At 57.1% G+C, this 69,633-nt stretch overlaps 1 protein-coding gene across 7 annotated transcripts; it reads right to left on the bottom strand.

Annotated features, from left to right (window-relative positions):
* Positions 1–13,999: 13,999 nt before the first annotated feature.
* BRD1 (bromodomain containing 1) lies at positions 14,000–52,032 on the bottom strand. Of its 7 annotated transcripts, none has more exons than XM_036311391.1 (13): positions 51,785–52,029; positions 47,190–48,570; positions 36,551–36,707; positions 34,164–34,295; positions 33,660–33,788; positions 32,924–33,236; positions 31,028–31,288; positions 25,980–26,474; positions 17,618–17,753; positions 17,309–17,436; positions 16,269–16,378; positions 15,958–16,112; positions 14,000–15,317 (listed from the first exon to the last, which is right to left on the bottom strand). In XM_036311391.1, exons 2-13 carry the CDS (start codon positions 48,554–48,556, stop codon positions 15,134–15,136), a joined length of 3,567 nt encoding a protein of 1,188 aa, XP_036167284.1. In that variant the 5' UTR covers positions 48,557–48,570; positions 51,785–52,029; the 3' UTR covers positions 14,000–15,133. The 7 variants fall into 7 exon arrangements, 6 of the variants coding, with proteins under 6 accessions (XP_036167284.1, XP_036167285.1, XP_036167286.1 ...); XM_036311392.1 differs by having other exon boundaries at positions 33,675–33,788; XM_036311393.1 differs by having other exon boundaries at positions 25,980–26,084; positions 51,785–52,028.
* Between the last annotated feature and the right edge of the window lie 17,601 nt (positions 52,033–69,633).

The raw sequence follows: 69,633 nt of genomic DNA, 5'->3' as shown, positions 1-69,633 counted from the left end.
GTTCCTCGGTGGCCTCCACGCGAAGCCGCGTTCCTTAAGGTGTGTTCCTCGCGGGCCCTGGAGGGTTCCTCGGTGGCCTCCACGCGAAGCCGCGTTCCTTAAGGTGGGTCCCTCGCCGGCCCTGGAGGGTTCCTCGGTGGCCTCCACGCGAAGCCGCGTTCCTTAAGGTGTGTTCCTCGCGGGCCCTGGAGGGTTCCTCGGTGGCCTCCACGCGAAGCCGCGTTCCTTAAGGTGTGTTCCTCGCGGGCCCTGGAGGGTTCCTCGGTGGCCTCCACGCGAAGCCGCGTTCCTTAAGGTGGGTCCCTCGCCTGCCCTGGAGGGTTCCTCGGTGGCCTCCACGCGAAGCCGCGTTCCTTAAGGTGTGGTCCTCGCGGGCCCTGGAGGGTTCCTCGGTGGCCTCCACTCGAAGCCGCGTTCCTTAAGGTGTGGTCCTCGCGGGCCCTGGAGGGTTCCTCGGTGGCCTCCACTCGAAGCCGCGTTCCTTAAGGTGTGGTCCTCGCGGGCCCTGGAGGGTTCCTCGGTGGCCTCCACGCGAAGCCGCGTTCCTTAAGGTGTGGTCCTCGCGGGCCCTGGAGGGTTCCTCGGTAGCCTCCACGCGAAGCCGCGTTCCTTAAGGTGGGTCCCTCGCGGGCCCTGGAGGGTTCCTCGGTAGCCTCCACGCGAAGCCGCGTTCCTTAAGGTGTGTTCCTCGCCTGCCCTGGAGGGTTCCTAGGTATCCTCCACGCGAAGCCGCGTTCCTTAAGGTGTGTCCCTCGCCTGCCCTGGAGGGTTCCTCGGTGGCCTCCACGCGAAGCCGTGTTCCTTAAGGTGTGTCCCTCGCGGGCCCTGGAGGGTTCCTCGGTGGCCTCCACGCGAAGCCGCGTTCCTTAAGGTGGTCCCTCGCCTGCCCTGGAGGGTTCCTCGGTGGCCTCCACGCGAAGCCGCGTTCCTTAAGGTGGTCCCTCGCCTGCCCTGGAGGGTTCCTCGGTAGCCTCCACGCGAAGCCGCGTTCCTTAAGGTGGTACCCTCGCCTGCCCTGGAGGGTTCCTCGGTAGCCTCCACGCGAAGCCGTGTTCCTTAAGGTGGTCCCTCGCCTGCCCTGGAGGGTTCCTCGGTAGCCTCCACGCGAAGCCGCGTTCCTTAAGGTGGGTTCCTCGCCTGCCCTGGAGGGTTCCTCGGTGGCCTCCACGCGAAGCCGTGTTCCTTAAGGTGGTTCCTCGCCTGCCCTGGAGGGTTCCTCGGTAGCCTCCACGCGAAGCCGTGTTCCTTAAGGTGTGGTCCTCGCGGGCCCTGGAGGGTTCCTCGGGGGCCTCCACGCGAAGCCGCGTTCCTTAAGGTGTGGTCCTCGCGGGCCCTGGAGGGTTCCTCGGTAGCCTCCACGCGAAGCCGCGTTCCTTAAGGTGTGTTCCTCGCGGGCCCTGGAGGGTTCCTCGGTGGCCTCCACGCGAAGCCGCGTTCCTTAAGGTGGTTCCTCGCCTGCCCTGGAGGGTTCCTCGGTAGCCTCCACGCGAAGCCGCGTTCCTTAAGGTGGTCCCTCGCGGGCCTGGAGGGTTCCTCGGTGGCCTCCACGCGAAGCCGCGTTCCTTAAGGTGGTCCCTCGCGGGCCTGGAGGGTTCCTCGGTGGCCTCCACGCGAAGCCGCGTTCCTTAAGGTGGGCCCCTCGCCTGCCCTGGAGGGTTCCTCGGTGGCCTCCACGCGAAGCCGCGTTCCTTAAGGTGGGCCCTCGCGGCCCTGGAGGGTTCCTCGGTAGCCTCCACGCGAAGCCGCGTTCCTTAAGGTGGGTCCCTCGCGGGCCCTGGAGGGTTCCTCGGTAGCCTCCACGCGAAGCCGCGTTCCTTAAGGTGTGTTCCTCGCCTGCCCTGGAGGGTTCCTAGGTATCCTCCACGCGAAGCCGCGTTCCTTAAGGTGTGTCCCTCGCCTGCCCTGGAGGGTTCCTCGGTGGCCTCCACGCGAAGCCGTGTTCCTTAAGGTGTGTCCCTCGCGGGCCCTGGAGGGTTCCTCGGTGGCCTCCACGCGAAGCCGCGTTCCTTAAGGTGGTCCCTCGCCTGCCCTGGAGGGTTCCTCGGTGGCCTCCACGCGAAGCCGCGTTCCTTAAGGTGGTCCCTCGCCTGCCCTGGAGGGTTCCTCGGTAGCCTCCACGCGAAGCCGCGTTCCTTAAGGTGGTTCCCTCGCCGGCCCTGGAGGGTTCCTCGGTAGCCTCCACGCGAAGCCGTGTTCCTTAAGGTGGTCCCTCGCCTGCCCTGGAGGGTTCCTCGGTAGCCTCCACGCGAAGCCGCGTTCCTTAAGGTGGGTTCCTCGCCTGCCCTGGAGGGTTCCTCGGTGGCCTCCACGCGAAGCCGTGTTCCTTAAGGTGGTTCCTCGCCTGCCCTGGAGGGTTCCTCGGTAGCCTCCACGCGAAGCCGTGTTCCTTAAGGTGTGGTCCTCGCGGGCCCTGGAGGGTTCCTCGGTAGCCTCCACGCGAAGCCGCGTTCCTTAAGGTGTGGTCCTCGCGGGCCCTGGAGGGTTCCTCGGTAGCCTCCACGCGAAGCCGCGTTCCTTAAGGTGTGTTCCTCGCGGGCCCTGGAGGGTTCCTCGGTGGCCTCCACGCGAAGCCGCGTTCCTTAAGGTGGTTCCTCGCCTGCCCTGGAGGGTTCCTCGGTAGCCTCCACGCGAAGCCGCGTTCCTTAAGGTGGTCCCTCGCGGGCCTGGAGGGTTCCTCGGTGGCCTCCACGCGAAGCCGCGTTCCTTAAGGTGGTCCCTCGCGGGCCTGGAGGGTTCCTCGGTGGCCTCCACGCGAAGCCGCGTTCCTTAAGGTGGTCCCTCGCCTGCCCTGGAGGGTTCCTCGGTGGCCTCCACGCGAAGCCGCGTTCCTTAAGGTGGTCCCTCGCCTGCCCTGGAGGGTTCCTCGGTGGCCTCCACGCGAAGCCGCGTTCCTTAAGGTGGGCCCCTCGCCTGCCCTGGAGGGTTCCTCGGTAGCCTCCACGCGAAGCCGCGTTCCTTAAGGTGGTCCCTCGCCTGCCCTGGAGGGTTCCTCGGTGGCCTCCACGCGAAGCCGCGTTCCTTAAGGTGGGCCCCTCGCCTGCCCTGGAGGGTTCCTCGGTAGCCTCCACGCGAAGCCGCGTTCCTTAAGGTGGTCCCTCGCGGGCCTGGAGGGTTCCTCGGTGGCCTCCACGCGAAGCCGTGTTCCTTAAGGTGGTCCCTCGCCTGCCCTGGAGGGTTCCTCGGTGGCCTCCACGCGAAGCCGCGTTCCTTAAGGTGGTCCCTCGCCTGCCCTGGAGGGTTCCTCGGTGGCCTCCACGCGAAGCCGCGTTCCTTAAGGTGGTCCCTCGCCTGCCCTGGAGGGTTCCTCGGTGGCCTCCACGCGAAGCCGCGTTCCTTAAGGTGGGCCCCTCGCCTGCCCTGGAGGGTTCCTCGGTAGCCTCCACGCGAAGCCGCGTTCCTTAAGGTGGTCCCTCGCCTGCCCTGGAGGGTTCCTCGGTGGCCTCCACGCGAAGCCGCGTTCCTTAAGGTGGGCCCCTCGCCTGCCCTGGAGGGTTCCTCGGTAGCCTCCACGCGAAGCCGCGTTCCTTAAGGTGGTCCCTCGCGGGCCTGGAGGGTTCCTCGGTGGCCTCCACGCGAAGCCGTGTTCCTTAAGGTGGTCCCTCGCCTGCCCTGGAGGGTTCCTCGGTGGCCTCCACGCGAAGCCGCGTTCCTTAAGGTGGGCCCCTCGCCTGCCCTGGAGGGTTCCTCGGTGGCCTCCACGCGAAGCCGCGTTCCTTAAGGTGGTCCCTCGCGGGCCTGGAGGGTTCCTCGGTGGCCTCCACGCGAAGCCGTGTTCCTTAAGGTGGGCCCCTCGCCTGCCCTGGAGGGTTCCTCGGTAGCCTCCACGCAAAGCCGCGTTCCTTAAGGTGGTTCCTCGCGGGCCCTGGAGGGTTCCTCGGTGGCCTCCACGCGAAGCCGCGTTCCTTAAGGTGTGTTCCTCGCGTGCCCTGGAGGGTTCCTCGGTGGCCTCCACGCGAAGCCGCGTTCCTTAAGGTGGTTCCCTCGCGGGCCCTGGAGGGTTCCTCGGTGGCCTCCACGCGAAGCCGAGTTCCTTAAGGGGTGTTCCTCGCGTGCCCTGGAGGGTTCCTCGGTGGCCTCCACGCGAAGCCGCGTTCCTTAAGGTGGTTCCCTCGCGGGCCCTGGAGGGTTCCTCGGTGGCCTCCACGCGAAGCCGCGTTCCTTAAGGTGGTTCCTCGCCTGCCCTGGAGGGTTCCTCGGTGGCCTCCACGCGAAGCCGTGTTCCTTAAGGTGGGCCCCTCGCCTGCCCTGGAGGGTTCCTCGGTGGCCTCCACGCGAAGCCGCGTTCCTTAAGGTGGTTCCCTCGCGGGCCCTGGAGGGTTCCTCGGTGGCCTCCACGCGAAGCCGCGTTCCTTAAGGTGTGTCCCTCGCGGGCCCTGGAGGGTTCCTCGGTGGCCTCCACGCGAAGCCGCGTTCCTTAAGGTGGGTCCCTCGCGGGCCCTGGAGGGTTCCTCGGTGGCCTCCACGCGAAGCCGCGTTCCTTAAGGTGTGGTCCTCGACTGCCCTGGAGGGTTCCTCGGTGGCCTCCACGCGAAGCCGCGTTCCTTAAGGTGTGGTCCTCGCGGGCCTGGAGGGTTCCTCGGTGGCCTCCACGCGAAGCCGCGTTCCTTAAGGTGGGTCCCTCGCCTGCCCTGGAGGGTTCCTCGGTAGCCTCCACGCGAAGCCGTGTTCCTTAAGGTGTGGTTCCTCGCGGGCCTGGAGGGTTCCTCGGTAGCCTCCACGCGAAGCCGCGTTCCTTAAGGTGGTCCCTCGCGGGCCTGGAGGGTTCCTCGGTAGCCTCCACTCGAAGCCGCGTTCCTTAAGGTGGTCCCTCGCCTGCCCTGGAGGGTTCCTCGGTAGCCTCCACGCGAAGCCGTGTTCCTTAAGGTGTGGTTCCTCGCGGGCCTGGAGGGTTCCTCGGTAGCCTCCACGCGAAGCCGCGTTCCTTAAGGTGGTCCCTCGCGGGCCTGGAGGGTTCCTCGGTGGCCTCCACGCGAAGCCGCGTTCCTTAAGGTGTGTTCCTCGCGGGCCTGGAGGGTTCCTCGGTGGCCTCCACGCGAAGCCGTGTTCCTTAAGGTGGTCCCTCGCGGGCCCTGGAGGGTTCCTCGGTGGCCTCCACGCGAAGCCGCGTTCCTTAAGGTGGTTCCCTCGCCTGCCCTGGAGGGTTCCTCGGTGGCCTCCACGCGAAGCCGAGTTCCTTAAGGTGGTCCCTCGCGGGCCCTGGAGGGTTCCTCGGTGGCCTCCACACGAAGCCGCGTTCCTTAAGGTGTGTTCCTCGCGGGCCTGGAGGGTTCCTCGGTGGCCTCCACGCGAAGCCGCGTTCCTTAAGGTGGGTTCCTCGCCTGCCCTGGAGGGTTCCTCGGTGGCCTCCACGCGAAGCCGCGTTCCTTAAGGTGGTCCCTCGCGGGCCTGGAGGGTTCCTCGGTGGCCTCCACGCGAAGCCGCGTTCCTTAAGGTGGTTCCTCGCGGGCCCTGGAGGGTTCCTCGGTGGCCTCCACGCGAAACCGCGTTCCTTAAGGTGGTTCCTCGCGGGCCTGGAGGGTTCCTCGGTGGCCTCCACGCGAAGCCGCGTTCCTTAAGGTGGTTCCTCGCGGGCCCTGGAGGGTTCCTCGGTGGCCTCCACGCGAAGCCGCGTTCCTTAAGGTGGTTCCTCGTGGGCCTGGAGGGTTCCTCGGTGGCCTCCACGCGAAGCCGCGTTCCTTAAGGTGGTTCCTCGCGGGCCTGGAGGGTTCCTCGGTGGCCTCCACGCGAAGCCGCGTTCCTTAAGGTGTGTTCCTCGCGTGCCCTGGAGTGTTCCTCGGTGGCCTCCACGCGAAGCCGCGTTCCTTAAGGTGGTCCCTCGCGGGCCTGGAGGGTTCCTCGGTGGCCTCCACGCGAAGCCGCGTTCCTTAAGGTGGTTCCTCGCGGGCCCTGGAGGGTTCCTCGGTGGCCTCCACGCGAAGCCGCGTTCCTTAAGGTGGTTCCTCGCCTGCCCTGGAGGGTTCCTCGGTGGCCTCCACGCGAAGCCGCGTTCCTTAAGGTGGTTCCTCGCCTGCCCTGGAGGGTTCCTCGGTAGCCTCCACGCGAAGCCGCGTTCCTTAAGGTGGTCCCTCGCCTGCCCTGGAGGGTTCCTCGGTGGCCTCCACGCGAAGCCGCGTTCCTTAAGGTGGTCCCTCGCCTGCCCTGGAGGGTTCCTCGGTGGCCTCCACGCGAAGCCGCGTTCCTTAAGGTGGTCCCTCGCCTGCCCTGGAGGGTTCCTCGGTGGCCTCCACGCGAAGCCGCGTTCCTTAAGGTGGTCCCTCGCCTGCGCTGGAGGGTTCCTCGGTGGCCTCCACGCGAAGCCGCGTTCCTTAAGGTGGTCCCTCGCCTGCCCTGGAGGGTTCCTCGGTGGCCTCCACGCGAAGCCGCGTTCCTTAAGGTGGTCCCTCGCCTGCCCTGGAGGGTTCCTCGGTGGCCTCCACGCGAAGCCGCGTTCCTTAAGGTGGTCCCTCGCCTGCCCTGGAGGGTTCCTCGGTGGCCTCCACGCAAAGCCGCGTTCCTTAAGGTGGTTCCTCGCCTGCCCTGGAGGGTTCCTCGGTGGCCTCCACGCGAAGCCGCGTTCCTTAAGGTGGTCCCTCGCCTGCCCTGGAGGGTTCCTCGGTGGCCTCCACGCGAAGCCGCGTTCCTTAAGGTGGTTCCTCGTGGGCCTGGAGGGTTCCTCGGTGGCCTCCACGGGAAGCCGCGTTCCTTAAGGTGGTTCCTCGCGGGCCTGGAGGGTTCCTCGGTGGCCTCCACGCGAAGCCACGTTCCTTAAGGTGGTCCCTCGCGGGCCTGGAGGGTTCCTCGGTGGCCTCCACGCGAAGCCGCGTTCCTTAAGGTGGTCCCTCGCGGGCCTGGAGGGTTCCTCGGTGGCCTCCACGCGAAGCCGCGTTCCTTAAGGTGGTCCCTCGCCTGCCCTGGAGGGTTCCTCGGTGGCCTCCACGCGAAGCCGCGTTCCTTAAGGTGGTTCCTCGCCTGCCCTGGAGGGTTCCTCGGTGGCCTCCACGCGAAGCCGCGTTCCTTAAGGTGGTCCCTCGCCTGCCCTGGAGGGTTCCTCGGTGGCCTCCACGCGAAGCCGCGTTCCTTAAGGTGGAACCTCGCGGGCCTGGAGGGTTCCTCGGTGGCCTCCACGCGAAGCCGCGTTCCTTAAGGTGGTTCCTCGCGGGCCTGGAGGGTTCCTCGGTGGCCTCCACGCGAAGCCGCGTTCCTTAAGGTGGCCCCTCGCGGGCCCTGGAGGGTTCCTCGGTGGCCTCCACGCGAAGCCGCGTTCCTTAAGGTGGTCCCTCGCCTGCCCTGGAGGGTTCCTCGGTGGCCTCCACGCGAAGCCGCGTTCCTTAAGGTGGTCCCTCGCCTGCCCTGGAGGGTTCCTCGGTGGCCTCCACGCGAAGCCGCGTTCCTTAAGGTGTGTTCCCTCGCGGGCCCTGGAGGGTTCCTCGGTAGCCTCCACGCGAAGCCGCGTTCCTTAAGGTGGCCCCTCGCGGGCCTGGAGGGTTCCTCGGTAGCCTCCACGCGAAGCCGCGTTCCTTAAGGTGGTTCCTCGCGGGCCTGGAGGGTTCCTCGGTAGCCTCCACGCGAAGCCGCGTTCCTTAAGGTGGCCCCTCGCGGGCCTGGAGGGTTCCTCGGTAGCCTCCACGCGAAGCCGCGTTCCTTAAGGTGGTTCCTCGCGGGCCTGGAGGGTTCCTCGGTGGCCTCCACGCGAAGCCGCGTCCCTTAAGGTGGCCCCTCGCGGGCCTGGGACGGTTGAGCTTATTGGACACGTAGGTTCGTACTTTTCGTGGAATTGGGAGAAATTCTTCAAAAAGTAGAAAACATCACGTGGTGACCAGGAGGTGGCGCTGCTGAGCGACAGACTGGCATTTGTCCTAAAGTCAAACACAGGCTGGCCCCACCCTCTGCCACCTCCGTCCTGGGTCCTGGCCCGAGAAATGAGAAGACAGGCCCTCTGCACGGTCTGTATGTGGACGTGGCAAAAACTGGGGACGCCGCCAAACCAGTGAATGGACGAAAAGTCCTGGCGTCCCGTGCAGCCGTGTGCTTCCCAGCAGTAGAGCGGGTTCTGGCCCGGCCGCGTGGCTCCGTGGCTGAGCGTCGACCCATGAACCAAGAGGTCACGGTTCGATTCCCAGTCAGGGCACAAGATCCCCAGTGTGGGACTTGCAGGGGGCAGCTGAGCAATGATTCTCTCTCATCCTTGATGTTTCTCTCTTCCTCTCTGAAACCAATAAAATATTTTTTAAAAAAATATGATATTTAAAATTTTTAAATTAAAAAAAAAGTGCTTTCTGCACCTGCAGATATGATCACTACCTGTGTTATGTGTGGCATGGAACATTACCACGCGTGGTCTTTCTTGGGTAGCCTGTTGGTGTGGTGGTAACACTTCCTGGTTCTTGGAAGGTTGAACCAGCCTTGCATGCCTGGGGTAAATCCCACTGGGCCATGTCCTAGTGGATTCTTTTTGTACATTTGGGTTTGAGCTGCAACTATTTTGTTGAGGATTTTTGCTTCCATGTTTATGAGAAATGTTGGTCTGTGGTATTCTTTTCTGTTAATGTCTTTGTCTTTTTATATATATACTAGAGGCCCGGTGCGCAACATTCATGCACTCGGGGGGGGGGGGGGTCCCCAGCCTGGTCTCCGCCCTCTCACAGTGTGGGAGCCCCACAATCGATCGTCCCAAAGAGGTAGGCTGGAGACAGGGGTCCCCCAGGCCTCACTGCATGGAGCCATGGGCCCTGCCTCCGGCCGCACACACAGCATCAAGCCCCCGCCCACCTGCCCCCCGCCCACTGAGCACGCAGCCTCCTGACGATCGTTCGTTGCCGCGTGAGGGCATCGCGGCATGAGGGCGTGATGACCACATAGGCTTTTATTAATAGGACTAGAGGCCCAGCGCACGATATCATGTGCGAGAAGGGTCTCTAGGCCTGGCCTATGATCAGGGCCATGTCTGCCGCCCACAACACTCGCCACTGCCCCTCAATGCTCCGCGAAGCTCACCACCCCACAAAGCTCCGCGACACTCGCCTCCGCTGCCCCACGAAGCTCCGTGAAGCTCCCACCCCGCAATGATCGCCTCGCCTCCGCCACCCCGCGATGCTTGCCACTGGCTGCTCACCACCCGCTGCCCACCAGTCCCCAGTCCTGCCCTGCCGCCACCCCCAGGGGGAGGGACCGAGAGGTGGTCGATGCACCTCATAGCGACTGGTCAATGGTCATTATGGTCCTGACGCCGTTATGGTCACTGGCCTTTTATTATATAGAATGTTTTTATTGATTTTAGAGAGAGAGGACAGAAGAGGGAGAGAGAGAAACATTGATGAAAGAGAACCATCAATTGGCTGCCTCCTGCACACCCTCTACTAGGGATCGAGCCTGCAACCAGGCATGTGACCTGCCTGGGAATCGAACCCTGACATCGTGGTTCATAGGCCACGCCAGCTGGGCAACCCTCATGGTTCTTGTTTCACAGCCAAGGACAACCCGCAGCAGCTCACGCCTGGCCCAGGGTTCCAGGGCGTGACCTTTGGGAAGCTTTGCAGCCGAGTCCAGAGACAACGTGGCTGACACCCCCAGGCCCAGAGCCCTGCAGACGAGGCTCATTCCTGAGACCTCCGGGGAGCCAGTGTGCCGGGAGCCGGTCCATCCTTGCTGTTTCAAAGGACCTGGCATATATGGCATACTGTTTTTAAAATATTTGCTCACCTTCTTGGCACTATGTGTTTTAACCAAGGTTTCCTCTCTGAGAAAGGTTGTTTCCCCAGGTAGGGATTTTCCCCTGAAGTTAGGGAGGGAATAAAACCCCTTAACTAAGTGCCAGGCGGGTAATTAATCACTTTAACTACGAACAATCATGCTTAAGCTACATAATCTTTACTCCCTGGAATGGAGATAAGAAACGCCCTAACCTTTGTAATAGAGATTGATAGGATTGAATCAACTGGTATAAATACAGATGTAACAAGACAGCGAGACACAGAACTTAGAAGACAGAACCAAGAACACAGAACCTACACAGAACCTAGAGACAGAAGAACTTCGCTGGAGAGAACATGGCAAAAGATCCTGGACAGAAACTGGCCTCAGAACCTAGAGACAGAACCTAGTGAGAGAACATGGCAAAAGATCCTGGACTGAACCTGACTACAGAAATTGGCAAGAGAACCTGACTAGAACCTGGTGACTGAACCTGGCTGGAGAACCTAGCGAGGGAACATAGCTACAGAAGCTGGCTGGAGAACCTGGAGAACCTAGCAAGAGAACATGGACACAGAACCTGGCTGGAGATCCTAACCAGAACTTCGCTGGAGATCCGAAGCAGAACCTCTCTGGAGATCCAGACCAGAACTTGGCTGGAGATCCTGGCTGGAGATCCTGGCTAGACTGCTGATCAACTGAAAGCTGTCTCCGTGTCATTCCATCTTCGCCGACTCTGTCCACACCTTTGGGAACCCCTGGACCTGCTGGGGCTGGACCCCAGCACCAGTGGGGTGGAGTTTGTGGGGGTCCTCCCTGTATGAGGAGTGAGGGGCACGGGTGGCAGCGGGGCCCCCGGGTGGTCAGTGGCCAGGGGTCCCACGAGGCTGTGCCACATGGTTCGCCGGCCCCACCAGGCCCCAGCTCCTGGCTCCCAGAGCCACTTCCTGGGGACAGAGTAAGTGTGACAGCAAACGCCATCCCTAACGGGAGTTAATTAAAAGATATGACGATGAGACCGGGAACTGTGCTGAGTCTGGGTAAAGGCTTTGGGCGCCGGCAGAACCCGCCATCGCTCGAAGCCGGGATTAAGGCGTCACAACGCACATTGCTTGCAGGGGAAACGCCGTATTTCTCAAATGCCTTCAAACTTCTTCCCACAGCCTCTACGTTCCTCCGCCCGACGCTGATCACTTCCAGCTGAGTCTGCCTCTCGGCATCGAAAGAAAAGGTCATGCATTTTACTTTCAATCAACGTGCAGGCATCTACCAGAGTCACCGGGACGAGCCTCATCACTCACAATCCAATTCCCAAACTGCCAGGAGCCGGGCCTGGCCTGCCAGCTGGGAGGACCACACACCCACTCCCTCGGGGCTGGGCTGCTGTGTGCACAGGCCCCCATAAGAGCAGGAGAGCCCTGGCCGGTGTGGCTCAATGGATAAAGCATCACCCTGCAGACTGGAGGGTCCCGGGTTCGATTCCCGGTCAGGGCACATGCCTGGGTTGTGGGCTCGATCCCCAGTGTGGGGCGTGCAGGAGGCAGCCGATCCATGATTCTCTCGTTTCTCTCTCCCTCTCTCTCCCTTCCTCTCTGACATCAAGAACATATTCCCTCAGTGCAAGGCCATCAGAGGACCCACACTCAGCCTCCAGAGCTGAGTGCACGTTGGGGTCGAGGCTCCGGGTGGCCCCAAGGTCCCAGCCCCCTGACCCTCCCGAGGCCAGACCCGGGGTCTCAGCCAGGCGACGCTCGAGCCGTCCCTCGCACCCCCGAGCAGGCAACGCCTCCCTCCAAGCCCCATGTCCCCTTTGGAAAACGGGGACAATACTAACAGCTTCGACAGGACGCCTTTGTGGGGGTTGTGGGGGGATGTGACACCATGTGTGTGGAGGGCTCCCTGCCCCCAGCTGGGCCCCTGCAGCTCGGGCTCCGGGGTGGGGTGCATCCGTGTAACCAGCCCCCACATCCCCAAGCAATGGATGCAGGCAGCTCTCGGGGTTCAGCACAGGCAGCAAGGGGTGAAGTCTCCACCCTGGGCCTGTTCTACATTGTACCCCAGCACCCTGAACCCCAGAAACCCAACAGCCCAGCCCCCTGCCAGGCCCTCCCAGCAGCCTGGCTGCAGGTGAGCACTCCTGTCTCCCCCGTGTGCACCAGGGCACCGCTGCCAGTTGCAAGCAGAGTGGGGAGCCGGCTGCAGGCCCCTCCCCACAGCGCCACGCCTCAGGGGCCTGCCCAGGTCCCCCCCTCTCCCCCCCTCCCCACCCAGGGGGCCTGGCTGCAGTGGCCGCTCCCTGGCTCTGAGGCGCCTCCTCGGCCGAGCCCACGTGCACAGATCGCCCGGCTTGGCCGGCACTGCTTCATGTTAATTACAACAAACCTGCCACTGGTCTGGGACCCCGGCCACCACGGCCACAGCCCACGGGCCACGCGTGGTGTGTTCACAGGACACCGCGACCCGTGGCCAAGGCTCCCTCGGTGGTGCCGGCTGGGACTCGAGGTCTGCACATCCTCGCCAGTGTCACTGGAGAAAAACTCCCGTGGGTTAAAACCATAAACGTGACGGCTGCTGTGTACTCACCAGGCAGACACTCAGCCCCGGGCCGGCACCCCCCAAATCCCACCGAGTGGGCAGGTGCGGGGCCAGCCCCCAGGGTAGAGGGGGGAGGCCACAGGGGCCCCCTGGGAACTCAGCTGTCATCAGTACCCCCATGAGGCCCGACAGCCAGGATCGCAGCCGGTGATCCCCCACCAACCTGCACACAGTGGCCCCAGGACCTCAGCCCTCGGCCCTCCCCCACCCTGGGCAGCAGCAGGTGAAGGGAGTGTGTGTTTGGGGGGGGGGCGGGCAGGAGAGGGGCTGGCATGTCGGGGTGGGAGCGCCCTCTGCTGGGCTGACAGGAAACTGGAGCAGGTCCCTGAAGGCCTGTTTCAGTTGCAGCAGGAGAAACGCTGATGAGCCAAGACCACAAGACGCCAAGTGACGGGGGTCCCCTGGAAAGGGGGGCCCAGCACTGGCCCCAGGCAGCCGGGTGCACCCCCATCCCTGCTGTGGGCCTGTCCCTGCGGCCTCTGGTCCCTGCTGTGCCTCCCAACGTCAGCCCCTCAACCTTGACAGACTCTGTTGCCTCGTGGGTCAGACGGAGCCTCAGGGCCCTCACGGATTTTAATTCTCAGTGTCCTGGCGAGTGTCACTTTTTAAAAAAATATAAATATATTTTATTGATTTTTTTACAGAGAGGAAGGTAGAGGGATAACGAGTTAGAAACATCAATGAGAGAGAAACATCGATCAGCTGCCTCCTGCACACCCCCTACTTGGGATGTGCCCACAACCAAGGTACATGCCCTTGACCAGCATCGAACCCGGGACCCTTCAGTCCGCAGGCCGACGCTCTATCCACTGAGCCAAACAGGTCAGGGCGAGTGTCGCTCTTTAAGACCAAGTCAAACACCCTCCCTAGGAAAGCAAAGCGTTTGTCTTTAAATACAAGTCCCGACCACAGACGCTGGGCCATGGCGCCCTCACTGAGCCTGGAGACAGCGCTCACCAAGCACTGCGACCCGGCAGAGTGTGTACTGAAATGATGAATTTTAACGTGAGCCTCCAGGTTCACAGAGCTCTGCCCCTCCTGTGGCCTCGAGGGTCCGCTCCCCCGGGGCCTGCGGCCTCCCAGGCCGGGCTCTCCATCCACCCAGTGCGCCCAGCACCCCTGCCCTCACAGCTGCCCTGCAGCGCCCCCCACCCAGACCTCCAGGACCCCAATAAGCAGTCCAGAGACAACCAGGCCACCTGCCCAGCCCCACCCAGAGCCTGGGGCCCAGGTGAGGACTGGGTGCCCCGACACCACCCTCAACCCAGAGCCAAAGGCAGGTGTTGGCACCTTCAACCACCTGCAAGGGACAAAGACCCACCACATCCATGTAATGCTCCCACCAGCCTGCACGTGGGTCCGACATGGAAGGAAACACCCTGGGTTAGAGCAGCGAGGGGAGTACCACAGCTTTGGCGGGGGGAGGGGGCACGTGACATGGTCACTTCACTGGGGCCCACGTGATGTGCTCACTTCACTGGTCACAACAGATTCCGCCAGGCCCGCCGCTGCAGCCTGTCCTAGGCCTGAGCCCAGCTGATGCCACCGAAAGCTCCAAGCGTCACCATCCCACGCACTCAGACCCTGTCACGGCACCTCCCGCGGCCTGTGGAGGGCGCACCTGCGCAGCCCGGGCTCGGGTGGCCCTACCCCGACCACGGCCCTGGCTTGCCACCAGCAGGCCCCCCGAGAGGAACACAGCGATAAAGCGTCTGCCAGACACAGGACAAAACTATCAAAGGAAGACATTTATTTTCAAGTTTCTGTGGAGACGTCACAAACAACGAAGACTGAAAAGGAAAAACATTTAAAAATTTCAGACTACCAGTTTAAAATAAAAATATGATTAGCTAAAATAATAAATAATGCCATGACAACGCAGGGTGCGGTGCCTGGAGCGCCGGTGGGGACAGGCCGGGGGCGCAGGCCTGCCAGCCTCCAGCACTCTGGGGACGTAGGAATGAAATGGCCACACCGTCCAAATCTTGACTTTATTTTTTAATATAAAAAAATGCATTTGGAAACCCACCCTACCTTTTCCCCTAACATAATGCTTTACCTCTTAAAAATAAAAATAAAGTACTAATTCTATGTACATCACAGGTACCATACAAAATGTATCCAAAGTTTCTATTGCTACCAAAGTGTCCTAAATCAAAACAAGTACAGAAAGCCCCTCATTGTAAACAGGATACAAGTTACAAACCAAAGAACACAGCCAGTCTGTACAGCCAGCAGCCCGCGCCGGGGCGGGCGGACGTCCGTGTGTATAAAAATGCTATCAATATACTTTTGCAAATTTATTTTTCATTATAAAGCAGGTGAATACACTTTCTACAATAAATAATCCGCTGGGGCCCCCTGGGCGGCCGGAGGCGGGCGGCAGCACCGGGACGCGCCCGCCCAGCCGCAGGGCGCGGAGTGTTTTTGGTGATTCGCAGGTGATGTACACGGCAGAAATTCCCTCTCCGCCTCTTTCCACAAAGTACCACTCAAAATAATGTCATTTTCTTTCTTAAAATACACATTTGTCACTGCAAATTTACATCCCATCTTGTTAAATAACAGGTACTCTGTGTAAAGAGTGTGATTTACAAATTTATTAAACATTCAAAAGTCTTTTTTAAAAAAAGCTATGGATCAAAGGAAGTGATGCAAGCAGCACCCTCCGGTGACCTGTGCCGGGCAGAGTCGTGCGGGAGCTGCGCCCGCCGCGCCCAGACCGATGGTTTCATAGAAAACTTGGAAACAAACCTCCCCGACTCCCCAGGGAAAAGAATGAAAGAACTACATCTACCATCAGAATAAGTTAGGTTTTGAACAATATACAAACATGTACAGCTTATCAACATATGGACACGGCGGGCCCTCAGTCGATGTCGCTGAGGTCGCTGGCCGGCTCCCCGTGCACCCGGCTCAGGTGGTTCATGGCGCGGTCGAAGGCGACCCGCACAGCCTTCCGGATGCTGGAGTTCCTCCCCTCCATCATCTTCAGCTTGTCTATCGTCTCGTCAATGCCAAGGGGGACCATTTTGGACTTCGGGAGCCACTGCCTTTTTAAAAGAAAAGAGGTGTCAACAGTGAGAGCTGCGGGCATGTTCCCTTCGCCACACGTCACGTCAGTCTAACCACGCAGAGGCCTGCTGACGCGACCCCGGCGTCAGGATGCCCCGGGGGCCAGGGTGCGCGAGAGGCCCCTCCAGAAATGCCGGAGCAGGGCTGTCGGTGGCCGGCCCGGTCAGCGTGGGGGCTGCAGGGCGGGGCACAACCAGACCCTCACGAAAACCAGGTGGGCACCTCCTCTCCTCCGTGATTCCCCAGAGGCTCCTGTGTCCTGGAGGCCCCGTCAGCCTTCCACGTCTTTCCCCAGTGGCCACCCAGGGCCCCCAGCACGACACCCAAACCCAATCCAGCCGAACATGCCAATGCTGGTGGGTGCCCCAGCTACAGCCCCCAGGTGCCAGCAGGCTCTGCACCCCGAGGCGGGCACCACACCAGCAGCTGCGGGCAGAGGGGCTGCAGTGCTGAGGTCGGAGCTTCTGTCCGCGCTCAGAGGGGCCAAGGCGGTGTCCCCGGGCAGAATGCCCCGGGCCAGGGCCCACCTGAGGGCAGGGAGGACTAGGTGGGCCCACAGGTAAGAAACGGAGGCCCGGCCGCCCCCAGCCTCCGTCCTCCCAGGTGCCGGGCACTTACCAGCTCCGCTTGTTGTCGAAAAAGAGGACGAGGAACAGCCGCTCGTCCGCCTTGGTCTGCATGTGCTCGCCGATCTTCAGCACGTCCAGCGGCGGGGCCGGGATGGTGACCCCGTTGTGGTGCCCTGGCACGCGTGGCATCTTAGGGTCGATGATCTGCCGGGGGACACGGGGGTCACACCGAGCGCTGCACCGAGGTGGGCTGTGCAGGCGCTCTCCCACCCCCTCCCCCACGGGTGTCCTGGCAGGAGCCGTGGACGCCTGCCCCGCACGCAGGGGACAGCAGCACCGCCCAGCCCGTGCCCCGCTCACCAGGGCGGGGTAGGAGGGGTAGCCGCTGCACTTGGCCCACACCACCTTCAGGGGCTCGAGCGCGGAGGCCGCAGCGTCCGTTGAGATCCACATGCTGCTCTGACCCACTTCTAGAAAGAGAAGGAACGAGGGGTGAGCCCCCAGGCACCCAGCAGGGTGCACGCCGTCCCCGAGCAGAGACACCACCCGGAACGGTGGGCACGGGGCACCCGCCCTGGCTGAGCGTCTCTGAGGCCCCGGCACCCTGACACTCTTACCCGCAGTCTAGCCCGGGGTTTCCATGCACCCCGACCCTACTTGAGGGCTCCGACCTCCAGGCTCCCAACATCTCTCCCTCCTGAGCCCCCACCTCCGCCCTCGTGCTCACGTCCCAGGAGGTCCCCAGGGCACCTCTGGAACCAGCACCCTAAGTTCAAAACAACAGCCCTGGCTCCCTCCCCATCCCTCCTCACACCCTCAACCAGCAGGGAGCCTCGTCTGACCCTCAGAACATCCCTGGAGTCCACACCCACATCCTGGTGCCCAAGGTCCCGCTAGTCCCCAGCCCCCTCTCCACACAGCCCAGGGCTGACCAGCTGCTCTGCTCAGACCCCTCCTGGCCGGGCCACTCGCCTCCACCCACATCTCCAAGGCAGTCTCCATCCCAACACAGCCCACTGCTCCCACCTGACCTGAGCCTCCCCTAGATACTGAAAGCTGGGGGACCCCCACCCCGCCCTGCAGTTTCACAATTGGCTGCAGATCACACATGAGACTAAACAAAGCCCGTCGGCCTCACAGGGTCTGACAGGAACCACTTGGGGCTGAGCACCCACACAAGGCAACATGCAGGACAAACACATCGCTTCCCCCCGGCCGCCCGCAGGCCTGTCTGTGGCTAAGCACCCGCCTGGCGCTGCGCCAAAGCCGCCTTCCGGGAGAGGCCAGGGTGCAGAAGTCCCCCCTGAGGCGGGAGGCAGACAGTGTCCACGGGGCACACCCAACGTGCTGCCTTTACTCCTGGCCAGAGGGACGCACAAAGGGGCCTGGGCTGCACTCACCGGCTGCGATCCTGGCTGCCTTGGCGTAGTTCCCGTTCTCGATGCAGGAGATCAGCTCGCTGCGGTCCTCCAGCGTGTGCCTGCGCACCAGGGCTGGCTTGCCGCGACCGCACTTGGGGGCACTGAAACTGCGGGGAGCACAGGCTGGTCAGGTGGCGCCGAAACCCTCACACCCGCCCCCAGGGAGCTGGGCCCAGCAGCAGGGACTGCAGCCCAGGTACAAAGTGGCCCCTGCAGGGCAAGCGGCCAGGGCGCATGGTTCGGGCCCACAGAACAGGTCCCATGTAACTGGGGAATCCCGTCGCCCACCTGGTGTCGCAGAGGGGGCTGCTGCTGGAGGCGATGCTGGACTCAGAGGCGCAGCGGCGCCGGGGCGTGGCTTTCCTCCCGGGGAGGCCACCCGGCTCCTGCTCGCTCCTCACGCCCCCAAAGCCATTGGTGAGACCTGCAAAGACACAGCGGCTGAGCTCTGCGGCCAGAGCCGCCGCCCCGAGCGCAACGTCGCCCCAAACCAGAATCTGATGTCCCATCTGTGACAGCGTGGAGGCCGTCACCCCAAACCCCCAGCCCCACGGCACAGGAGCCGCGCCTGTGCAGCGACACCGAGGCTGACAGAGCCTCACGCGCTCAGGGGCGCTGGTCTCAGGGGCTCTTCCGAACGTCACGTGTGACACAGGCTCCACCAAACAGGACAGGCATGCCATTCGCTCCCAGGCGGCGGGCCACCCGCATGTCCCTCCGGTGAGGCCGGGACAAGCCGTGTCTGCACCAGGCTCGAGGGCCAGGCGGGCCGGGACCTGGCTGAGGAGCCAGACCACCAAGAGCGACTTCACACAGTGGAACTTCAAATGGGAACGTCAAGTCGATGAAAAAACTCTTTCAAAAGAAAAGTATTAACAAGAACCTAAAAAACAAATTAAAACCGGCCACAGGCACCTGGCTAACGGGGGTGGGGGCGGCGCACTCCCAGGAAGCGGTGCTCACAAGGCCAGGCCAGGCCACCTCAGAGCCGCGCCCTCTGTGACCAGACACACTGGCTACGTCCCTACCACCGACGTCAGGCCAAGGGACCGGGCAGACCTCTCACTGCATAGCCCGTGTGTCCTGTCCGTCCATCCGTCCGTCCCCGTTCCCCCCGCCCCCTGCAGACCCAGCAGGGCTCCCTCCCGTGTGACACCAAGGACTGTGCATATATTTTCCCCCAAAAAAGAAATCCCACTCCTCATGCTTAAAAAATTGAAAAGCCATTTCTTTAAAACCGAGTGAAGTGGGTGGTCAGGTTAGAGGGCTCTCTCGCCTGCTTTACAAAGGCAACCTCGCTTCACTGTGCTTCGCAGAGATGGCGATTCCACCAACTGAACGCTTGTGCAGCCTTGCATCTCGCCAGCCCACGGGCACCACTTCCCCAACAGCCTGTGCTCAGTGCTGCTGAAATATCACAATCCTTGTCATCGTCAAAACCTGGTCATGGTGCTCGTGATCAGTGACCCTTAACCTTACTCCTATCATTGTTTGGGGCCACAAACTGCCCCGTATGAGACCAAGAACCTAACTGATAAATGCTGTGCTCTCACTGCTCCACTGACCGGCCGCCCATCTCGCTCCCTCTCCCGGGCCCCCTATTTCCTGAGACACAACAAGACGGAAGTCAGGCCCATTCAAAGCCCACAATGGCCTCCAGGAGGCCCAGTGAAGGAAGAGCTGCACCTCTCACTTCAAATCAAAAGCAGAAACGACCAGCTTGGCGAGGCTTGTCCAACGCCAAGAGAAGCTGAAAGCGAGGCCTCTCGCGCCCAACAGTGAGCCTGCTGTGAAGGCCAAGAGGTTCTGGAAGGAAATTCAAGCGCTGCTCCAGCCAACACACGTGATGAGAGGGAACAGCCTATTGCTGGTGAGGAGACGGGTCCGTGCTCTGGGTCCAGGCCACACAGCCACAGCTCCCTGCAGCCAAAGCCTAATCCAGGGCCAGGCCCTGCTCTTCCATTCCGTGAAGGCTGAGAGGTGAGGAGGCGGCGGGAGGAACGTGTGGAGATGGGAGGCTGGTCGTGAGCTGAAGGAGGTGCCAGGGGAAGAAGCAGCAGGTGCGGAGCTGCAGCGAGTTGTGCAGAAGGGCCGCTCGGATGACCGTGGAGGGGGACTCAGCAGGTTCCTCCACAGCCTCGGAGTGTGGAGGACACGGCCTCCTACGGGAAGGAGACGCCGCCTGGGACGTTCACAGTGAGGGGAGGTCAGCGCCTGGCCTCACAGGACAGGCGGCTCCTGCTAGGAGCTCATGCAGCTGTGACTTTAAGCTGGAGCCAGCGCTCACTTCCATTTAGAAAATCCTAGGCCGGTAAGAGTGATGCTCCGTCTGCTCTACCTGTGTCTGAATGTGCCGCACGGCTTCCTGCATTGTGTGAGCCCCTGTGGAGACCTGCTGCTCAGAAAAGAGGACCTTACTGCTCGCGACAAGGCGCCTGGTCACCAGGAGCGCGGGGGGAGACGGGCCAGATGAATGTTGTTTTCATGCCTTTCTGCAGCTCTTGGGTCAAGGACTAACTTTGACTCCCAAGTCTCACTGGGAAGAAAAGCCACATTTGTAAGCGATCGCTGCCGTCGTGGTTCCTCTGATGGATCGGGGAGAATAAAGGAAAAGGTCTCCCTGTCCCAGCTGCCTCCTGGGAGGCAGTCACAGGCGTCTGGGAGAAGCTGATCCACCCTCGTGGCCGATCTGAGGGCTCCAGACCTCCGAGAGGAAGTGCCTGCACGTGTGGTGGGAGCAGCAGAAGGAGCATGACGTGGAGCCCGAGGACACGCTGAATCGCTGCAAACTCAGGACAGAGCTTGAGTGATGAGGAGGAGCTTGCCGAGGAGCAGAGAGAGGGGTTTCGGGAGACGGAGCCCACCCTGTGACGAGGCTGTGAGGACGGTGAGATGGCGACAGAGGATTCAGAGTGTCACGTGAGCATGGCTGGCAGAGCAGTGCCGGGTTTGAGGACTGGCTGCAGTTCTGAAAGAGGTTTGTGGGTGATGCTGCAGCCACAGGGAGGCTGTGCTGAGGAGTCGGCCATGCGGAGAACGTCACTGCTGTCTTACTGAGAAGCCGCCACCGCCCCACCCTCCGTAACCACCTCACAGTCGGCCGCCACCACCGCCACACAAGACCCTTCAGCACAGAGATTGCTCAGATGACGGCTAACTCTCATGAAGTATTTTTAATGAAGGGATGCACCGTGGTTGCTAGACACACACTAGCACACACACAGACTACGGTGTGAGGCGAGCCGTCCTATGGGCACTTGGACCAGAGCATTCACGTGATCACTTCATGGCGACCTGTTGTGTGTGGGTCTGGACCGCGACCCGTGTCCCCAAGGTGCGCCTGTGTGCTTCCTGCAGAGGCTCAGTGCGCGTGACTCACTTTAAAACAAGGGAGATGAGTAACCCGGTGGAGCTGAGACGTCCAAGTGCAGAAGGGCATGAGTCCTGCTGTTCCCACGGGACCTGAGGCACCGGCCGCACTGAGGGGGCGTCACCCCCGGCTTTCAGCATCACTTCGTCCTTCACCTTTAAAACGAACCCACATTCAGCAGCAGCAGCTGAGCCGTTGGCTGGGGTGCTGCGCTCGTGCTGAAATCTGACATCTGCACGCGGCGACCAACCATGTTGGCAAGGCAGCTGATGCCGCATGAGACAACACGAGACCGACTCCAGCCCACGCCCCGGGAGCACGGAGAACAAGGGGACGGACGGCCTGCCTCTCCACCTCAGGGTCCTCCGGGCGACAGGAGCACAGAAGGCACTGTCCGGGGAAGACCCCCAAGGCAGTCAGCAAGTCAGAGACGGCCACCCAGATGGACAGATGGACGGAGCCCAGTGTGCAAGACCTGAAGTGAGAGAAGGGGCCACAGCCACAGGCGCACATCCGGGCCCAGCACCACAAGGGAACAGGCCGCCACCTGTGGCCTCGGAGGGAGCCCTGAGCATCACCAGACCCGGGCCTGGTCCAGACACACCTTGTGCCAACGGTCCGACGACAAGGACACACAGTCCCAAAGTCTCTCCCTTTAGCGCCACATGGAGCTGACGGCCTCGCCCTGCCTCTACCTCCTGGACCTCGGCCATTTGCTCCTCCTGACAGAGGAGCTGACGACGCCCTTCCAGGCAGAGAAGCAGGATGGCGGGGCCAGAGGCTGTCACAGCCGTGGTGGCGAGCTGCACCCGGAGACCCTGGGACAAGCTCACGTGTGGAACGAGCAGGTTGGGCCCTGCACCAGGTGGGAGCCTGCGCGGGAAGCACAACAGCAGGTGGCGCTCTCACGGACAGCTGGCCCAGCGCAGGCCCAGTGGCGCCTCACGGACAGCTGGCCCAGCGCAGGCCACGTAGGCGCCCAAGCAGAGGAGAGTCCGGGACAGAGAAGCCCGGCACCGAGACACACAGCGAGCCCACCCTCGGGACGTCCGCGCAGACGACGTGCTTGGGGACCACCACCTGACGCCAGGCTCCCGGGAGACACGAGGGGGAAGGCTGAGGGTGGGGAGGCCTCAGCCCTGAGGCACGAGCGCATCTCCTCCCTCTGTCCCAGGACACAGCGGCCGCAGCGGGGCCAGCACCCCCGTTCTTCCCGAGAAGTGTCCCTGAGCACCTGTCACTCTCCCCACGGGGCCCCCTGGGCAGCAGCCAGGCCGAGCCTCAGAGACCCTGCAAGGACACAAATGACACGCGGTCAGGCAGGTTCTGCGGGTCTGCAGACAGGAGGCCGAGGGCCCCCCCAGCAGCAGGAGGCCCGTCCCCGAGCTGTAGCAACCACGTGGCCAGTGGAGCCGACGCTCAGCAACGTGGCAACACGAGGCGTTCTGAAGGCGCGGGAGGGGACAGGGCGGCTCTCAAACCCGGCCGTGTCCTCCACCAGCACCGCGCTCGGGTCCACCAGGGTCACAGGAGACAAAGCAAACACAAGCCTTCCTCTGCCCCAAAAGGCCTGGCCAAGCTGAGACCCTTGGCCAGGCTCCCCCACCCCCTCCAGGCCTCCCGGGCTTCCCCAGGCCACATGGAGAAGAGGTGCCCCATGGGGTGGCTGAGGCGACTCTGCAGAGAAAGCTCACCAAGGCCAGGCCTTCAGTTGGAGCGGCCTGCACGGCCAGGGCCCCCAAGCCCCGGGTGTGACAGCCAGACCCACCTCACCACACCTCACTGCACCTTAAAGACCCTTCTGGCCCTACCCGATTTAGCTCAATGGATAGAGCCTCAGCCTGCAGACTGAAGGGCCCCGGGTTCGATTCCAGCCAGGGGCACATGCCTGGGTTGCAGGCTCGATCCCCAGTGGGGCGTGTGCAGAAGGCAGCTACTCAATGATTCTCTCTCATCATTGATGTTTCTATCTCTCCTTCTCTCTTCCTCTCTAAAATCAATAAAATATATTTAAGAAAAAAAGAACCTTCTGGCCCTGGCTCGTGTTGCCCAGTGGATAGAGCATCAGAGTTCAATTCCTGGTCAGGGCAGATGCCCAGGATGTGGGCTCAATCCCCAGTAGGCGGCATGCAGGAAGCAGCTGGTCAATGGTTCTCTCTCATCATTGATGTTTCTCTCACTCTCCCTTCCTCTCTGAAATGAATAAGATATTAAAATAATTTTTTAAAAAATCCTTCTGGTTGGCAGCTGATGAGGCAAAACAAAGAGTGGGCTGCGGTCACCACCATCCACCCCGGCCACGTGCTGCGGACACCAGTGTTCCTCCCAGGCTCCCTGCGGCCCCCAAGCAGAACATGGGATCAAACATGGGGCCAGCTCCGCAGGCGGGGGGGCCACTGCCTCAGTCTCGTGAGCGGTGGGGCAAGCCCATCACCTCGTCCGCACATCGTGACTTACACTCTCAGCAAGAGAACTGCGCGTTGTGTGTGTGTGTGTGTGTGTGTGTGTGTTCCAACCTTTCAATAAAACCAGCGCGTAAGATCCCAACCGCCCTGCTGTGCCCAGCCCAGCCCCACGAGACGCCATGGCGCAGGAAGCAGGCCCGGGCGCCAGGCACCAGGCACAGGCCGCCGCTCTCCCGGGCTGGGCTTCCTCCCTGCAGCGGGACGGCCAGGAGAACCAGCAGGAAGGGGGAGGGAGGGCAGAGGACGCGGAGGGACAGGGTTAGCACCCGGTCTCCTGGCTGTCAGGGGGCGCACGCGGGTCCTGTCAGGCCCGGTCCTGCGCCTGCTGAGGACGCGATCGGAATCTGTGCAGGGCGTCCTCCGGATGCGAGAGGTGATCTGAGCCACGACTGACTCAAAGGCTCACACCTGTCCCTGGTGAGGCGGTCCCTCCCGTGCGCCGGGCTGACGGGGCCGGGCTCCACGTGCTGGTGTTAGTGTTGGAGGTGGTGGAGCTGGTGCTTCCAATGACATCCAAGAATCATGTGAGATCAAGACGCAGCCATCGCCCTGCGTTCCAGAGCGACCACTTGGCCAAACTCCATCCAAGTTGAGCAAGAGAAAACCATTAGGATCCCAAGAGGGAACCACCCAGCACGTTAGTAGTTAAATGAGAGCCTGGAAAACAGTGAAAAGGCCACTTGGTCTGACTGAAGACATCAACAGACCAGCCACTGCCCTGAACGGCCAAGGACGCGAAGAGTCCCTCTCCCCTCTGCCCCTCGCGCCCTGCCCCCACATGCACACAGGAATTGCGGCAGGAACCTCAGGAGGAGAGACAAGCAGCACAGAAGTCCTGCCTGGGTCGCTGTTGGAACCAGCCCGTGGCCACGGGAGAGGAGCCAGCAGAGCAGAGCTCTGAGGACCGGCAGGGGCCGAGGCAGGTTGCTAACCTCCTGGAGGAAAGAGCAGCCCACGCCTCCCGCGGCGCTTCCCGCGGAGCCCACGGCGGTGTCCTGATGGACACATCGGCTGTGCTGGAATGAACTTGCGTCCTGGAATGAACGCATCAGCTTGCATCTAACTTGGAAACGCTGCAGCGCAGGGGAACCCAGACTCCCCACAAGGCAGGCCGAGCGCGCCGATGAACGTGGGGATGATCAGAGAGAGAACCAGGCGTTTCCTGTCCCGACTGCGAAGGCTGCAAGCTTGGAGCCGAGACCCAGAGCCGCAGCCCGAGTGGGTGAGGCCGAAATGGACGGGTGGGCACCGCTGGCCGCACTCTGCCCAGAGCAACTGAGGCTCCCGGGCCGCACAGGAGCGAAGGCCTCGTCGCACGTCCACGGGCGGCGGACGCGCCAGAGGAAGGAAGCAGAGGCCTGCGTTTCCGTCGGGACCGGGGCACAGACTCCTCCACGCCACGGCCGCCTGTGCAAAACCCGCCCCTCAGACGCAGAAAGCGGGAGAAGGACATCGGTGACCGAGTGCAAGCGCCCTGCGCGCCACGAACGCCGGCTGGTGGACCCTTGCCAATGGCTCCAGCCAGACCCAGGAGGTCAGTGAGGCCAACGCAGGGCTGGCGGGCCTTCTGGACACCAGCTTCTCAGTGGGTGCTGGGCCAGCAGTGCCCGGCACGTGCGCTGCAGTTGGGTGGCGGGCAGAGGGTGTGGCGTGGGGTAGGCGGCCCAGACGCGGGAGCCAAAGGCAGGGCCTGGCACCTGGAGCCAGGACACAGTGACTGCCCCGCGACTGCCCCTCCAAGCACGGCTCAGAGCACTTGCAAACAAGCGGCCCGAGGTCCCAAGAAAGGGGGGGCAGGGGGGGTACGCACTGACGCGAGCGTCCATCCTTCACCTGTGTCTGTGAGACGCTGAGGAGCTCGTGTGGCTCAGACACTTGATGGTTTTAACAAATTACTAAAGAACTCCAACTTGGTATCAACCCATGAAAAGAGAGGCCACGGGTGGAGAATGTCTATGAGACGAAGGGCACGTGTGAGAGTTCCCTGCGTTTCAATGACGTTCATAAGAAGTGACTTCGGTAGCAAGAATGAGTGTCTGCCAAGTGCAGAACCAGCACCAGAAACACCTGCTGGACCGCCTCCTCCACGGGCACCTTCAGCGCGAGCGGGGACGGCCCTCCACCTCCACCCGCCACCGGCCCCACCGGGAGGCTCGGGACGCAGATGGCTCGCCCCCACCCAGCCTCTGCTCCTCCAGCTGAACTGAGAAGGTGCCCTGACAGCAGGACGGCCAAGAGGCCGTGTCTGGACGCACCAGGTGGACCAATAAGAAACACAGACCAGGCTCTGGTCCAAGACAGAGCCCACAGGACAAGCATGTCCACACACCTCCCGAAGGAGGCATCAGACACAGAACCGGCGCCTCCCAGAGGCATGGCCATCGTGGAGCCACGAGGGGGACAACAGTCCCGCCGGTTCCAGACACACGCTCGGCTGCAGTCGCGGGGGAGGCACAGGCTGCAGAAGAGCTCAGGCGCCTCCTTCCAGCCCCCTGCCGCCCAAGACATGCAAATGAGCCCCCCCGGCTCTCCCCCCGGCTCTCCTCCTGGCTCTCCCCCCGGCTCTCCTCCCGGCTCTCCCGCAGTGTACAGTCCAAGGGAGGAGCAGGACCACCCACCCAGGCCCACGAGGCCAGCAGCCACCCCGCAATGCACCCTCAGACCTACAGTTAGGGGTTTTCAAAGAAAAAATGCGCCCTCTGTCTTCTCATCTGGAAATTAAGAGACCTGTGGACAGTAAACTGAAATCCGTGCACCCACGACTGTGCCCTCTGACCCCGGAGGAGAGAAGGGCCGGCGAGGCCGTGGCATTTACCTGTGTCCAGGCGCTTTCCCGGGGACCCCGCCTCCACCTCGGAGTCGCCGCAGGTGCTTCGCGACCTTTTTCTTGGCTGCAGAAGAGTCTCCAACCTCGGAAGGACTACAGACAGAAAGGTTTTGGTCCCTAGCTGAGGAGAAGCTGGCGGGGTCTCAGTGTTCTTGGCAGACTTTGGGGGGCTTACACTGTTCGATTTGCAGAAGAGAACAGAAGGGCGTCTGTTTACATCGCTTGCTGGCTCCGCCCCCGCGGAGGCCGCCGCCGGCGCAGCGCCACTACAGGCGAGGGTGGGCTCTGCAGGGTGTCCGATTACCAGGGCGCTCTGAGTGCAAGTGCTATGTGATTCATTATCAAATGTGACTCTTTTGAATAGTTTACTCTGCTCTGGGTTGAGTTCTACTGGTTTGAGGGTTGGTGGTTCTGAATTAGTCTCCGAGTTTGAAGGAAGAGGTAATGCATCTGATGGTTCAAGTTTAGGGGGAGATTTATCTCCTGAAAAAATTATAAATAAAGTGATTTTTGAAAACTGGTAATTATAAAATCTATTATAAAACTTACTATAAATGTGAAGTCCACCAAAATACTACTTCAATTAAGGAAACAAAGCATCACACACAACTACCTGTGGGCAGTGAGGGCTGTGGGGTCCCAGCAGGGGGCTCCCCACCCCACAGGCGGGTGCCCTGGCCTCTGGAAACACCCGGGAGAGGACTTCACATTCGCCAACATTAAGCACATCATTGGGGTGCACGCCGGCAGCTGCAGCCACAGCTCACTCACCTTGAGAAGAGAAAGCGCACCCAGCTAAGGCCTATGGGCACCCCCGCCCGCCCGGCCTCGCCCAGAGCTGGGCACCGGGGAGCCGACACTCACCCCCACTGCTGACCAGGCTTCCCTAGTCGGCGCCACAAGCAGGCAGTGCCGAGGGCTGTGAGCGATTTAAAATGGAGAAACCTCACTCCTATGCCAGCCACACCCGGAAATGCTAGTGTGACTCCTTCCAATCTGACTTTAAAAATAAATACAACCTTTGGAAGAGACTATTTTAACCGAGGCTTCAGCGTCTCCACATGGAACAAGCCGTCTGAAAACCAGCTCAGCCCTGGAGGCTGCCCGCGGACGGCCCGGCGCGGCCTGCGAGGCCACACCCACGGGGATGAGCGCGTGGCCTACAGCCCAGAGAAGCTACTGAAATGACCCCAGTGGCATTGGTACCTAGATACACTTCTTCCTGTAGTGACCCCGGAAGCCCTCTGAGCCCCTTGAAAGATGTCAAGGTAACACTTTAACCCCGAGTTCACTGGAGAAGGAAAAGCTGAAAAGCTGCCACCGTGTAGGGCCCCCGTGGCCTGAGCCGGTGCTGAACTCGGGCCTCGGGGCTCCACGCTTGCCAGAGGGCCCGCCTCACGGACTCCAACACCCGGGGCAGAGGCCTCCCACCGAGGGCTGCCAGGGCACACCACCCCCTCGTGCGTCAGGCTCTGGGACGGACACCCACAAGCAGGATGCGGCATCAAGAGCCACAGTGACACGTTGGCTGGTGACACAATCCTCCCCACCGCTGCTTGAAGTCACGCACACGTGCTAGGAAACAGCTTACAAAACACAAGGCACTGCGTGGACGGACAGGGGCCTGCGGAGTTCCCGCTGAAAGCCTCTGCGAAGGCACGCCACAGGCGGAGCTCGCTGCGCCCTCCTCCCTTCCTCAGCGCACCCTCCGCTGGCGTCCTGCCTCCTGTCCTGCCTCCGGCCTGACCCTCGTCCTGACCATGATGCCTAAAGGGCCGCCTCTGTGCCGGCAAGGCTGCCTCCAACCTGGGCCTGTGGGTACGGCCCCCACCTGCCCCTCTGCTGCCCCTCCCTGCTGGGCTCTCCCACTGCACAGCCAGGCCCTCGCAGCCCCCTCCAGCCCACCCCCTACTCAGACGCTAACCTCGGCCCCACCAGGCGCCCTTGTTCCTGGCACATACGAGGCCCCGGACCACCATGGCTCACCCCTCTGCTCCTCTCATGCTCAGTCCACAGGGGTCCTCTCACTGTCACAGCAGACCTGCACCAGACGCAGGGAACCTCACCAGGCCTCCCGGCCCCTCCTTCCAGCCGCTTTGCTCACCCACTGTCGCTGTTCTGCAGCCACGGGGCGCCCACCACCAGGGCAACTCACAGGAAGATTTCCAAGGGGCAGCGCGTGAAGGACCCGGCGTGGGGCCACACAGACCCAGGTGCCTGGTGAACCCCCTTGGCTGCACCACCACGCCCGTCAGCCAGTCCCCGCCCCCCGCCTCTAGGAGAGCAGGTGCCCCGCAGGACCGTGTGGAACGTCACTGGACGCTAACACACACACGTAAGGAAGCTCTTTTAAAAAGCCCTTACAAGCACGACAGGGCCTTCGCCTGCCCTCGCCCTTGCCCACAGCCGTCATAAAGCAGAACCCAGCCAGGGCATGCTGCCGGCTGCACTGAACAGGCAGGCCCAGGACAGGGGACGGCTCAGCCTGGAACAGCACGGCAGGGCTCAAACAATGGCCTCAAACCCCCAAACCTACAGCAAAAGCCCATCGGAGACTCGGCGACAAGGCCCTCTCCCTGCCAACCCCTCACTGTTCTCCCAGAGCCCCCCATTTCTCCGGCCCAGCAGCCAACTGAACGCACGCTCCATGTGCAAGCACAGCACAGGCCTCTCTAAGTGCTGGCTGCATGCAGGCCTCCCCAGGTGACGGGGTGCTGTGGCAGCCGCCTCCAGCTCTCCCTGAGCCTCACAGTCCCCTCGGAAAATAGCCCTGCGCTGGGCAGCAGACAGACGAGGGGCCGAGGCGCACACAGCCGCAGGAGCGCTGGCCCCAAACAGTGCGGCGTGAGCAGCAGGGACGGGCCTGCCGCTGTCTCCTCACCTCCAGGCCTCCATCAGAGGAAGGTCCCTGGGGACCCCGAGCCAGCAGATCTCCCTCCCTAGCCCAGCAGCCCCCACCTCAATGGGCCTGACACCCACCCATCACTTCCCTGTTCTTCAAGGGGAAACCACGTAAACACTAAGTCACAACCAAGACAGTTCCTGATATTAGGAGTTCCTACTACTTTAGGTGTCACAGTAATACTGCTGCTCGAGATCGTTCGAGAAGATTCTTGGGTCTGTGCATCCTAAGTCTCCCAGGTTCACATTTCTAGAGTAACGTCAACGGCTGGTTCGTCTGTCTCCACGCACAGCCGCCTGGGAACCTCTGGAGCTCCCTGCTCCCTCTGGTGGCCCCCGGAAGCTGCTTTCTCTCCACCTTCCTTTCCCACCAGCTGAAAGCCACACGCTCTCTCCCTGCACATGGGGCACGTTTCAGGCAGCTCCAGGCTGTCTGTCATCTCTGGTCTCGGTTTGTGTGCTTCCTTTAAAGTGACCCCAGTGCCAGAGTAGCAAAGGGACCAGCCTGACTGAGGGGCTCCAGCCCGGCGGGCGAGGTGCCCCGCCCAGGAGTGAGGGCGGGAGCCCTGGACGCAGGAACAGAAGGGTCCCACGCCTCTCCGCTGGGAAGAGCAGGTGCTCAGAGCAGCCATTCCAGGGACGGCGCGTCACTTGGTGACAATCTTTCTCCCGCCCTCGCTCTTTTCAAGGCAATTAACCCACAAGGAGCGGTTTTCTAAGAGGCAGATACCAGGGCCAGAGCAGCCGCTCCGGCAGCAAGAGGGGGCTGGCTGGAGGACAGTGGTGCCCTACAATGACCGCCCCCCCAGGTCCTGCCATGTCTCAGGGCACCCATCCCCCAAGGGTGCACAGGCCTGACGAGGGGAGGCCACCCTGGACCCCAAGGACCCTCCTGGCTCAACAGGGGGTCAGCCTGGGACCCCAAGTACAACTGGCTGCCAGAGGCCCCTGGAACAAGTGTACCGGAACCCGACCCTCCAGCAGGGAGAGCGCGGAGAACGGAAGCTCCGCTCTCTTCTGGAACCCACGGCAATTCACACCCCAAGGAGCGCGCCAGGCCTGCACCTTACGCTACGGACCTAAACCAACCAACTGCACACTGAGAACAGGCATCAAAGGAGAAAGGCAGCAGAACCACCCTCGGCTGGAGGCACAAGAGGCATTTGCTAAGGGAACCGCTAGAGGACACAGGAGCTGTGACCCACGGGACCGTGTGAAACTCAGAGGAACTACACAGTCACGGCCAGCACTTCCTGGGGCCACAGATGACACAACACAAGGCATACACACGGCCGTGACCAGGACCCTGCAGACCGCCAACAGCAGGCAAAGGCTTTTTAAAGCAGCTGCAGAACAATGTGTGTGTGGCTTTTTCAACACTCAGAAAGGTTATAACCGACGGCTGCTATGGAGAGTCTCCGTCCGCTTTCCGTTTTGTGTGACTGACCCGCTTCCCCTGAAGCTATGAGAGGGCAAGAGAGGGGAGGGTTTCCTGCAAGTCCCCCCGCTCACCTCCTGGACCAGCCGCCCGACTGCTCCCTCGGCACCCGTGCCCGCGTCCCCGTTGGGGGGCAGGGTCTGCGCCACCCTGTGTTCTGGTCCACAAAGACATGCCTGCAGCTCGGTCTGCTCACAATGCACCCCCCTCTCCACGCTCTGCTCGGGGAGTGCCAGGCTGCCAAGGCAGGGCTGGCTCTGGGGGCCCTCAGGCAGCCCTGGTCCCCCCGCCTGCCCCCCGTGACTGGCGCCCACCCTGCCTGCCCACCCTCCAAAGGTCAAAGAGGTGCATGTATGGGAGGGCACTTTAGAGCAACCCGTCAGCGCCTCTCATCACCCGTGCCCGTTAACTGGCGCTCCCTCCTCACAGACAACACGACAGCAGTGCCGCCACGCCTGTGGCACGCCACCCTCCTCTCCCACCACGCAGGATGCTGCGTGAGACCTAAGCCGTGCTTTTCGGACGGCTTTTCAGGGCCCAGTTGGGAAGGACAGTCTTGCTCTGCCTGGCCCTCGGGACCACCTCAGTGCCAGAGCACAGCACCAACGGCAGGACTGCGGGCACCAGAGCCGAGTGGCATGGGGCGGGGTCAGGTGACCCTGGGCTGGGGAAGACGCCGGGAGGCCGCGCTGCTTACCTTCCTGCCCCGGCTCCTGCCCCAGCGGAGCACATTCCTCTTCAAAGCCTCCAGTACCTGACTCGGCGGGCGGGGGCTGGCTCTGCTGCTGGCTCAGCTTGTTCCGCACGAGCGCGATCTCCTTCTTCAGGAGCTTGGCCCGCTTGCTCCTCGACCCGCTGGACTTCATGGCGCACGTGAGGTCCAGCTTGTCCAGCAGCTCCCGCAGCTGCTCCTCCAGCCCCATGTGGGCCCTGTTGGCCGGGTTCAGCAACCTGTCCACTGAGTCACAGAACACACGACCATTAGCCGTCGCCCGTGGTGCCACTGAGCGAACACCCTTCCACCTCCACGCCCCGACGTCACCCTGGGCCACGCCCCTTGCTCAGCCACGTGACGGCCCTCACCCACGCTCTAAACCCACGACAGGGGCTGCCACAGGGGACATGCTTGCCACCCGAGGTGGTGCGCGGGCGTGGGAGACCAGGTGCAGACGCAGGACCAAGCCTCTCGTGAGGGAGGCCAGCACTGAGCCCTCTGACTCGGCCCCTTGACTGAAACTAGAGCGACCGTGCCGGCTTGGGAAGGCCCGCCACCTGCTGAGCATCCTCCTGAGCAGGGCTCCCCTTCCCCGCGCCAGGGCCAAGGTGGGGCTGCTTGTGCATAACTGACCTCGAGCTCGAGTCCAGACCCAGGGGTGACGCTGGGCTGCACGTCTCTCAGGTAATGCTGAGCCTCAGGCTTATGTACTACGGAAACCCCCAAACCTCCGAGGCACAGGTCACCTGCGACAAGTGAGGCCGCCAAGGAGAAGCCTACTCTAGCGCCACCTGGTGGAGCGGGAGCCCCTCCCAGCTACAGATGCAGCTGAGACTGCACACAGCAGCCTGGCTCGAATCCCTATCGTCACGCACAAAGCCTCATAGGCATTAAACTCAGAAACATTCACGTGAGCAAAGACCATGTCATCCGAAGCCAAAGGAGAACTCCTCAGTGCATCTTGCAGATCCTTCAAACAGAGCAGGGACAGCTGCCTGCCTGCAGCCGGACACGGACCTGCCCAGCAGAGGGGCACACAGCGCCCACCAGACTTAACAGGAGGGAGGACACACTGGGTGCACCAGCTCACCTTGGACCCCCGCCCTGATACCAAGGAAGAGATACAGTAGAACTTCTCACCCTTGATTTTATGCCTCGAATTTACTTAGGCAACACCATGGCAACATGCATGGTCATTTTCTGAAAGGCCCAACACTGAGGCCCCCGGACCCCTTCTTGCTCCAGGAAGCTGGGTGGCAGCCAATGTGTGGTGGCCGGAGCCTGGGGGCGGAGGGCAGCCCAGCCTCCGAGGACAGAAACAGCACAGGCAGCTCTGCCGTGTCTCGCACAGAGGGAGGCGGCCTGAGTCCTGAGGCCCTTAATACAGCACAAACCAGGGGGGGGGCGGGAAGCCAACAGAGAACGGAGTGCATGTGCCGGTTTCTGGGCCCTTTCAGCAGCTAACAGCACCCTTGGAAGATAGAGACCCAGCCTGGGCGCAAGTCCCCACTAAGCTGCTCCCGGGGCTGCGTCAAGTGGGCCGGGGCTGTCCCATACGGGCCCCGCCGCATGAGTCTCACGTGGGCACCTAAAATGTGGCTGGTCTGAATGAAGAGAGGGGCTGTGATGGTGGCAGAAGGAGGCGGAGGTGAATGGCAACTATCCCCAGTGGCTTCTAGAATGACTGCGTGTCAAATCCTCAATACGCCGGGCGTGCTGGGTCCGAGGGACGCTACGGAAACAAGCCGCCTTCCTTCCCTTTCTTCGCGCGGCTCCTAGAAAGCCTAGAGCACGTGGGGCTCGCATCCCAGTCCTGCTGGGCGGAGCCGACCAGGCTACAGGTGGCTCTCCCGCTCCCGGACCCGGGCCCGGGCTTACCGTCCTCCCAGGAGAAAGGCCGCTGAGGGGCCGCGGCCGGCCGCTCCGGCAGGTGCGCCCCCGAGGTCGCCTCGAATCCGATGCTGTCCACCTGGCGCCGGGCCTGCCGCAGCACGACGCCACCCTGGTCGCGCAGCCTCACGGCGGCTCGGTAGAACACCGTGTCCTTGGCGTTGTACCGCATGCAGTTGTCCACAATGAGGTCGAAGTCCTCCTCGAACTCGGGGAGGCTGCTGTACCCTTGCGCCTCCAGCCGCTTCCTCATGGTGGAGAAGTCCATGGGCTGCTTGATGTGCTCCAGGTAGTCGGGCACCTGATCGCAGGAGGGCACAGCACTTACATGCGGAAAGGTCGTTGCCACTCCAGAGAATTCACGCGCCCACACGGAGTCTCACACGCGCGTACGTGCAACACGACACGCCTGAATGCACACACAGCACACAGGACTCACACGAGCACACGGCAACACTGAGACATGGCACTTGCACCCCTTCCCACGGGCTCTGCTGACTCAGCTCCTTCGCTGAAACCAGAGCCACGACGCCCCCGCTGGGCAGACCCCCACCTGCTGGGGTTCTCAGCAAGAACGTCCCCACCGCGTCGCTAAGACGTTACAGTGAAACGTGCGCCTTCACAGCGTAAGGACTCGGTGAGAAGAGGGAGGACTCAGGAACACAGGTGAGCGGCGTCCTGCGGTCAGTGTGGACGGGGCGGGGCGAGCGGTCAGCACACCCACCTCCTTCAGGCTCACCGGCTGGGCGAATATGCGAGCCGGGTCCTTCTCCTGCAGTTGGTCCAGCACGGAGCGCAGCAGCACCGTGAGCGGGGTCAGCCGCAGCTCCAGCGCCATCTGCTCGACCTTCACCTGGAGGACAAGGGCGCTCAGCGCGGACACGCACAGGTGACCTTCCTGTTGCAGGACTGCCCCGGCTGACACTCACTCAGTCCACGGCCAATACAAGTGCCTCATTTAAACCCTAAGTCCTGGCGGCCTCGGTCAAGGCACCTCGCGAATGGTGCCACCCACACACCCACCAGGTGCCGGCCAGGCTCCCACCTTCCCTGGCCCCATGTGTCCCAAACACCACACTGGGTGCCACTGTCGTCCTTCAAGGAGGCATGTCCCCTTCCGTAAAGCTGCCTGCCACCCAGGGCGCCGGGATGGCGAGGGCCGGGCCCAAGGACTGCAGGCCCAGAAGCCCACGCCCGGCGAAGCCCATGGCCCCGCGACGGGCCTCACCTGCTCCCGCTTGAGCTTCTCGCGCTTGCGCAGGAGCTCAATCAGCAGGCGTGCGCGCTCCAGGTCATGCCGCAGCCGCTGCCAGTACTTCAGCTTCTCTTTGGCGGCCTGAATCTCCTCGTCGTTCTCTCTCTGTGAAAATGAATCAAAGGCTGAAAGTCAGCCGCCAATGCCCAGGGAGGCAGCGGGAGCCCAGCCCCCCCACAGCGCCCAGAGCAGCGCGCAGTCAGCGGTGCAGGCTCCACCGTGCGGGCACACCAGGGTCCCTACAGGTGGAGGGCAAGGGGCCTCTCAGGACCCAAAACGCTGAAGGGCCTGAGCCGAGAGCAGCCACTCGCCTTGACCTCGAGACGGGGCCGGGGTCCCACCTCCTGGGCTCCGAGAATCAGCAGCAGCCGAGGAAAAACAAATACACAGAAAACACCCAGGCCGGACAGGCGGGCCTGTGCTCTGGACACGCCATTTACCCATCTCCGTCCTACATTTCAACACTGAAAAGACTGTACTGAAAAGTCAGAGAAACTGAGGAGGTGCCAGCACACACGAGGCCCACCCAATGCACCTCCAATAAAGCTGACCCGGTCCGACCCTGGCGGAGCCCTGACAGCCCAGCAGGACTGTCCCAGCGCAGAGAACACCACCAAAGGCGCTCCCGGGTCCCGGCCCAGGCTGGGCCCAGCACTCCAACCTCCCCTCCTCCCTGGGCTCCACACAGCCACCCCGACGCACTTCCTCACACTTACTTGCTGGTCCCCCGGGTGTGCCCAGGGCCCTGGTCCTCACGCACGCTCACCGTCCACCCTCACAGCAGCTGCCCATCCTCAGTTCCTCCTGGGCCCACCTCCTCCTGCTGACTATTAACACAGCACCAGGGTCCACGTGCAGAGCTAGGCCCACCTCCCAGTGTCCTGTCTGCTGAAGGCCTGACCTCTGCCCAACCACAACCCAGAATGGACCCAGCACAGACAGCAAAGGAAACTGCTGGGACAAGCCCTCGCCTCCCCCTGAAACCAGCATCTCCGGGCAGGCCCAGGCCCATGTGTGTGGCCCACAGTTATCCTGGTTCCACGGCTGATGAGAACCCAGGTCTGTCACCCCACCTCCATGTCCAGAGCACCACATCCCGCTGTGGCCAACAGTGTCCCCTCGCCTTGCTCAGCCCTAGCAACTCAACAGCAAGAGGGACCGAGCAGTAAGCCGTTCAGACAATGGTGGTGCGGCGGACGCACAGGCCCCCACCAGCTCATCGGAGAGCAGCTCTCTGAGTGCCCAGGAGGGCAGGGGGGCAACGAGGGAATTCTGACCGGACTCCTTTCCGCTGAATGCTCCCAGCCTCTCGGCCCAGAGGCCAACCAGACACCACTCCTACGAGGCTGGCCACCCTCACAGCACAGTGAACAGACACCAGCCAGAAACTAGGGCGATGAGCAGGTGACCATTTGTGTTTTCAAATTCTAAGAGCCCATGTCTGACTCTAAATTCGTATTTCAGAACTGCTGTAAAGTGCCACGTGGCCCTACAAGCCCAGATTAAGTCCTCAAGTGTAAGAGCTTGTTTGGTGTGTTTAGTTAGAATGCTTCACGGACCTGGCGTCTCCTCGCACAGGCCACGCTAACCTTCTCTGTGTCCTTCCCATTTAGCAATCACAGGTTTTGTTCTTTTAAAAAGCAAAAACCACCCCAGCTGGTGTGGCTCCGTGGATAGAGCGTCAGCCTGTGGACTGAAGGGTCCCAGATTCGATTCCAGTCGGGGGCACGGGCCCGGTATGGCGCAGTGGTAGAGGGTTGGCCTGAGCACCAGAGTCTCAGATTCGATTCCCAGTCAAGATCAGGCACCTGGGTTATAGATTCAATCCCTGCCCCAGTCAGGGCGTGTGGACACAGTGATCGTGTGTGTCCCCATCCCTTCCACTCTCTCTAAGTCAATGGGAAAATATCCTCAGGTGAGGATTAACAACAAAGAAAGCAACATCGCTCTCACTCAGCTCAGCTCTTGCCTCCTGCCCTCCCAGTGCAGTCAATGCTAAACCAGCCTGCAGAGAAACGCCCTTTAGTAAGTCCCTCTCACACATTTCCAAAACACACACCCACCCACCCCCACGGGGCCCGGGCCTCACCTGCGGCTGCTCCCTCCCCCAGGCCCACCCCACGTGATCAGCAGTGAGGCTTCCCCTTCCCCAGACATTCCACACGTGTGCAGAGGGAGGGGAGGAAGCAGAAGCCACGGGCGGGAACATCCGGGGACACGATGGATGCGTCGCCTGCACAACCAGCAGCCTAGCAGGCGGGACAAGTGAGGTCTCCATCGGCTCCCAGGACCAGACCACGCTGGGCCCCGCCAACGAGCGGCGGAGCCCAGGAGACGCCGAGGGTGAGCGCGGCGCGTACCTGCTGCGTGCTCCTCTGGGACTGCAGGCTGGACTGGAGCCGCCTCAGCAGGGGCGCGCCGTTCCGCGACAGCCTCTTGAGCAGCCAGTAGCTGTGGGCTCTCTCCACAAACTGCTTCTTCCGCTGAATGGCCACCTGATTCGCGATCCGATTTAACCTAAAACACAAAACACTCAAGAGTTCGGTTTAAAGCAGCACGTCGCGTGCTTTCCTCATGGAGACTGGAAATGACAGTGTTCCTTTCAATAACCCGCACGTGTTCACACGTGTTTCCCCCTCATCCGTGGCACATAAACGCTGCCTCTGGTTCTGCTGAAACAAAGCCCACCTCCTGCTGGCCACAGGTTCCACCCACTCTTAAGTCACTCGTGTCTATCAGATTAAACACCTAAAGAGAAAACAAAGCGCTAAATATTCTTTTTTTTTAAATATATTTTATTGATATTTTTACAGAGAGGAAGGGAGAGGGATAGAGTTAGAAATATCGATGCGAGAGAAACATCGATGAGCTGCCTCCTGCATACCCCCCACTGGGGATGTGACCGCAACCAAGTTACATGCCCCTGACCGGAATCGAACCTGGGACCCTTGAGTCCGCAGGCTGATACTCTATCCTCTGAGCCAAACCGGATAGGGCTCTAAATATTCTTAATTCGTCCACCTGACACTGGCCCATGCACGCAGCTGCGGGCACATTTTGGGGAGCTGTCGGCTGGCACGGCAGGCATGGGTCCCTCGAGACCAGCTGGCTCTCGTGGAGGGAGGGCAAATGCGGGCGCCAGCCTCGCTCCGTCACCTCACAGAGAAGAGGAGCTGGGACAGACACTCGAGGGAGAAGCAGGGGCAGGGCTGGAGACAGGAGCAAAGGAGCTACTGCTGGCTGGAAGGACGCTGGCATCTCTAGTCTCCCGGGAGACCCCATCCCATAAAGTGCAAGGGCTTTGTGAAATGGGGGTAGGAGGGGGGAGGGGTGTGAATGATCCTTCAACAACCCTTCAGGTTACCAGAAAGCTGCCTTTCCCCAGTTACCACTCTCCTGCTGAAACAAAGAGCAACTCATCAACTTGCCTCACAAGGACACTGAGAGATAAGTTCCATCTAAACTAAAACAGAAAACCACAAAATGCAACAAGAAGGCATTCCTCATCGCAATCACAATGTCTGGACAGCAATCAAAGACTTTTAAGACCAAACTTTTTAAAGAATGCAAACCAGCCCTAGCTGGTTTGGCTCACTGGATAGAGCGTCGGCCTGGGGACTGAAGGGTCCCAGGTTCAATTCAGGTCAAGGGCATGTACCTTGGTTGCAGGCACATCCCCAGTGGGGAGTGTGCAGGAGGCAGCTGATCGATGCTTCTCATCAATGTTTCTAACTCTCTATCCCTCTCCCTTCCTTTCTGTAAAAAATCAATAAAATATATTAAAAAAAAAAAAAAAGAATGCAAACCAAAAGTCTTACAAAATAACCAAAGAACAAAACTGGGCAGACCCCCAGCTCGACCACGACCAGACCATTAGGGTCTGCCCTTAAACACAATGGTCAGTGCGTTTCCAAGACCGCCCTCCGGCCAAGTTCTGACGGGCAAGCATGGCTCAGGGCTGCTCTCGGCCCAAGGCCACCTGCTGTGGCGGGACACAGCTCCCGTCCTTTGGAGGGGCCTGACCCTGGGGGTTTGGCAGAAGGGGCCCTGTCGCATCAAACCCCGAGAAGGTGCCAGGAGCCTCTGCCTCTACAGGCAGGTCTGGAACCCAAGCTCGTGTGTCTACAGCAGGCCCTTGACCAAGGGGCCACAGGCCTGCACACTGGAGGACACCTGGTCGCACGGCCTCAGCAGGAGGTGAAGACAGGAGGCGCTGCGAACCCAGGCTCTGCCTGCAGCCCCCATGCCTGGGGCTGGGGCTGGGGCTGGGCTGGTCCTGGACACGTCACAGGTGCCTTTCTGGGTGGAGTTTTGATTTTGCCATTTTTGACGGAGTTATCACGGAGGTGCAGTGACGTGCCTGCCAGCTCCGTGGATCTCTGCCCACACAGACATTCTAACACACAGTCACACTGTTATTTCCACAGCCAGATAAAGCAATGTGGATAAAAGTATTTTTTAACAATTCCAAGGTCCAAAGACATGCTGTTTGGCAACAAGCTTATAAATAAAGACTCTGTCCCATGAAACAAGCCACTGACTTCTCAGGGTCAGGCCTTGTGAGCCCCCAGCCCCCAGGCGTGAGCAGGGCTCGGACGGCAACAGACCCAGAGCTGTACTCAGTCTTCACGGGCTTACAGAGCCGCCGCCTGCGCCCACAGCCTCCTCCCAGCGTCACGCAGGAGCGGGGGCTGAGCGCGAGGCGGCCCTGCAGACGCCCCCATGTGCTCCCGGAAGGACACAGAGCAGCTCGGGGAGCAGCTGTGCCAACAGTGAGCACACCACCACGTCCCTCTGCACCCATCACCCCACCCCAACCACCATTCGCCACAAGTAGAGGGCACGGCACACGGGAAACCAACCACGGAATCGCCAGCCGAGGGACGGGGACCAGACAGAATGGGGGCCAACCCCTCTATAAACTCCAAAGGGAGAAAGACCAAGAGGGACCTTCAGAGGTGGGGCTGCAAGGACTAGGGTTTTTAAGGCGCAGTAAGCCCTGGTGATCGGAAAGGGGGAAGCAGGCGAGTCCCACAGGTGAGGGCAGCAGTGGTCCTGAGGGTGGGAAAAGGGCCCCCCAGGGGCTGGGGGCGGGCCAGGCCCTACCTTCTCAGGTGGATGGGGGTCAAGAGCATGTCTGCCCTACAGCAACTCCCTAAGCCATGTGTTTACCAACCTCCTGGCTCTGTACTGTATTGTAGACTTTTTTTAAATGCAGTATTGGCAAGGGCCTATTGGAAGGATCAGAAGTTTGAATTTCTCAAGCCTCTGAAGATCCCTTCCGCTCAAGGGGTTTCCAATGAAAGGGGCGCAGGCGGAAGTGACCATACGGTACGGGGGGAGGGGGGGGGGGATTTTGGGGAAAAGCCCGTGGAGACCTGCCAGGAGGAGACAGTGGCCGACGGACTCTCAGGCCAGGCCGCCCACTTAGCTTCTGGAGAAACTGCAGGTCAGTTGACAAAACATCAAGTTGTGATTTTGGTGTGTGACTTGGAAGGAAATTTTCAAAACTGAGCACATGACTGCTACAGCGGAACTGCGTTTGCACAACATGCTCACACATGCGACCCAGGTTCCCCACTCACGTCCACAGAAACACACACCAGGAGCAGAACTAAGGGAGACCCCACCTCGGCGCAGGCCGGCCGCGGCTCGGCAGCCTCACGAGGAGACGCGCCCGTTACAGGTGGCTGCTGGCAGAGAAGCTTCAAGCCTGGAGTGTGTACAAGCAAGTGCGACCACCTGACTAGGAAGCAACCTCAACACGAAGTCCCGCGAGAGCGCAGACTGGCGTGGGGGCAGCAATGGGCAACCGAGCCCCAGCCTGAGTGGAGGACGCCTGGCACTGCCAGTTCCCCGGGACTCGCTGTCAGCAGTGATGTGCCTTTTAACACGTACACTCCCTCGATGGCCCAGAAATTGCACCTTCCCACTATCTGGGGTGGAAACACGGGACTTCAGCTAAACAATGGGGACGGTGCAGCCCTGCTTTCACAATGACTTCGAGGGGTTCTACCCGGACGCCTCTCAGGAGGAAGGCCGACTCAATGTGCTGGGCATCCGGCTGACCAAGGGAGGGGAAACCTCGGAGCTCCAGGTACAGAGGTCACCGGGGTGCACACGTCCACGCCCCCAGCCAAGCCTCGCCATCATCCAGACCCACCGAGGTGGCTGCCTGCAGTGGGGGTCTCACTACTTCAGCTCACTAAGCAAGAACTGAAGTTCCTGAGATCAGGAACTGGGCAGAGCCCAATTTTATTAGAAATGCCACCAGATGCTCACCTCTGTGAAGCAGCCTGACCTTGCCCAGCACCTGAGCCCCCCTCCGTGGCCCTGCTGGGGTGGACCTCTGAAAGCCAGCACCTCTTGGCCCACAACATCGGGAAAAGGGAAGGATCCACTGGACGGAGGGCAGAGTGGACACTCGTTTGCAGCCCCCACAGGGAAGACGGCCCAGGCAAGAACAGACACGACTTCTGGGTGGGGAAGAGGAGCGGGGCCACATGGCCTCCCAAGGTCTCCCAGCCTCAGGTCGGAGGCCAGAAGAAACAGGCAGAAATCGTCCGAGATGCTGGGGACACCTTAGGCACCAAGAAGCAGGGGACATCACTGCATCCAGACGGGGCATGCCTGGCGCCCACCTGGCACCTGGGCATACTGCCACTAGCCAGGCGGACACCACACCCTAGACAAGGCTGGCTCTACTAAAGGGGAAGGGCTGTCTTCTTTCAAAACAGAACATCTCAGCCCTGGCCAGTGTTACTTAGTGGCTAGAGCACTGGACCTCGTACCAGAGGGTCTTGGGTTTGATTCCCAGTCCAGAGCATGTCGTACCTGGGTTTCAGATTCGATGCCAGTTGGGGCATGTGTAGGAGGCAGCCAATCCATGAGTCTCTCTCACACCGATGTTTCTCTTTCTTCCCCTCTCTCCCTCCCTCCCTCTCTAAAAAATGGAAAAAATATCCTCCAGTGAGGATTAACCAAAAAAGAAAGCCGGATGTCTCAGAGGCCACTGCACAGCTGTGGGATGCCCCAGCCACAGGAGGCTGCCCAGGACAGGGCCTGGCGGAAGGCACAGAAGCATCTTGGACCTTCCCGCTTCGAGGCCAATGGATGACGGAGCCCCTCCCCGTGCCCACCTGTCCTAGGAGACAGTTCCCACAGAGGGCGGCCCATGGGATCACCCGCAGAGGGCACGCCCCTGTGTGCTTGCTACTTGTACAGGGCGCATGGGACACAACGTTAGCAAGAGGTGCCTGGGTAGAGGATTGGGGTGTTCTCCTTCCTTCTGCAATAATTTATAAGCTTGAAGGTTTTCCAAGTCAGAGTTGAAATAATGACACCCCTGACCCAATTCTAGACTGTGTGCCCGTGGGGGTGCTCCCTCAGTCCGCCTGTCCCACTGTTGACTACTGTGTATGCCAGGGGTCCTCAAACTACGGCCCGCAGGCCACATGCAAATACAAATATTGTATTTGTTCCCGTTTTGTTTTTTTACTTCAAAATAAGATATGTGCAGTGTGCATAGGAATTTGTTCATAGTTTTTTTTTAAACTGTAGTCCGGCCCTCCAACGGTCTGAGGGACAGTGAACTGGCCCCCTGTTTAAAAAGTTTGAGGACCCCTGGTGTATGCCCAGGCGACACTAGACTGGAGTTGGGGTGAGACTGTGTGGCGTTTACCCACTGTCAGTAGTAAGATTCAAATAAATTATCACCCCATCTCTGCCAAAAGAAAGTGAATACAGTGAGTGAAGAGAAATGGCAAAACTCCATGCTGGGGAGCTCTCCTGGGGACTGAGCCGCTCTGCGTCCAGGGGATGCTGCCCAGCGCACAGTGAGCACAGCAGGCATGCTGAATGTGAGGGACACCAGGGTGGTCCTGGGAGAGACCACCAGGCAGAAGCCCCAGGAGTAGGTGCCTGAGGGTAGTTCGGGCCGAGGGTCTAAAACAGGGGTGGGCAAACTTTTTGACTCGAGGGCCACAATGGGTTCTTAAACTGGACCGGAGGGCCAGAACAAAAGCATGGATGGAGTGTTTGTGTGAACTAACATAAATTAATTCAAAGTAAACATCATTACATAAAAGGGTACGGTCTTTTTTTTTTTTTAGTTTTATTCATTTCAAACGGGCTGGATCCGGCCCGCGGGCCGTAGTTTGCCCATGGCTGGTCTAAAAGATTGAGGAGCATGGAGCACTCTGCCCACGGCACTGCCCTCAGCACTAATTTTAGTTCGACAGGCATCTCTCGGGAGTCAGACAGCCGAAGCGAAGCGCACACTGACACCACGGTGAGCTACGCAGGCTTTAGCGCCGAATCTGTTCCCAGCACGACTTTTTCACTCACTTTGGCTCTTCTATGAAAACAAACCTGCTCACCAGATGGCCCACGTCCCACTTCACTGCAGGACGCCCTTTCGGGCTGGACCAAGACAGACTGGCAAAGAGACACCCAGTTCCCCTGAATTAAAACCAAGGAAAGGGGCCCTGGCTGGGTAGCGTCATCCCAATAGGCCATAGAGAAACATCCCCAATGTTTCTCTCTCCCCCTCCTTCTAAAGATCAGCAAATAAATTTAATAAAAACTTTAATAAAACCAAGGAAAGTGATGAAGTTATAGGAGGGAGAGATCATTTCAGACAGCACTCAGGCCAACACCCACACGAGGGCTTCTCGCCTGCACTGAAAACCCTCAGCGACCAGGAGACAGGAGTCTGGCAGTAACGGAAACACGGCCCTGCAAGTGCACACGACCGGCACTTTTCAGTTTGGGTTTAATGCTTCTTTCCAGAGTAGCCACTACACAGGCCACTGGGGACCCTGGTGCGCTGCCTCTCTCGGCAGCAGGGCTCCATGACTGCCCCCGGCGGGCATCCACAGGGGCACCCAGAAAAGGGCTTCCACACTGCTTCCAGCATGTCTCGTGTCCCCAGTACACGGTATGTCGGAACTTTTACAAAATATAGTAAGATTAACTGCCCGACAAGTGGCCACAAACACTTGTCCAGGTACGTCCTTTATCTCCATTCCAAACTGTAATGAAGTTTATCCCTAAATTAGGAAAACAAAAACACGAAACATGAGCCAGACCACACCTTCAGTACAGGGTTTAGCTGCATCACCTGCTTTGAAATAATTAGGTCCAAAGCACGAGTTTTCTTCTCATTCAGGCCTGGGCACCTCAGATGCTCAGGTGTGTGCATTTTCCACCTGCGAACGCTTCCTCCTGGGCCCCACGGGCAGCCCAGTGCACACTTCCTGGAGCAGGTACTCACCAGGGGCTGGACACAAGGAAGGGACCACTTCCGACTTCCAACTTTTCACTTTGTTAGATCGTATTTTCTGTTTTGTTTACTTCAATTTCAGTAAAGCTGAAATTTTTAGGGAAGTTAAAACAGAAGCTTTTGATACAAATCCTACACCACTTTTTGACTCAGGTAGAAATCCAAGTTAGGTTGCCGGCCCGGGCCTGTGTTGCTGAAGTGCTAGAGCACTTCAATTCCACCGGTCTGGGCCATGTGGGAGGTAACCAATTGATACACCTCTCGTACATCAGCTTCTTTCTCTACCTCTCTCTCTCCCTCCCACTCTCTCTAAAATCAATAGAAAATAAAGAATTATTTTTTTAAATAAAATCTTAAAAAGAAAAAAAAAAATCAATGGAAAAACTACCCTCAGGCGAAGAATAGCCCGGCTGGCGTGGCTCTGTGGCTGAGTATCGACCTATGGACCAGGAGGTCAGGGTTCGATTCCCAGTCAGGGCACATGCCCAGGTTGCGGGCTCCAACCCCAGTGAGGGGCGTGCAGGAGGCAGCCGGTCCGTGATTCTCATCATTGATGTTTCTCTCTCCCCCCCGCCCCCCCTCCCATCTCTGAAATCAATAAAAATAAAAAAATAATAAAATAAGCCCTGGTTAGAGCATCTTGGGTTCAATTCCCAGCCAAGGGCATGTACCTGGGTTGCAGGTATGATCCCCACAATCCATCGATGTGTCTCTGTCACATCAGTGTCTCTCTCACCACTTCCGACCTCCCTCCCACTCTCTCTAGAGATCAATGGGAAAAATACCCTCACTCCTTGGGTAAGGATTTAAGTAATAATCATCATCATCATCATCGAGCCCTAGCCAACAGAGCGCCGGCCTGCGGACTGAAAGGTCCCAGGTTCGATTCTGGTCAAGGGCATGTGCCTTGGTTGCGGGCACATCCCCAGTAGGAGGCAGCTGATCAATGTTTCTCTCTCATCGATGTTTCTAACTCTCTACCCTCTCCCTTCCTCTCTGTAAAAAGTCAATAAAATATATTTTTAAAATAATAATAATCGATATAATAAAAACCTCAGCGACTGTTATGGCCAGAACGACTGGTCATTATGATGCGCACTGACCACCAGGGGGCAGACACTCAATGCAGGAGCTACCCCCTGGTGGTCAGTACACTCCCACAGGGGGTGTGCCACTCAGGCAGAAGCCAGGCTCATGGTTGGCGAGCCTAGCAGCAGTGGTGTGGCAGGAGCCTCTTCCGCCTCCATGGCAGTGCTAAGGAGCAGCGAGCCAAGCACCAAGGAGCAGCAACCAGGTGGGCGGTAAGGAGCAAGGGGTCCTAGACTGCAAGAGGGATGTCCAACTGCCAGCTTAGGTCCAATCCCTGGGGATCAGGCCTAAGCCGGCAGTCAGACAATCCCCCAAGGGGTCCCAGACTGCGAGGAGAAAAAAAATACCTGGGTGCATTAAAGGAAAAATACAAACAAGAAAAAAAAAGGGCAGAGAACATCTTAATACTCAGAAGAAAACCGGCAGACGGGGACATCCCCCGAAGGGTCCCGGACTGCAAGAGGGTGCAGGCCGGGCTAAGGGATCGCCCCCCCCTCCCGACCCTCCCCCTCCCCCGCGCACATATTTCATGCACCGGGCCTCTCGTAAAATAAAAGTCAGGTTGACTGATCTGCAAGAGATGCCTTGGTTTTGACAGTGGTTTTCTCTGGATGAGAGGGGTTATGAGCACTTTTTTCTCACTTTGTCTGAATTTACTCATTCTGTAATAAGTATGTACTACTCTGTAAAAGAAAAAAGATTTCATTTCAGGGGGAAAACCCATGTTTCTCATTCTTAATACAAAGTAAGTGCTTGCTCTTCTCAGGACAAAACCAGTATGCTAGATGGCAGATCCCACCACACTCATAACCTATTAGATAGTGTGACAAAAATTGTGACACATTAAAACCAAACTATATAGTTTAAAAAAAAAAAAGAATAGTATATATTTTAATCACAGGTTGGTAAGCATGAATTATTTTACACCACAGACATACCGGAAAACAATACAAAAAGCTAATATTCAACATATTGAAGGTAATTTTTACATAATAATAAAAGTACCCTAGCACTCTGTGTGGGGAGCCCAAACTCAGGCCCTGTTCCTCATAACTCAGTCCCTGGTCACAGAACTCAGTCCCTGGTCGCAGAACTCAGGCCCTGTTCGGGTGCCATATGTGGGGAGCCGGCACGGCCATGGCATACTCAGCCCCAGGGTGCCTTATGTGCCATGCCAACTCAGCCTGGTTCAGTGACCCTGAGTGGGGGCGATGAAAGGCTTAGAAAAGAGAGATATGAGAATGAAAGCTGGGTCTCGGTGGGACGCTGCTCCCGGATGGAGAGACAGCGACAGCGCCCACAAGCCACAAGCCGTGTCTTTATTTTATAGCAAATGCCACGAGGCAAAGTAAGGGCGTGATCACGTTTACAGCATTCTCATTAGTTTCAATCCCACTCCACTACATGCACCCGAACTCTATCACTCAGGCACGTGAGGCCACGTGTTCGGACCACAGGCTCAAGCTCACAACTATAGCTGTTGGTTATAATTGTGCTGGGAGGGCTCTGCCCTCCAAGCTGGGACTTGCACGTGGCCATGAGAGGACTGTGCCCTCTCATCAGTCCAAGGCTTGAACCTGTCCAAACACTCTGGCCGTGCCCCACACTCTGTTATCCACTCGATCTGTAAGATAAATACAACTTTATTTATATGTGACTTTCAAATAACAAGATAGTCAGGGTAACAACATGTATCATATCAGCTGTTCTACAAGCAGACACCCATTTGCATCTTCACTTCACCAGCTCAATGCTTTACTTCCTTAACCAAAGGCTTTAAAGTCCCATGCCCTGTTACAAAGAAAGTGTGCCACTTCCTCAAACTCAAGGAAGTGCTGGAGTGGGGACGTCTGCTCTCCCAGACTCACAGGGCACTTGCTGGCTCTCAAGTCACTTACCTAGTGGTCTGAACAAGAGCATCTGAAAGGTAACGGAGTAAGAGGAGCAGGCAAAGAGGTGGGAACAAGTTCAATCACAGGAGCCAACTAAGGGCAAGAGCGAGGCAGGGCCTGCCCACAAAAAGCGCCAGCAGAACCCGGCCCCCACCACTGTGGACCACTCTAGGTCAGAGAGCCCTGCACCGACAAGGCAATGTTCGCATCGCAAAGAAAACGGTCAAGAAAACCAGAAAGACTGTCACCCAACAGGAAGGCGGCCAGCCCTCCGTCCCATAGCTCATGTCAGCCCCACTCTGATCTCCACCCTAGTGTCTCCTTTCTTAGCCACGCTGCTTCACTTTCCAACAAATCACTTTAAAAATCCTACAAGATTCCCAAATGTTGGTGGGAAAGAAAGGTAGGAAGAGCATTTTATTGTCAAAGAAGGCGACCACACCTGGACTACAGGGCCCCAGACCAGTCACTGCAGGCAGTGTAGCCTTGGTCACCCTGGCAGCGTCTGGCTTACCCCATGGGCCAGTGCAGGCACGAAGAAGGTCTAATAGACTCAAGTCTTTTGCAACATCCATGCCCCATTCACAAAGTGGTGCATGAATAAGGCCGCATTTCTGAGGACCACAAGGAAGCTCCGTAAACAGAAGGTACGAGGATGGTGTAACAGCCCTGCGGACCTCTCCCTAGCACCCCCATTCTAGGCTCATCTTGACCCCCCTCCCCGCACGTGCTTACCTCTGGGGGGGGATGTATGGAGCACACACAGGTGGCAGGGCCGCGCAGGGCTCACTCAGAGTTTTCTTCGCCTTTTTTGCTTTCTTCCTGACCTTGGATGTGGACCTAACTGTTTTGACTGAGCTGTCTTTTCGACACACACCGTTTTTCATTTCGACATCCCCATAAATGTTCAGAGGCCTCCGGATACAGCCGGGGGGCGTGTGTACGTCACAGTAAGCGGTCTTTCTGACAGAGAAGGTTGTGGTGCCCCCAGTCAGTTCTTTCACGGGCTCCATTTTCATGTAGAGGCCGGCCTTTTGGGCACAAGTCACATGGAAGGCTGTGTAGCAGTTGGCCTTGTGGCACTGGATGCAGGCGCCCACACCCTTCTGTTTGCAGAGGTAGCATGTCAGCTTCCACCGGGCGGGAGGAATGTTCCTCACGCCATCGATGGGCTCAATGAACACTGTGTTGGCAAAGCCAACCTCGGGGATCCACAGGGCGCACACCACGTGGCCCCAGCGGTCATCATCCGTCTTTTTGAAGGCACCTCCCTTGTTGGGACACAGCACACAGTCCGCGGGACGGGCCCGGGACTGCAGGCAGTGCCGGCACAGCCACTGGCCCTCAGGGATGTAGGGGACCCCGTAGCACTCCTGGTGCACGGCCAGGTTGCACATGTCACAGAAGAGGATCACGTTGCTGTTCTGGCACTCACCGTCCATGCAGATGCAGCACACGGCATCCTCGTCGATCAGGGACTGCTGCTCCCCCTGCTTCTGGTTCTCGCAGTAAGACTCCTTCTCGAAGCGGTCCATCAAGAACTCAAACACGCTCTGCGACACGGCCGCCACGCAGTCGCCCTTGCGCTTCTCGTTGACGATCTCCAGCCAGGCATAGTCCTCCTCGTCCATGTCATACTCCACCTCGTTGTCCAGCTCCTCGGCTGACTTCTCCACAAACTTGTAGTACATGGGGGGCCTCCTGGGGGCGGACGGGGGGCTGTACTCCACGATCCGCACCTTGGGCTCCGGCAGTGCACTGGCTGAGGCCGGGGCGCCATGGGCGCTGGGAAGGGCCTCGCTCTTCTTTTTGACTCTGTTGTTTTTGTGGCGCTTAGTTCTTAAGCACACAGGTGGCCTCTCGCTGTTCTCTTTATTGCTGTTGCATTCACTCATCTCCTGAGCAGTGAGGTCATCTTCTAATATGATCTCCAGGGGATCAAAAATACTGATCCTGTGCAGGCGCCCCTCAATCTCGATCTCCACCATCCTTTGCGCTTGTGCGTAGGTCAGGGTCTCTCGCGTCGGGGAGTGCTTAGTACTGCATGGGGAGGAAGGGTGCCTCGCTGCAGCGCCTCGATGACATCGTCCTTTCCTCCTCATTTGGTACCGACTCCCTGGAACAGAGCAGAGATGGCGTTAGCTGAGAAAACCACCAAGCACCTTGGGCAGAGCTAGCTGACCCACTCACACGGAGTCAAAACTTCCGGCGAACGTAGTTTTGAGGCCTCCAAAATCACTCATCCCAAGACTCACCATCGCATTTCAATAGCCCGTCCCCACCAGGCCAATCCTCCCCAGGGACTTCAGGACCAGAGGCTAGGAGTGTCCTAGAGAGGCATGTGCAGCGATGAGTCCCCCGTGCCCTCTGATGCCCACTGCTCACCAGCCACCTCCTAGACCAGCCGGGGGCAAACTACGGCCCGCGGGCCAGATCTGGCCCGTTTGAAATGAATAAAACTAAAAAAAAAAAGACCGTACCCTTTTATGTAATGATGTTTACTTTGAATTTATATTAGTTCACACAAACACTCCATCCATGCTTTTTTCCGGCCCTCCGGTCCAGTTTAAGAACCCATTGTGGCCCTCGAGTCAAAAAGTTTGCCCACCCCTGTCCTAGACCAAGCCAAGGTCACTGAGGTGCTTGGAACAGCCCTCAGGAGTGAGTCTCTGCCCTGAGCCAGAGAAGCCCACACACAGGTCAGACTCCAGCAGGTATGGAGGTTGTGACCATGAGACAAGGGTGCTCAGCGGCTCCCTGCTCATGACCTATGACCCCCAGGACCCACCTTCTCCCCCCTGCTGCTGCCCAGGAGTGCCTCTGGAGCCCAGTGCACCGTCCTGACCGCAGCCTGTCCTCCTTCCTCTCCATGAACGTGTCCTCCACACCTACGTTGAGACACAGGGCCACCAACCACACCAAGAGCCAAGGGAGGAGCCGCACACTGATCTAAGGGACAGTCTTCACCCCCAGGAGGCCCCAACCCAGCTTCTGCGGGGCCTCGGCAGAGACGGCCATGAAAACCCCCCATGGGCAGTCAGCCGGCCCTTCCCCTCGGGGCACTTCTCAGCTGTTGGCTTGACCAGTGCCGGGCCAGGCCCTCGCCCTCATGTACACAGGACACCGATATGCCCAGGGGCAGCATCTCTGCTCCCGCTCCACCGCAAGGGCCCCCCGAGAACCCGCACTGCCTGCAGAGCCCCCACTATGGGTTTGCAGGCAATGGCTTGGGTACCTGAATCCTTGGCCAGAGGTTTATCATTTGCTCCTTTCAGCCTGCACTGCCCCCCAGAGTGCCCGTCACCCTAGGAGCTGACAACAAGGACGGCTCTCGGACCTCTACACTCGCCTCCAAACAACGATTTACTGACAGAAAGCAAAGGGATACTTGGGAGACTGACTTACTAATAGCTGCATGTGGCGGCCAGGGCGGGGCCTGAACCACAGCCTCGCCCTCCAGCTGGTCTTTGGGAAAAGCCCTCAACAGGCTTCCTAGGCCCTGAAAGCAAAGCCCGGAGCCCCTCCCTGCACTTGGTAAGCCAGGCCCTCCGGAGGGCGGTGTTTCCTCTTTCGTCCAATGGAAATCCTTGTAAAGTGAAGCATGGCAAACCCCGTGGTCGGCCAAACCCCAACTCACCTGCACTCAGGGCCTCCACCTGAGCCCGGGGAACCCAGCCCTCGTCCGGGGAGTGGTCAACAAAGGCACCGCCTAGCCGGCCAGACCTGTACTCCCCTGGGAGGCGAGCCGGGCGTGTCCCCAGGAGTGGGTGCCCAGCCTGCCCCGAGGGGACCCTCATGCACCCAGGGGCAGGTTCACAGGGGTGTCATTACCGAGGTGGGGCAGAAGCAACAGCTGCTTACTCACCGGATTAAAAGCAAACATGTAATTTTCTCCTCTACAGTCCAGTACCCAGTAGCTCTACCGACAACCCACCCTCAAACCCACCGTCCCGATGGGCGCGGAAGCTCTACCCGACGCCCTTCTATGGGAACTTCACCCCCCACCTGCTGGTCAGGGCCGCTCCTCACCTGGCAATGTCCCTGTGATGGGAAAGGAGGCCTTGAGCAGCCCTGCCCAGCACAGTAACCCACCACCAGCCACCCACCACCTGCCTGCCCACCACCCACCACCCACCACCCACCACCCACTACCAGCCACCCACCACCTGCCTGCCCACCACCCACCACCCACCACCCACCACCGGCCACCTGCCTGCCCACCACCCACCACCCGCCTGCCCACCATTCCCACACCAGCAGGCTCTGCATTCGGCCCTCTGGTTCCAGCCGCCCCGGGGCACTCTGCACAGGGACCCGCATTTCCAGGGGGAAGGGACCAGCAAGGACAAGCAGCAAAGCCTCTCCAGACACCATTCTGCTGGACACGCCCACCCGGGAAGGCCGTGTGGGCCCAGGAGGGGCAGACTCCACCCTGCGATCAGCTCGCAGGTCAGGGGTCCGCCTGGCCCTGGACGCGTCCCCCACAGGCCCCCGCGCTGCCCGGCTGTGAGTGGAGGCAGGAGCCGCGCACACCTCCGAGCTGTGCCGCGACCACGGCGCTCAGGCCCGGGGAGCAGCCAGCAGCCAAGTCTACACCCCGCGAGAGGCGGCGACCGGGCGGGGGTCGGAACCCACTGCGCTCCCAGCGGCACCTTCTGCAAACGGGGCCTCCACAGAGTTCCTTCTGCACAGCAGGGCCCGGCGCCGGGCACGAGTCCACTCCGCCCGGAAGCGGGAGGGACCCTCCCCGGCGGCCTGACCTGGCGTCCCCGGCTCCCCGTCGGCTCCCGGTCCCGGAGGAAACCTCGCCGTCGGGCCTGCGGGCAGGTGCCCGCCCCGGCGGAGCGTCCGAGCGTCTGTTACATAAGGAGACCCGCGGACGCGACCAGGGCGCCCGGCCGGCTCGGCTCGGCCCGCTCTCGCGCCGGTCCCGCCCCGCAGAGGCCGCCCCAGCCGGAGGCCTGCAGGGCGGGCGGGCCCGGAACCAGCCCGCAGCGAGCCCGGCCCCCGCCCCGGCCGCCCCGATCCCCGGCCGCCCCGACCCCCGGCCGCCCCGATCCCCGGCCGCCCCGACCCCCGGCCGCCACGACCCCCGGCCCACACCCGGCCACCCGCGCCCCGCCACCCCGGCCCGGCCTCGGCCCCACGACCCCGATCCCGCAGCCGGGCCTCCCAGCGGCCGGGCCTCGCCGCCACCCCGGCTTCGCGCCCTGCGGCCGCCGCCCGCGGACAATGCGCCGCCGCCGCGGCCTCCAACATGGCGGCGGCCCGCACCGGCGGCCGGGGCCCGCGAGGCGGCGGCGGCGACCCAGCCCGGCCCCCCCACTCACCTTCGGGGCCGCGGGAGCCGGCGGGCGGGCGCGGGGGCCGGCGCGGCCGAGGCGGCGCTAATGGCGCCCGCGGCTCCTCCGCCAACGGCCGCGCAGGCCCGGCGCCGCCGCTCTGGGCGCGGGCTTCCGGCAGGGGCTCCTGGCGGCGGCGGCGGGAGGGGAGCCGGGGCCCGGCCGGCGGCGGGAAGGGGAGCGGGGCGCGGGCGGGCTCGGTGCTCGGACGCCCGGGCCGGCTCGCTCGCTCCCCAGCGGAGGAAACAATGCGGCGAGCGCTCCGCCCGGCGCGCTGCGTGGGGACGTGCCCCGCCCGCCGCCGTGACGCGACGTCGGGGGAGGCGCGGGGGCGGGGCCTGTGAGGGGCGGGGCCTATGAGGGGCCGCCAGTCGCGGGCTGAGGGGAGGCCGGAAGCGGGTGAGAGGGGCGGGGCCTGTAGGGGCGCCGGGCGCGGGGCTGAGGGGAGGCCGGAAGTTGGATGAGGGGCGTGTGAGGGCGCTGGGCGCTGGGCTGAGGGGGAAGGGATTGTGCGGGGCTGAGGGAGGGTAGATCCCAGGGCTGGGGGCCTCTGGGCATCCGCAGGGGGAAGGAGCAGAGCGGACAGACCTGAGGGGTGCTGGTTGAGGGGGTGCCTGGGGGGACCCCAGCGGGGAGGAGACCTAAGAAGTGGGTGTGGGGGCTGGACCAGAAGCAAGGGGACTCTGGACAGGGGCACCTGGGGCGGGGCTAGAGGAAGGGGACCCCCGTGGTGGGCGGAGGAGAAGGGCAGTGGACACGGGGTGGGGTTGGGGCCCTGGGACGGGGGAGGGGAGAAGCGAGTGGGAGCAGTCATCCCCCATCCCAGTGTCTGGAGGCTCCTGGGGGGGGGGGGGGGGCGCTGGGAGGGTCTGCCCCCGCGCAAGCCTCAAAGCCGAGCTTGTTGGAAATTAAGTTCCCGAACCTTGTTTAAACTCTAAAATTCAGTGGTTTTGACAGTGCTCATCCTGACATTAAGTCCCAAAATGTTCTGAGAAGAGGGAAAAACCTAGACGATTCCTTGGTTTTCTTTATATTTCTGTAAATACTGGAGGCCTGGTGCACGGATCCGTGCACTGGTGGGGTCCTTTGGCCTGGCCTGCGGGGGTCAGACCGAAACCGGCTCTCTGACATCCCCAAGGGGTCCCGGATTGCGAGAGGGCGGTTCTCGGGTGACGCACCCTGGAATCGGGCTCCCTTCTCTTTGGTTCTGGGTGCGTCACCCAAGAACCCCGGCGGCCAAGTCACCACAGCTCAGCAGCTCCTGCGTTGTCTGCCCCCTGGTGGTCCGTGTGCATCATAGCTACTGGTCAGATGGTTGCTTAGGCTTTTATATATATTTCTTTTTATTGATTTCAGAGAGGAAGGGAAAGGGAGAGAGGAATAGAAACATCAATGATGAGGGAGAATCATTGATTGGCTGCCTCCTGCATGCCCCTCACTGGGGATAGAGCCCACAACCCCAGCAGGTGCCCTAACCAGAAATCAAACTGTGACCTCCTGGTTCGTGGGTCAATGCTCAACCACTGAGCCACACTGGCTGGGCTCCTTGGTTTTCTTAGAGGATTTGTTAGTACAGAACTGGCTGTGTGGGCAGCCCAGACCCAGACAGGGGAAAGGTGCCAACAGGTGGGCCCCCAGCCTGTGAAATCAGGGAGGCTGCTCAGGAAGAGAATGGACATCCCCACATACACCCAAGGGTCCTTCTGAGCTGGTCAGATCTTACCCCACAACAGGCAAAGCAGGGTCATCTGCTTAGGATCCTCCACCAAATGCCAGATAGGAGTGGGTTGCCCCTGCCCACCAAGTGTCCTAAGTGGGGGATGGGGCCCCACAGGCCTTTTGCTGACCAGCACTTGTGCCCCACTGCACCCAGTGTATGAATTGAGAAGTGAGGCTTGGAGGATGGCTAAGGACTGCAGCTAACACCACCCAGTGGTCAGTCCTGAGCTAGGCCCAACCTCAAAGCTGGTGTCCCTCCAAACACATCCTTGGGCCAACACAGGGCAGGCCCAGCACATCTGCACCAGACACAGGAGCTGCAAGGGCCTCCTCTGCTCTAAAGATGCCTGCTTCTCTGCGTCCAGATGGGCCGGGACAGCCAGCAATGGAGAGCAAGCGAGCAGGGCCTGCATCCTGCTGTCCTCCTCCTTGGGCAAGCCTGATGCACACCAACAAGCTGGAGAGTCTCACAACACAGAGCGCCTGTAAGAGACAGTCTCATGAAAGAGAAGATGGAAGTCAATATAGCCTTTCACCACAGAGCAGGAGAAAGAAGGGAAGAATGGCCTCTCGCAGGATGGAAGTTTGTCCAAGGAGTTAAAAAAAGACCACCGGCCTGTCACAGTGACATTCTGGAATTCCAAGGATAAAGAGCTGAGCCCAGACACCTTCAGAGAGGAAAGATCTTTTATCAGACTGAACTTGATTGTCAGTTCTTTTGAGAGGAGGGAGAAGCCTAGATAGTTTCTTGGCAAAGAAGCAACTGATGCCGAAACCAGTTTGGCTCAGTGGATAGAGCGTTGGCCTGCGGACTGAGAGGTCCCAGGTTCGATTCCGGTCAAGGGCATGTACCTGGGTTGCGGGCATATCCCCAGTAGGGGGTGTGCAGGAGGCAGCTGATCGATGTTTCTCTCTCATCGATGTTTCTAACTCTCTATCTCTCTCCCTTCCTCTCTGTAAAAAATAAATAAAATATATTTAAAAAAAGAAAAAAAAGAAGAAGAAGCAACTGACTAAATTCTAAGGGATTTGAGCCTTAAATTCCATACCCAGTGAAACTAGCCTTCAAGTGAAACAGCAAAATCAGGGTATTTCATAGCCTGTAAACATCCAAGTTTACCTCACACAAAGTTTCTAAAAAATTAATGAAAGATATACCCTAGCAAAATGAAAGGTGAATCTGAGAATAAGATGTGGATGCCAGCAAAGAAACCAGTTCAGACTGTTAAAAGAAAATCAAATAACAACTTGAGAGAAAATCCCAGATGAGCTGAACATGGCTATGACAAAAGGAGAAGGGAGCAGGAAGTAAAAGTGTACTAAAGTTCTGGTATTGTCAAAGGATATTAGAATATACAGAAAAAAAGGTTTAAAATATTAAAATATCCAAGTTTCCACTAAAAAAATGGAAACGGGATTTATAGACTTCAAGACAGCTGTGGGGGGGGGGGACTGAAATGAAAAAATTGACAGTGCCAACAAAAAGAAGAAAAGATAAATGCATCCTATATAATAAAAGGCTAATATGCAAATCGACCGAACAGCAGAATGACCGGTCACTATGACATGCACTGATCACCAGGGGGCAGATGCTCAACACAGGAACTGCCCCCTTGTGGTCAGTGCACTCCCAAACGGGGAGCACTGCTCAGCCAGAAGCTGGGCTCATGGCTGGCGAGTGCAGCAGCGGTGGCGGAAGCCTCTCCCACCTCTGAGGCAGTGCTGATGACCCCTAGGGGATATCCAACTGCTGGCTTAGGCCCGCTCTGGAGCAGGCCTAAGCCGGCAGTCAGACATCCCCCGAGAAGTCCCAGACTGTGAGGAGCACAGGCCGGGCTGAGGGACCTCCTGCTTCCCCGCCCCTCTCCCAGTGCACAAATGTCATGCACCGGGCCTCTAGTAGTAAATTAGGAACATAATATAACGAATAAATTCAAATGTTTGAGTAATGGGAGACATGATTGAATTAAAGTCATCTATTAAAAGTCTGAGACTCTCAAATTGGAATATAAATACTGTTAAATACTGTTTACAAGAAATACGCCTAAAAATGTCGCAGAGATTGAAAACAAAAGAATGGAAAGCATACATCATACAATTTCTGCTCCTCAAAAGACCATAAAGAGAATAAAGAACAAAAGACTAAAAGTTAAAAGATATTTGCAACAAATGTACTTTGCAAATGATTACTATCCAGAATATAAAAATCATTTCAAATTCACTAGGAAAAGACAAGCCAATAGAATGATGAACACAACACATTATCAGACTCCTTACAGAGAAGAATATGGAAAGGGCCAATAACTTCACTGGTAATTTTATAAATACAAACTGAAACCACACCAAATTAGCACAAATGTTAAAGTCTGGCAATACCCAGTGATGGCAAGAAGATGGGTCAACTGAACCCTACTGGCCAGAATGTCAGGTGGTGCAATTATCCTGGTAAATAATACGGAATCACTGAATGAAGTTGGACATGTGTATCACTTATCACTGCATAGCAAACCACCCCAAAACTTCAATCATAGCTCAAAACAACAATCATTCCCTTTGCTCATGGATCTACTACGTCAGCAGGATTCAGCAGTCTCAGCTGGTCTACTCCATGCAGTGCCAGCTAGAGCATCTCCATTAATGGCTGGAGGGGCCATGTCCAAGATGGTGCACTTGTGTGGCTGGTAAGCTGGTTCAGGCTATGGGCTCTGGGCCTTGGGGATTTCCTTGTGGGATGGTGGTCAGGTTCCAAGAGTAAGAATCCCAAGAGAACGAGGTGGGACCTGTATCACTTTTTATTTGTACTTATTTATTTATTTATTTATTTATTTATTTATTTTGCAAGGTGGCACACTGGGCTTCCAGATCTGCACCACTTTTTACATGGTTACCTCAGAAGTCACATAGCATCGCTTCTGCACAAGCCTGTACAGATTCAAGACATGGGGAGGACACCAACCCCTACTTCCTGGGGAGAGAAGCGTCGATCACATCTTAAGAGGAGCATGGGGTATGGGAGGAGTCGTGTGGCCACTGTGGGAAAATGCCAGTGCACACCCACTCCCAGCTGAGGGTTAAACGGATTCCTCGGCAAATTTCATGCCTGGATGTGGGCTAGAGAAACCGGCAATTGTTCATCAAAGCAGCACTGTCCTTATTACCAAAAATGTCGGCTAATCAAACGAGGTGTGTCCATACAATGAATGAGTTGCAACACTTTGAGCCAGGTGCTGAATCTCAAACAGTAATACTGAATGGGAGAGACAGCTCACAGAAGACTGAATGTAAAGTGTGAGTCCATTTACACTCAGCAGAGAGCTGGGAAAGAGATGTCTAAGTATACACACACACACACACACACACACACACACACACACACACACACCTACCTTCTTCAAAATCTATTAACAAACCTTGAGTTCATACTGATAGTTCCAATTCCAACCCAGCAGAGTTCATTCTCTCCTTCCCCCTTCCTGTATAACTCTCAGCAGTGAGAAACCTCTCTGAGTTCACCTAGTGGCTCAGTTGACTGTGTGTTGGGGCCATAACAGCCAGAAACTTGTCCCCAGACACATCAAACCTCCCCCTCCCCGCCCCCATTAGATGCACCCGCCAAAGGTTCAGTTCCGGGGACATCACACACCCACCCCATCACAGCCCCTCACCATTAAATGTTCTGCTGAAAGCTTGGGCCCAACAAAGGCCTGGAGAAGGGCACTGTATTGTTTTTTTTTAATGCCCTATTTCCTGACTTTTCGCTTTTAATATAAATCTAGTTATTTGCATAGTTTCAATAAAAACCAGTCCTCCTTTTTACCAGCATATAATTAGACAAATCGATTGTGCAACCAAGGCCTTACATTGCTGTAGTATTTGAGAATATATCTCATGTGATTCCATGTGGCCTTCTCAGCTTCAGAACAAGGGTTGTGGCATCTGTGTTGAACCAACGGCCACACAGCCCTTAGACCCACATTGGTCTTACAAGTAGTAAGGAAGGCAGGATCTGTGGCAGACACTATGGGCCTTGAGAAGATAGAAATATACCTGCGTTCACAGCAGTGCAGGCGAATCTGAAGAAGGTTGGTTTGGTTCAGTTTTGTAACCTAGGAAGAGAAGAGCAAATAAGAGAAGTTAAAATCTCAGGCATAACAGAGGCCCAGTCCTACATTCCTTATGATGACATCTCCAGACAGAAGTTGAATTTCCGGCCTCTGTGTTGGGTAACACCATGAGGCTTAGATGTGCCGGCCCAACCAGAGGCTGGTGCGTGTTAATTGCCACTTCTTACAGCACCTGTGTGGATGAATCAGGTCCAAACACAATACGCCTAGCTTTCTGTGCTCAAGAAGAACCTTTGGAGGTTATCATCATGAAGCGGGGGAAGGGACCTGATAAAAATTTTCCAAAACATGAAGAGGCCAGAAAGATAGCAAATGGGTCCTTTGGGTAGGAGGCTGAGAGCTGGGCAGCAGACCTGCCAGGGAAATTTTCTGATTCTCTGAGGCACCATTTAACTTGTTACTTCCTATTGATTGTGATTCTTTTGCCACTCAGCGAGGGCAGACTTGTAGAAAACGCCGGCTTGGTAAAGTGATTCTTGCCTGAAAGCAATGCCCAGCAGTAAATGGTACAAATGATTTCTGTCTGTAGAAAAGATTACAGTTAGGAGAGGTTGCCGTTTCACGGCCCTGCAGACCAGTGGCTTGCTTTTAAACTAAATTAGCAGCTTTACTCAAGCAAGCTTTTCATCTACTACACATACTTCCCTCTCTCCCAAGCTTTTGAAGCAGCCTCGCCGTCATGCTGGTTCCCTCGTGAATGATTTAAATAAATCTTTGACGCATCCTTACTTTAGAACTGGAGAGTCCTATTTTTAACTTTTTGAAAATTATGCTTTGGCAGCTCCCCTATCTCGCTGCCTCCTCAGCATCTCCTCTGGGATGTCTAGTCGGCATCTCACACTTGACATGCCTGATACCGAGTGCCTGGCCTTCATCTCCAAACTTCTCCTCGCCTGTCTTCCCCATCTGTTATGGGTTGAATTGTGTCCCCCAAAAGATAGGCAGACATCCTAACCCCCAGAACCTGCGAATGTGACCCCATTTGGAAATAGGGTCTGTACCTATTAAATTAAATAAAATGAAGTCATTAGGGTAGACCCTAATCTAGTGACGGTTGTCCGTATAAGAAAAGGAGAATGTGGACACAGACACACAAGGAGGAGGACATGTGACAACGGAGGCAGAGATCGGCAGGATGCAGCTATGAGCCAAGGACCACCAGCCACCAGGAGCTGGGAGAGGCAGGAAGACCCTCCCACTCAGGTTTCAGAGGGAATGCAGCCCTGTGGACACCTGGGTCGCAGACTCCCACCCTCCAGGACCAGGAGACAAAAAAAATTCTGTTTTGTTTGTTAAACACCCAGTTTGTGGTTCTTTGTTATGGTAGTTACACCTTCTCAGTAAGTGGTGACTTCATGCTTCTTGAATGAAAGGGAATGCTTACTGCTCACATCTGATGCAACAGTAAATCCTATAGGCTCCCCCTTGAAAATGTGTCCCGAACCAGCCCCATGTCACCTCCTCTGTTACTACCTCAGGGTCAGTCACTACCCTCTCTCACCTGGTTATCTCAGTATTCTGACTAGTCTTTGTGCTTCACCAGGCACTTCTATATTTTTTCTATTCACAACAGCCCAAGCGATACTGCCACTCCTGTGTTTAGAAGCTCCCTCAACTCAGCAATCAAAATGAACAAACCACCTTTTAAAAAATGGGTAAAGGACTTAAGTAGACACTTCTCCAAAGATGTAAAATGGCCAATAGTGCCCAGCCGGTGCAGCTCAGTGGGTTGAGCATTGTCCCACGCACATAGAGGTCGCCAGTTCTATTTCCAGTCAGGGCACATGTCTGGGTTGCAGACTCCATCCCCAGTGGGGGACATGCAAGAGGCAGCCAATCGATGTTTCTCTCTCATAAATGTTTCTGTCTCTCTGTCCTTCTCCCTTCCTCTCTCCCTAAAAATCAACAAAAACTTATCTTAAAATAAACAAAATTACCGTCATAACAAGAACCAGGAAATTCATAACTTGAATAAGAAAAAAAAAAAACAGATATCAACACTGCGATGAATCAGATGTTGGAACTATCTGACAGGGATTGTAAAGCAACCATCACAAAAATGCTTCAACAAGCAATTACAAATTATCTGGAAAGAAATTTTAAAAGAGAAAATCTTAGCAAAGAAACAAGTTATTTAAAAAACAAAACAAATGGAAATTATAGAACTGAAAAATACAATACACCAAAATAAAAATTAAAAAACTCAATGGCCTCCATAGAACACTTGATATGATAGCATAAAGATTCCATGAACTAGAAAATAGTATTTCCCCAATCAGAAAAACAGAGAGAAAATAAACTGAAAAAATAAAATAACAAAGCTTCAGGAAACTGTGGGACTATAAAAAGGAAAATTAACATTTGTATCGTTGGATCCTAGAAGGAGAGAAGGAAGTTATGAGGCTGAAAAAGATATCTGAAGAACTAATGCCAGAAACTTTCAAACTTGGCAAAATACATAAACCTACACATTCAAGAAACTGAGCAAACCCCAGGCAAGATAAACTCAAAGAAATCTATGGCATACATATGATAACTAAACTTCTGAAAACTAATGAAAAGGGGAAAATCTTGAAAATGAATATAGAGAAGCAACACATTGCCTATAAGGGAAAAACAATTGGAAGAACAGTGGATTTTTCATCAGAAACCACGAGGCCAGAGGAAGTGACACATTTTTGAAGTGCCGAAAGGAAAGAACTGTCAACCATGAATTCTATATCGAGTGAAAATATGCTTCAGGAATGGGGGGCGGGAATGAAAACACTCACAAAGACAACTAAAAGAATTTGTCACTGGCCGAACTACCTATAAAAAGTAGCTGAAGGAAGCCCAGCGGGCATGGCTCAGTGGTTGAGTGTTGACCAGTGAACCAGAGGTCACTCCCGGTACAATTCCCGGTCTGGGCACAGGCCCGGGTTGCAGGCTCCATCCCCAGTGTGGGGCATGCAGGAAGCAGCTGATCGATGATTCTCATCATTGATGTTTTTACTTCTCTCTCCCTTCCTCTCTGAAATCAATAAAAATGTATTTTTAAAAGATAGCTAAAATAAGTTCTCAAACCGAAAAGAAAATATAACAGAAGGTTTAGAGCTTCAGAAAGTAAAGAAAAATGCTGGCATGGGTAAAATAAGGGTACATATAATAGATTATCCTTTTATTACAACTTTTTTAATCACATTGGATTGTTGAAGCAAAACTTGTAACTACCTGATATGAAACTAAATGTATAAATAGAAAATATTTTAGATGTCCATATTTTTTAAATGGAGGTGGGAAAGGGAGCTAAGTGGAAGTAAGGTTTCTACACTTTGCTCAAAGTGCTAAACTGAAATCCGTAGACTTTGATAACTTGTGTATGTATACTGCAATACCCAGAGAACCACTGAGAAAACTATTCAAAATGTTATGCTCAAAAGCAGTAGGAAAAAATCAAATAGAATTTTAAATAATGTTCAAGTATCCCACAGAAAGGTGAGAGAGAGAGAGAGAGAGAGAGAGAGAGAGGAATGAGAAAGAGAGGGAATAACCAGAAAACAATAAAATGACAGACTAAACCCCTAATATATCAAAAAATTTAATGTAAATGGCCTAAATACACTGATTAAAACACAGATTGCCAGCCCTAGCTGGTTTGGCTCAGTGGATTGAGTGTCGGGCTGCGGAATGAAGGGTCCCAGGTTCGATTCCGGTCAAGGGCACATGCCTGCGTTGTGGGCTCAATCCCAGTAGGGGACATGCAGGAGGCAGCCGATCAATGATTCTCTCTCATCATTGTATCTATCTCTCTCCCTCTCCCTTCCTCTCTGAAATCAATACTACACACACACACACACACACACACACACACACACACACACAGATTGCCAGAGTGGATTACAAAAAAACGCACAACCCAACTCATGCTGTCTATGGGAAACTCACTTCCTACATAATGACATAGGTAGGTTAAAATAAAATAATAGGAACTCACACAACTTAACAAAAGGGAGATAAACAATGCAATCAAAAAATGGACGAAGGACCTAAATAGACACTTTTCGAAAGAGGACATAAAGAAGGCCGAGAGACATATGAAAACATGCTCAAAGTCACTAATCATCCTAGAGATGCAAATCAAAACAACAATGAGGTACCATCTCACACATGTCAGAATGGCTGTCATCAACAAATCAACAAACAACAAGTGCTGATGAGGATGAGGAGAAAAAGGAACCCTCATGCACTGCTGGTGGGAATGCAGAATGGTGCAGCCACTGTGGAAAACAGTATGGCATTTCCTCAAAAAATTGAAAGTGGAACTCACACTTGACCCAGTGATCCCACTTTTAGGAATATATCCCAAGAAACTAGAAACACCAATCAGCAAGGATATATGCACCCCTATGTTCATAGCAGCACAATTCACCATAGTTAAGATTTGGAAACAGCCCAACTGCCATCAGCAGATGAGTGGATTAGGAAACTGTGGTAGATCTACACAATGGAATACTATGATGCTGTAAAAGAGAAGGAACTCTTACCATTCGTAGCAGCATGGATGGACCTGGAGAGCATCATGCTAAGTGAAATAAGCCAGTCGGAGAAAGATAAATATCACATGATCTCAGTTACTTGTGTAATATAATGAACAACATAAACATAAACAAGAATAGAACCAGAGAAAAAAATATTTTAGAATGTAATAGAAGTAATCCTGTTATTTGCAGATTTTTAATATTTCCTACGACTTTTGTGGTATCATAGTATGTTAGTACAGTTTTGGTAATATTATTAGACTTAAAATCTTTTTCTTGAAATATTAATGTTTATTGCATGTAATATTTTTTAAAATATATTTCATTATTGATTTCAGAGAGGAAGGAAGGAGAGATAGAAACATCAATGATGAGAGAAAATCATTGATTGGCTGCCTCCTGCACGCCCCCTACTGGGGATCAAGTCCAAAACCCAGGCACGTGCCCTTGCCCGGAATCCAACCTGGGACCCTTCAGTCCACAGGCCAATGCTCTATCCACTGAGCCAAACTGGCTATGGCTATTGCATGTAATATTAGATTTAAGATAGTTTTCTTGAATAATTGGTGTTTATTGCATGTAACATTATTATATTTAAAATAATTTTTCTTGAGATATTAAGGTTTATTGCATGTGACATTATTATATTTAAGATTGTCTTTCTTGAAATATTAAAAATAAATAAATAAATAAATAAGTTATAGGAGATATACATATCTATATATATATATATAAAAGACTAATATTCAAAGTGTCCCCTCTGGAGTTCAACAGGGAGACCAGGAGTTCAATCACTCGCTATGACCTGTGCTGACCACCAGGGGGCGGTGCAAAACAAAGAAAGGCCCTGGCAGGCAGCCAGAAGGCCCCAACTGGCCCTGATGGCCAGCCAGGCCTAGGGACCCCACCCGTGCACGAATTTCGTGCACTGAGCCTCTAGTACAGTGATGGTGAACCTATGACACACGTGTCAGAGGTGACATGTGAACTCATTTTTTTGGTTGATTTTTCTTTGTTAAATGGCATTTAAATATATAAAATAAATATCAAAAATATAAGTCTTTGTTTTACTATGGTTGCAAATATCAAAAAATTTCTTGTGACACGGCACCAGAGTTAAGTTAGAGTTTTTCAAAATGCTGACACGCCGAGCTTAAAAGGTTCGCCATCACTGCTCTAGTATATAATATATATGGTAAAAAAAGAAAAGAAAAAAAAATATATATATATATGGTAGATGTACATACATATCATACATACATATGCATATATATCATGTATACTAATCCATGATAATTTGTATGTTTGAAAATATTTTTTTCCAGTCTGTGATCTGTCTTGTAACTTTATATGTAACTTTATATTATTAAACAAAACCTTAAAACTTAAAAAAATAAAAAATAATAAAAATATAATAAATGTGAACATTAATAAAAATGCAGGAGTGTGCATAGTTTATTACTTATTAAATAATATATATACTATGATTTTATTAATTATAGACTGAAATCAGGTAAAGTAGACTTCAGAGCAAAGAAAATTCCTGGGATATATAATACTCTTTGTAATACTTTAAGCAATAAGACAATTAAAAAAAAAGAAAAGAAAAGAAAATTCCTGGGAACAAAGAGGAACATTACATAATGATAAAAGGTCCAATCCATCTGCAAGACATAGTGATCCTAAATGTGTATGCATCATACCACAGAGTTTTCAAAAACATTAAGCAAAAAATGATAGAGCTGAAAGGCGATATAGGCAAATCTAAAATTATATATAGTTGGGGATTCCACACCCTCCTTTAGCAACTGATAGAACTACTAGACAGAAAGTCAATAAAGATACAGAAGATCTCAATACCACCCTCACTTGACAAGATTTAAACAACGTTTACAAAACACTCCATCCAATAGCAGACTGCATGTCCTTTTCAAGCACCCATGGAACATTAATCAAGGCAGACTATGTTCTGGCTCACAAAAACAAACCTCAAGAATTTTTAAAGGATTTCAATCCTACAGAGTATGTTCTCTGGTCATAATGGAATCAAACTAGAAACCAAAAGCAGAAAGACCACAGGAAAATCTCCAAATAGCTGGATACACTTCTAAATAAGCCATGGCTCAGGAGGAAGGCTCAAGCAGATTTTTAAAATGTCGAACTAAGTAAAATAAAAATACAATATGTCAAAAATGTCTGGGACACAACGAAAGCAGGGCTGGGAGGAAAAATCTAACCCACAGCACTAAATACACACCAGCGAAAAGAGTGAACGTCTCAAATCAATCATTTAAGCTTCCACATTAAGAACCTGGGGGGAGAGGGGGCGCAAAATAAGCCCAAAGCAAGTAGAAGGACGCAAATAATGTAAGAGCAGAAATCATTGAAATTGGAAATAGGAAAACAAGAAAAAAAATCAAAGAAATAAAGAGCTGGTTCTTGAAAAACATCAATAAAACTGACAAACCTTAGGCAAGACTAACAAGAAAAAAAAGAGTAGACAAATTACCAATATAAAGAATGAAATGGGCAGTATCACTCCAGACCCTACAGACTTAAAAAAAGTAATGAGAGGGCTGTGGTGGTTGATTTTACATGTCAACTTGGCTGGGCCATGGTGCCCAGAAATTTGATCAAACATTGTTCTGCATGTGTCTGTGAAGGTGTTTTTTGGATGTGATTCACAATAAAACCAGTGGACTCTGAGTAAAGCAGGTTGCCCTCCATACCGTGAATGGGCCTATCCAATCATTGGGTGCAGAGTTTTGACATCATTAGCCACTAGGGAAATGCAAACTAAAAGTGATATGAGCTATCACACCTACTATAATCCTATCTAATAACAGACAAAGATTCAAATTGACCGTACCTTTGCTACACCCACCATTGGCTAATCAGAGCGATATGCAAATTAACCACCAACAAAGATGGCAGTTAATTTGCATATGTAGGCACGAAGCGGCGGAGTGAAGACTGAAGGTGGCTCCGGCCGGAGCGAAGGCCTGGGTCCCAGGTGCCAGAGGAAACCCGGTGCCGGCAGCCAGGGGAAGGGAAGGCCTATTGCACGAATCTTTTCGTGCAACAGGCCTCTAGTGATGAAATAAAAGGTTGTGCCCACAAGTGAGGAACTGATCACTCACACATTGTGAGCACAGGTGGGAGATGGTACCGCTGCTCTGGAAACCTGTGGCGAGCCGGCACGGCCATGGCATACTCAGCCCCAGGGCACCTTATGTGCCTCGCCAGCTCAGCCAAGTTCAGTGACCCTGAGAGGGGGCGGTGAAAGATGGAGAAAAGACAGACAAGAGAATAAAGACTGGGTCTGGGTGGGACGCTGCTCCCGGATGGAGAGACAGCACCATGGCCTACAAACTGTGTCTTTATTTTATAGCCAGATTCCACGAGGCAAAGTAAGGGCGTAGTCAAGATGTTTACAACATTCTCGTGGGTTTCGATCCTACTCAAATACATGCACCTGAACTCTGTCAAGCCCACATCACTCAGGCACATGGGGCCACGTGTTCAGACCACAGGCTCAAGCTTACAGCTATAGCTGTTGGCTAGAATTGTGCTGGGAGGGCTCTGCCCTCCAGGGTGGGACTTGCACGTGGCCATGAGAGGACTGTGCCCTCTCATTAGTCCGAGGCTTAAACCTGTCCAAACACTGTAGCTGCTCTCCACAGAAACCAACTTGTCCGTTTCTTCAAAAACTAAACACTCAAGTACTGTATGGCCTAGTAGTTGTGCTCTGGGTAACTATCCCAGAGGAATGAAGACTTCTGTTCACACCACAGCCCACGCAGAGTATGTGTACAGTAATAGGCCAGAGCTGGAATCAACCCATCTTCAGTAGGTGAGTGGTTACACAAACCGGTCCACCCACACCATCAAATGCCACTCCGAACACAAGAGAACACACTATTGATGCATGCAACAACTTGGCGGGTCTCCAGGGAGTTACGCTGGGCAAAACAGCCACGTACTTTGTGATTCCACCTCCAGAGCACTGAAATTACAGCGTTATAGGGACCGAGGGCAGGTTAGTGGCTGCCAGGGATGGGTGACATCTGGGAGGTGGGTGTGGTTATAGAAGGGCACGGTGAGCCACCATCACTGGGACTCTTCGTGTCCGGACTCTGGATGCAGGAAGCAACTACGGCAATGGTCGGCAAACTGCGGCTTGGCAAACTGAGGCTCTCGAGCCACATGCGGCTCTTTGGCCCCTTGAGTGTGGCTCTGCCACAAAATACCAACTTCTGTGCATGGGCCACGAAGTTTCAATCGCACTGTACATGCGCGCCCGCACGTGGTATTTTGTGGAAGAGCCACACTCAAGGGGCCAAAGAGCCGCATGTGGCTCGCGAGCCGCGGTTTGCTGACCATGGAACTAGGGTAATAAAATTGTACAGAATTTGAGACACATAGGGATACAGGGAAGACTGGGAAGTTGGGACAAGATGGGAGGCTTGTATCAGTGTCAATGTCCTGGGGGTGACCTTCTACTGTTTTATAAAAGGTTCCCTCTGAGGAACTAGCCAACACGCACAAGGGCGCTTTCTGTGTTGTATCTTAGAATTGCATGTGATTCTCCATAAAATTTTCAATTAGCCCTGGCTGGTTTGGCTCAGTGGATAGAGTGTCGGCCTGTGGATTGAAGGGTCCCGGGCCGATTTGGGTCAGGGGCACATGCCCAGGTTGCAGGCTCAATTCCCCAGTGAGGGACGTGCAGAAGGCAGCCAATCAATGATTCTCTCTCATCATTGATGTTTCTATCTCTCTCTCCCTCTCCCTTCCTCTCTGAAATCAGTAAAAATATGTTAAAAATTCTTTTTCAATTAAAAAAATTCCACTGTGCCCTGATTGGTTTGGCTCAGTGGATAGAGCATCGGCCTGTGGACTGAAGGGTCCCAGGTTCGATTCTGGTCAAGGGCATGTACCTCGGTTGTGAGCACATCCCCAGTAGGGGGTATGCGGGAGGCAGCTGATCGATGTTTCTCTCTCATTGATGTTTCTAACTCTCTATGCCTCTCCCTTCCTCTCTGTGGAAAATCAATAAAATATATTTTTAAAAAATTCCACTGCTAGGAATTATTTCTTTTTTGTTGCTATTATTAGTTTTAGTTTTTTTGTTACTCCTCACCAGAGGGTGTTTTTTCTATAGCTTTTCAGAGAGAGTGGAAGGGAGGGAGAGCAGAGAGAGAGAGAGAGAGAAACATCAATGTGTCTCACCTCGATTGTTTGCCTCCCACACTCTCCCCAACCAGGGTGGGGATCAGACCTGCAACCTGGGTACATACCCTTGACTGGAATCGAACCCACAACCCTCCTGTGCGTAAGCAGATGCTCTAACCACTGAGAACACTGGTCAGAGCAGGAATTATTTCTGAGGAAATAAACAGAAGGATCTGCAAAAGCATGAGAACAATCATGCTTCTCTGAGAACGGTCTATGATAGAGAGCTGGACACAGCGGCACCTCTCCCAGAGCTGGGTGCCCACCTGTGCTGTGCAAAACAGGGCAGCCAACAAAGCCAGGCTGTGCAGCCTGGGAAAGATTTTATGAAAACATCTAATGTTTTCACAGTGATCCTTACCCGGGCAGCAAGTTCTCCCGAGAAGCGCAACGCCACCCTGGGGAAGCTGGCCCCTGGGAGGCCAGCCCTGCGGTGGGATTGCCCAGCCCCTCCCTGGTTAAGACCCTTGTGGCTGCGTCTCCCCAGGAAGGAGGGCCACTCCAGGCAGGAGCCCCGGAGGCAAACAGTGGGACACCTCGCACTCTACAGCGGGAGCCTGCAGTGCTGCCTCTCACAGCAAAAGGTGACGATGAAAAAACGGTTCAGAGGGAAGCTGAAGGGCACTTCCTCTTTGCTGGTAAAGCGCCCACTCCAGGCCCCACCCACCGCAGGAGCCGTGAGAGGAGGGCAGGGATGGAGCTATCTGGGTGGGATGGTCCCAGCTGGGCAGGACTGGTACCCAGTGTGTGTGTGTGGGGGGGGTGTTTACAGAGTGGGGGCAGTTTGGGTTCACCTGGTAACAGTGCCCCACTCCACCCTGGGGGCCACGCCCCTGGGGGGCCAGCCCTGGCGTCTCCCGGCCCTGCCCCACCTCCCTGCCCACCATGGTGCCCAGCAGCTTGCGGGCCTGTGGGCATCTGTGGTGGTTTCTGTGGACCAGGCCGTGTTGGTCCAGCCGATCGAGGATTCTCATCACTGATGTTTCCGTCTCTCCCTTCCTCTCTGATATCAATAAAAAATATATTTTTAAAAAGATGTTCACACAACAATTATTGGCCTATTTTGTAAGGTGAGATCACAGCCTGAGTGTTCCCTGAGGGCCCCACAAACACAGGTGGCAGTGGGGTTAGGACTGCACTGCTCTGTGCGGGCAGCATTCTAGGAGGTTCTCGAGCCACATGCGGCTCTTTGGCCCCTTGAGTGTGGAGGAGCAGCCGTCGGTGAGAACACCACCCAGCCACTGAGCTGCGGGACAACTGAACTATGGAGGGTGCCAGGATGGGCTCAGCGTGAAGCCGGCCTCCTGGGGCTGCAGCAGAGGGAGTGGCCTAAGGGGCGCTGCCACAGAGCAGGGGGTGTCCAGGCTGAGGGAGGGTGGGGAAGAGACCCCCGGAGGGCTCTGGGCAAAAGGAGGGCGAGGCCAGCTGCCTCCTGCACGCCCCCTACGGGGACCCGGCCCACAACCCTGCCTGTGCCCCGGCAGGGAGTCCAACCATAACCCTCCTGGTTCACAGGTCGAAGCTCAACCACTGCGGCACCGCCTAGGCGAGCGAACGCCTTCTAGTCACTGAGACTTGCAATGTGAACATTCACCCCATTTCATGCAACAGAAGCCTGGTCCAAACCAGGGCGGGAAACAGGGGCCTCTGAGCCACAGTCTGGCGAACAGACATGCGCACTAGGGCCTGTTCCTCACACGCCCGGACTCCCTACAGGAACCGCAGGGGCTGGAGGCCCGCGGCCCGCACCCGCCACCGCCGGGCTCTACCGGGGGCCGCTCAGGAGCCGCCGCCCGGGGCCTCGCTGGTGCCGCCGCCTCCGCGTGGGCTCCTTCAGTCCCAGCCCCAGCGGACGAGGCGCGCACGGAGCACCTGCTCCCGAGAGGGACAGGCTCGGGGGCCCCCGCACGTGGCCGCCACCGCCTCGGGGCTCGGGGGCAGGAAGCACGACACGGGGCGCGTTTCCGGAGGAGCCGGCCTCGGGGCGCTGCGGCACCCGGCGGAGGGCACGCGGGGCAGGTCTCCGCGGCTGGACTTCGCGTCCCCAAGGCTCAGGCGCCCCAAGGCCAGCGGCTGGGCGCGGGCCCGCAGCCGGACACGCCAAAGGGCCGCGGCGGGCGCACCCGCACGCACGGGCCGGCCTGGCCCAGCGCCCAATTGCCCTGCCAGGGGCGGTCCTCGCAGCTGCGGGAACATTGCAGACTGCGCCTGCGCGGCGGTCCTGCCGGCGGGACGGAGCCAGCCG

This window comes from Myotis myotis, unplaced genomic scaffold (assembly GCF_014108235.1).
Source record: "Myotis myotis isolate mMyoMyo1 unplaced genomic scaffold, mMyoMyo1.p scaffold_m19_p_54, whole genome shotgun sequence".
Classification (NCBI taxonomy): Eukaryota; Metazoa; Chordata; class Mammalia; order Chiroptera; family Vespertilionidae; genus Myotis; species Myotis myotis.
The sequence above is the reverse complement of the archived record's forward strand: the minus strand, read 5'-3'. Positions and strand labels throughout refer to the sequence as shown.

Bases quoted from the DNA above. Each gene is read 5' to 3' on its own strand.
- BRD1 (XM_036311391.1), bottom strand. From the start codon at position 48,556: ATGAGGAGGAAAGGACGATGTCATCGAGGCGCTGCAGCGAGGCACCCT. The intron at 34,296-36,550 runs GTACGCGCCGCG...TCATTTTCACAG, and splicing joins CCCAGAGGAGCACGCAGCAG to AGAGAGAACGACGAGGAGAT. The intron at 33,789-34,163 runs GTGAGGCCCGTC...CTTGTCCTCCAG, and splicing joins AGAAGCTCAAGCGGGAGCAG to GTGAAGGTCGAGCAGATGGC.